This window comes from Trichosurus vulpecula, chromosome 8 (assembly GCF_011100635.1).
Source record: "Trichosurus vulpecula isolate mTriVul1 chromosome 8, mTriVul1.pri, whole genome shotgun sequence".
Taxonomy (NCBI): domain Eukaryota; kingdom Metazoa; phylum Chordata; class Mammalia; order Diprotodontia; family Phalangeridae; genus Trichosurus; species Trichosurus vulpecula.
This window is the reverse complement of record NC_050580.1, coordinates 38,426,794-38,498,882: the sequence shown is the minus strand read 5'-3', so window position 1 is coordinate 38,498,882 and position 72,089 is coordinate 38,426,794. Positions and strand designations below refer to the sequence as shown.

The 72,089-nt window shown below is 38.4% G+C and overlaps 1 protein-coding gene across 1 annotated transcript; it reads left to right on the top strand.

Moving 5' to 3' along the window:
* Positions 1-16,979: 16,979 nt before the first annotated feature.
* Positions 16,980-54,552, top strand: LOC118828051 (cytochrome P450 2C23-like). The gene is made up of 9 exons (XM_036734436.1): positions 16,980-17,225; positions 32,080-32,242; positions 32,545-32,694; positions 33,062-33,222; positions 45,016-45,192; positions 50,427-50,568; positions 51,759-51,946; positions 53,323-53,464; positions 53,953-54,552. Exons 1-9 carry the CDS (start codon positions 16,995-16,997, stop codon positions 54,132-54,134), a joined length of 1,536 nt encoding a protein of 511 aa, XP_036590331.1. The 5' UTR covers positions 16,980-16,994; the 3' UTR covers positions 54,135-54,552.
* The last annotated feature ends 17,537 nt before the right edge of the window (positions 54,553-72,089 follow it).

Here is a 72,089-nt window from a genome sequence, read left to right as displayed (position 1 = left end):
CTGCAAATTTGTTCCATACAGATGGGAGACACATGGCACAAGACAAGAAAGAATAACATGAATTCTGAAGGGAGCTCGCTTTTTGAAAATATATTACATTTTCCTCAATTACATGTAAAGATGGGTGCTCCATTTGAATCAACCTTCTGATCATTATTGTCAGGAAGATACATACTCAAGAAGAGTTTTTACCTTTATCATAGTGGGGAGGCAGAAGAATTCCATTTGGGTGCTGATGTCTTCCCAGGTGCTCCATTCCCAAAGATATCCCCAGATAAAATGGCACTGGGTGCACCAAATCCCCAAATCTTGTATACACTTCTGGACAAGAGGCAATTCTAATTCATTCCAATTTCTTCTATGCTGAGGTTCAGTCTGGAGGTAATAATGACAAGAGCTAAATCATTGTCCTACCTTTATATAGCTTTTCAACTCATACACAGCCATGATTAGAGCACTTTAATATAGTTTATGTGCACAATCTCCTTTGACCACTGCTAGTATCCTGTGAGGTCAGCAGTCCATATAGTGAGGTGGCTTGGTATTCTGGGAAGGGACCTGGACTTGGATTCAGAAGATATGGTTTCAAATCTAAACTCTGATGATGACTACCTGTGTGACCTTGGTCAAGTCATTTTCCCCAACTTGGGTTTCAGTTCTTCATACATCAGAAGAAGCCATTGGATTCAATGATATCCAATTTCCCATCTAGTTCTAGCTATGATCCTATGGCTCTTTCTAGCACTTTAAGATTTACCACACATTTTACAGATGTTATTTCCTTCAAGTCTCACAACAATTTGGAAGTAAATAGTGAAGTATTATTAATTCTCATTTTTATGCACCTGGATCCTGAGGGGTTCAGTGACTTGCCTAACTATGCAAAACCAGGAAGTGGCATAGCAGGATGTGAACCCATATCTTCCAACTCTACATCCAGTTTTACTGTATTAAAATATTTAATATACTCATGCAGATTGGTACTTCCTTTTTTAAATTAATATTTTTTATTTTTAGTCCACAATAACCCAGTTCCACATGTTCCTGACTTCCAGACCCTCTTCCCCGTCTCCTCTCCCCACTAAGAGAGCATGGAATCTGATATATATTCTACATACACCTTTGCACTAAACCCACATACACAATAGTCAAGTTGCAAAGAAGAACCTTGACCAATGGAATTAATCATGAGAAAGAAGAAACAAACAAAAGAGAGAAAAAAGAGAGAAAAAAGAGAGCAAATAGTTTGCCACAGACTGGTTCTTTGTATACAAGTTGCTGTTCTGGAGAGTTTTAAGGACACTAAGAAGATAATTGACTTTTCTGGGATTATACAGCAAATATGTGAACACAGACCTTCCTGATTTCAGGGACAAGAGTTTATTCACTATGTCACATGAGAATAAAATGTATGATTGGAAGTATAAAAAAAGAAAAAAAGAGCTAGCAGCTTTAGGTGGCCTGGCCTGCCTATCACAAAAAATTTTATCGTGATGCTCTTTACCACAGAATACCTTGTGGCGATTCTCTGACAACAAGCAATGGGACATGGCCTTTATTAATGTGGAAATTAAAAGAAGTGACTAGCTTCAGGTGGTTTGATATATAAGGTGTCCCCAAAGTCGTAGATGGTATCAAGGTAGCTCCTCAGTTTCTACAACTGTTTTGGGCCGAATTTAAAAGAAATTAAAAACTGAAAATAATTTAGTTGAGGCAAATGTCGGTGCTGTGAAAGCCAGGACATGAGTTACAACTTTGTTGCTAGATTTTTGTGCCTTAAAAAAATACTCTAAATTTAAAAATCAAAAAAGAACATGTCCACACTCACCAGAGAACACAAATGGGGATGCTATATGGAACTATCAATTGCCATTTTGTACCCTTCAGTTTTTTTAAATTAATAAATTCTATATGGTACCTTTAAAATTATTTTTCTACTTGTCTATACTTTCTCCTTAATTTTTGTCCATCCTCTTTCACCCAATTAATTTTTAAATTTAATATTTTATTTTTCCCAATTACACATAAAAACAATTTTTAACATTCATTTAAAAAATGATTTCCAAATACTCTCTGTCCCTTTCTTCTCCCCTTTGAGAAAGCAAATGTTGAAATATAGGTTATATGTGTGCAGTCATGAAGTAATAATTTCATATTAGTCATGTAAAAGAAAATAGACCAAAAAACCCAAGATATTTTCTCAAAAAGTATGCCTCAATCTGCAATCAGACTACATAATTTCTTTCTCTGGAAGTGGATAGCATTTTCCACCATAAGTCCTTTGGAATTGTGTTGGATCACGGTATTTCTGAGACTAGCTAACTCAGTCATAGCTGATCATTATACATTACTGCTGTAACTGTGTATAGTGTTCCCCCAGTTCTGCTTGTTTTCTTTTTCTGTACTTTTTTATTTATTTTTTTATTTTTAGTTTACAACACTCAGTTCCATCAGATTTTGAGTTTGAAATTGTCTCCCCATCCCTCTCCTCCCCCCTCCCCACCAAGATGGCATGCAATCTGACATAGGCTCTACACATAACTGCACACCAAACTTATTTACACAATAGTCAAGTTGCAAAGAAGAACCATAACCAATGGAACGAATCGTAAGAAAGAAGAAACAAAATGAAAAAGAAGGAAAAAGAAAAAAAAAGAGCAAATAGTTTGCCTCAATATGTATTCACACTCCATAATTCTTCCTCTGAATGTGGATAGCTTTTTCCATCATGAGTCTTTTGGAGCTGTCTTAGAACCTTGTATTACTGAGAAGAGCCAAGTCTGTCCAGGTTAGTCATCACAGATACTGTGTGTCTGTAATCACGTATAATGTTCTCCTGGTTCTGCTACCCTCACTCAGCATCAGATCATGTATGTCTTTCCAGGTTTTTCTAGGAGCACCCTGTTTCTCTGGGTACAAAATAGCACAAGACAATTCCATCACAATCATAAACCACAACTTCTTCATCCATTCCCAAATTGATGGGCACCCCTTCAATTTCTAATTCTTTGCCATCCCCAAAAGAGCCAGTATAAATATTTTTGTACATATAGAGCCTTGTCCTTCTTGCTCTTTATGTCCGTGGGCTAAAGATCTAGTAGTGATATTGTTGGGTCAAAAGGTGTGCATTTTTATAGCCCTTGGAGCATAGTTCTAAATTGTTCTTCAGAATGGTTGAATCCATTTGCAATTCTACTAATTGTGCCTTAGTCTTAATTTTCCCACATCCCTTCCCACATTTGTCATTTTTTTCTCTCATTAGTCAATCTGATAGGAGTGAGGTGGTACCTCAGCATTCTTTTAATTTGCATTTCTCTAATCAGTAGTGATTTAGAGAATTTTTATGTGACTATAAATAGCTCTCCTTACTTCATCTGAAAATTTCTTGTAAGTATCTTTGACCATTTATAAATTAAGGAATGACATGTAGTTTTATAAATTTGATTGATTTCTCCATATATGAGAGAAATCTGTCCTTTATCAGAGAAAGTTGCTGTAATTTTTTTCACTTTTATGATTACTGTGTTATTTCCCTCTATCCTATTTCTGTTTATCCTTCCTCTCTCTCTCTCTCTCTCTCTCTCTCTCTCTCTCTCTCTCTCTCTCTCTCTCTCTCTCTCTCTCCCCCCCCCCTTCACCCTGTCCAACCTCAAAAATGTTTTACTTCTGACTATTGTCTCCCCAATCCACCCTCCCTTCCATCAGCCCCCTTTCTCTCATCCTCTTTCTTTCCTACTTCCCTGTATGGCAAGATAGGTTTCTACACCAAATTGAATGTGCATCTTATTCTTTCTTTGAGCCAAATCAAATGAGAATACAGTTCAAATACACCCCCTCATTCAGCCATCTTTTGTACCATTTAAACACTCTTTCATGCCTCTTTTATGTGAGAAAATTTACCCCATTTTACCTCTCCCTTCCCCCTCTCCCAGTGTATTCCCCTTTCTGATTCCTTAATTACTTTCTTGTTCTAGAATATCATGGCATTTTTTTCTTGATAATTTCTAGGAAAATGGTGTCAAGGCTCTTTTTTAAATCATGAATTTTAGGTGGTCCAATAATTCTCAAATTATCTCCCCTTGACCTATTTTCCAGTTCAGTTGTTTTTCCAACAAGAAGCTGCACATTTTCTTCTATTTCTAATTCTTTTGATTTTGTTTTATTGTTTCTTGATGTCTCATAGAGTAATTAGCTTCCAGTTGTCCAGTTCTAATTTGGGAAGAGTGATTTTCTTCAGTGAGTTTCCCTACCTCCTTTTCTATTTAGCCAGATCTACTTTTTAAGAAATTCTTTTCTTCAGTGACTTTTGCTCCATTTTCCCCATCTGTCCAACTCTGCTTTTAGAGAAGTTCTCTTAATCAGATTCTTGTACATCTTTTTCTGTTTGGATAATTCTGCTTTTTAAGGAATTCTTTGCTCTAGTAGATCTTTGTGCCCCTTTTACCATTTGGACCATTCTGTTTTTTAAAGTTCATTGAAGATCCAATTGTTCTAGTTTTGCAGTACATTTCTACCTGAAACTTATTCAGTTTTTCCTTTAAGGATGTATATGTTATCCCATTTAGTGGATATATGCTACTGATATTATTTCACTGTCTATGTTGTTTTTCAGCAAACAGTATTTTGCTTGTTTATTTTAATTGATTCTATTTTTGCTCTTTATGTTTCTAATATCATGATTCCTACTCCTAATTTTTATTTTACTTGAGGCATAATAGATTTTGCCCCAGTTTCTTATTTTAACTACATGAATCTGTTGTGTTTCCAGTACTTTCTTGTAAACAACATATTACTATATGCTGCTGTCTAATCTATTTTGCTATCCTCCTCAGTTTTATGTATTGGATCATTTATATTTATGGATTTTAATTGTGTGTAATTACCTTAACTTCATTCCCTTATACTTTTTTTGCTTTCTGTCCCCTTCATGCTCCATTCACAAATAAGAACAGGAAGGTGGAAATAGAATATTCTCATCACTAAATCTTCACAATGGATGTAAATGTGCTTTCCCCCAGCCTGCCATTTTCACTTATCTCTTGTGAGACTCCAGTTACAGGTTTTTACTTTACATTTTTTCCTTTAAAAGCCTATCTTCACAACCCCCACTTTCAGTTTAGAGTTTGTTTTACTTTTAAGTGATCCTTCCCTGAATTTACTGTCCTTATTTGATGCAAGCTATATCTCCCTGAGCAAGTCTCAACCTTTCTGACTTAGTTTCTCAACTGTAAAATGGAGATAATAATAGCATATTCCTCTGATATTTGTGAAGATCAAATGAGATAAAATTTGTCAAGTATTAAGCACAGTATCTGGAACATACTATGTGCTTAATGAAGGCTTATTTTCTTCCTTTATCCCTTCTTTCTTTTTTCTATAGTGACTTTGACCTTTTTCCTTTCTTCTCAAATATGTTGCCTTTCTTTCCTTTCTTCTCTTAAAGTCATAAAAACACAATAAAACAATCCCTAGACACCTTCCATCGTTCATAACTCATTCTACAATACCTAAGAACTTTAAATGATAGAGGGGAACACTTTTATCATCTTTTTGTTTTAGCATATAAACATTTCTATCCTTGTATAGTTCCATCTGATTGTTCACTCATTTTTGCCTCTGAGGACAACAGACAGCTCAAAAAGTCAAACATTATAACTCATGAAATACGAAAAAAAATGATTCCAGCTTCTGAATAAATAAAACAAAACACCAATTAAATGAATCCACAGAGATTATCTCAAGAAGGGAAAAAAAACCTATAAGCTGTAAACTTCAAGGAACATGATGAATAAATTTTACAATTGCAATAAAAAACCAACAAATTCTTCAAGTAACTAGGACTTCACTTGTAAAGGAATAGATGTTGAAATAACATAAAACAATATTTCCCTTACCAGAAAATGCAGAAGGGAATACAACAATCTATTCTGAAAAGCAACAGAGTTCAAGATACTACCCAAAATGGCATACCCTGTTCACCTGAGAATAAGCAGTAATGAAAAATAATGGACATACGGTCAAAGAGATGTACTTCAGCTACTCTGACAGAAGAAATTAAAATCTCAAATGTGTAAAAATTATTCAATTTGCAAGCACCTTGGACCAGAAGAAAGATAAATTAAATAAAGTTACCAAGAAAAGCAGAAGGTCACACATGTATCATTATGTAAAACACTTCCACAATACTCATGTTGTGAAAGACTAACTATATTTCCTTCCATCCTACCCTCTCCACCTTTATTCAATTTTCTCCCTTGACGATGTCCTTTTTCAAAAGTGTGTGCTTTTGATTACCTTGTCCCCCTATCTGCCCTCCCTTCTATAATCCCCCCTTTTTATCACCTTCACCTTACTTTCCTGTGGAGTAAGATACCCATTTAGTGTGTGTGTTATTCCGTCCTCAAGTTGAATCCAATGAGAACAAGATTTCCTCACTTCCCCTCACCTGCCCTGTCTTCCCTTCCAAACAACCGCTTTTTCTTGCCACTTTCATGTAAGATAATTTACCTCATTCTATCTTTCCCTTTCTCCATCTCTCAATATATTCCTCTCTCATCCCTTAATTTGATTTTAATTTTTAGATATCATCCCTTCATATTTACTCACCCTGTGCCTTCTGTCTATATATGTACATTCCCTTCAACTATCCTAATAATGAGAAAGGTCTCATGAATTACACACATTATCTTTCCATGTAGGAATGTAAACAAAGCTGTTAAAATTTAGTAAGTCCCTTATGAATTTTCTTTCTTGTTTACCTTTTCATGCTTCTCTTGATTCTTTTTTTTGAATATCTGTTTTTAAAACTTTCAGTTCCAAATTCTTTCCCCTCTTCCCTTCCCACCCACCCTCCCTAAGAAGTCAAGCAATTCAACATAGGCCACATGTGTATCATTATGTATAACCCTTCCACAATACTCATGTTTTGAAAGACTAACTATATTTTGCTCCTTCCTAACCTATCCCTCTTTATTGAATTTTCTCCCTTGACCCTGTCTCCTTTTGAAAGTGTTTATTTTTGATTACCTCCCCCCCATCTGCCCTCCCTTCAATCATCCCTCCTTTTTTATCTTCTTCCTTCTTTCCTGTTGGGTGAGATACCCAATTGAGTATGTATGATATTCCCTCCTCAGGTAAAATATAATGAGAGCAAATTCACTCATTCCACCCTCACCTGCCTTCTCTTCTCTTCCTGCAGAACTGCTTTTTCTTGCCACTTTTATGTGAGATAATTTACCCCATTCTATCTCTCCCTATTCCCTCTCTCAATATATTCCTCTCTTATCCTTTAATTTGATTTTATTTGTTTTAGATATCTTCCCTTCATCTTCAACTCACCTTGTGCCTGCTCTCTCTCTCTGTGTATATATATATATATATATATATATATATATATATATATATATATGTATATATATATATATATACACACACACATACATATATACATATGTACACATTCACTTATGCATACATACACACACACATATATATATAAATGTGTGTGTGTGTATATAGAATATATATATATATATATATATATATATGTATGTATGTATGTATATATATATATGCATATTCCCTTCAGCTACCCTAATACTGAGGTCTCAGGAATCATACACATCATCTTTCCATGTAGGAATGTGAACAAGACAGTTCAACTTTAGTAAGTCCCTTATGATTTCTCTTTCTTGTTTAACTTTTCATGCTTCTCTTAATTCTTGTATTTGAAAGTCAAATTTTCTATTCAGCTCTGTTCTTTTCACTAAGAAAGCTTGAAAATCCTCTATTTTATTGAAAATCCATATTTTGCCTTGGAGCATGATACTCAGTTTTGCTGGGTAGGTGATTCTTGGTTTTAAACCTAGCTCCATTGACTCTGGAATATTGTATTCCAAGCCCTTTGATCTCTTAATGTAGAAGTGGCTAGATCTTGGATTATTCTGATTATGTTTCCACAGTACTCAAATTGTTTCTTTCTGGCTATTTGCAGTATTTTCTCCTCAATCTGGGAACATCAGTGAAGTTTTCCTTGATAATTTCTTGAGAGATTATATCTAGGCTCTTTTTTTGATCATGGCTTTCAGGTAGTCCAATAATTTTTAAATTATCTCTCCTGGATCTATTTTCCAGGTCAGTGGTTTTTCCAATGAGATATTTCACATTGTCTTCCATTTTTTCATTCCTTTGATTCTGTTTTATAATATCTTGATTTCTCATAAAGTCACTAGCTTCCACTTGGTCCAATCTAATTTTTAAGGTACTATTTTCTTCAGTGGTCCGTTGGACCTCCTTTTCCATTTGGCTAATTTGGCCTTTCACGGCATTCTTCTCCTCATTGGCTTTTTGGAGCTCTTTTGTCATTTGAGTTAGTCTATTTTTTAAGGTGTTGTTTTCTTCAGTGTATTTTTCTGTATTTTTTTTGGTCTCCTTTAGCAAGTCATTGACTTGTTTTTCATGGTTTTCTTGCATCCTTCTCATTTCTCTTCCCAAATTTTCCTCTACTTCTCTAACTTGCTTTTCCAAATCCTTTTTGAACTCTTCCATGCCCTGGGACCAGTCAATGTTTTTCTTGGAGGCTTTTGTTGTACGCTCTTTGACTTTGTTGACTTCTGTCTATATGTTTTGGTTTTCTTTGTCACCAAAGAAAGAATCCAAAGTATGAGACTGAATCTGGGTGTGTTTTAACTGCCAGCCATATTCCCAGCCAACTAACATGACCCTTGAGTCTTTCAGTGGGGTATGACTGCTTGTAGAGTTTAGACAACTATGTTCCAAGCTTGGGGGGGGGGGGGTGCAGCAGCTCTGCCACACCAGCACTCCTCCTTCTCCAAGAACCCCCAACCCAGACTGGGCTTAGATCTTCAGCAGTCTGTGTGCTCCTGCTCTGATCTGCCACTTAATTCCTCCCCCCAGGTGGGCCTGGGGTCCGAAGCAACTGCAGCTGTAGTTCTGTAGCTGCCCCACCTCTGCTGCCCCCGGGGCAGTAGCCGAACTGAGGACTTCTTCCACTCCTGCAGCTTTTCCCACTAACCTTCTCTGTTGTGTTTGCTGTTTGTGGGTTGAAAAGTCTGGTAAGTTCTGCAGCTCACTGATTCAGGACGCTAGGGCATGCTCCGCCTGGCTCCTGGTCTGGTTGTTCTGTGCCACCCACACTGGGCTCTGCTCTGCTCCGCTCTGCTCCCAGCTCTGTGCGGGATAGACTTCACTCAGAGACCATCCAGGCTGTCTTGGGCTAGAGCCCTGCTTCTCTCTGCTGTTTTGTGGGTTCTGCAGTTCTAGAATTGGTTCAGAGCCATTTTTATAGGTTTTTGGAGGGACTTGGAGAGAAGCTCACACTAGTCCCTGCTTTCCAGCTGCCATCTTCTTCTCTTGAATCATGTATTTGAAATTCAGATTTTCTATTCAGGTCTGGTGTTTTCACTGAGAAAGCTTGAAAGTCCTCTATTTTATTGAAAATCCATATTATGCCTTAGATCATTATACTCAGTTTTGCTGGGTAGGTACCTTCTAGCTGCCAGTGCTGGAGATGGTCACTTTGTTTTGTTTTCCAATTTGAATTTCCAATTTCCAATTGGTAGGTGTGGTTTACATGGAGACTCTGGTGCTATCACTGCTTTTCATTTTAACTTGCGGCTTCTGGTGAACTAGTTGTAGGAGTCACTGTCTGTATGCCTCAGGGTTATTGATCTTTATCATTTGCCATCATTATTCTCTGCTCTTTTCTATACTATTTGTCCTATGAATGTTCAAAAGCAGTTTTCTAGTGACTTAATTTAACATTATACTCTGTTTTTAAAGACTCCTCTGGTATTATTGGTCACATTTGCCTCGATTATAAAATTTGACAAGATTTTAAATACTATGCCATCTTTTGAGCAGAAAATACTCATTCCAGTGTTATGTGCTAGAGACGTATATCTGGTAGAAATAATAAATAAGATATTGGAAATGTTAAAAATGTAAATAAACATGTGACTATATATTGTTTTGATTTCTTCATTGAAAAACTACCATTTCATATCCTTTTACCCTTTATCAATTTGGGAATGACTCGTATTCTTAAAGATTGGCCAAAGTTCTTTATATATTTGAGAGATGAGAACTGTGTCTGAGAAACTGTCTCTATATACAAAAAATTCTCTAAATCATTATTGGCTAGAGAAGTGCAAATTAAAAGAACCTTGAAATAGCATTCTACAACTATGAGATTAGCTAAAATGATTAAAGAGGTAAGTGGCAAAAGTTGGAGGGAATGTGGAAAAAATGGGACACTAATTCATTGTTGGTAGAATTGTGAATTGATCCAACTAGTTTGCAGAGCAATTTGGAATCATGTCCAAAGAGTTCTTAAATTGTTTATATTCTTTACCCAGCATTATCACTACTAGGTCTATTTACAAAAATGATTAGGGGAAAAGGAAAAGCACCAATATGGTCCAAAATGTTTATTGCAGCTTTGTTTGTGGTGGCAAAGATCTGGAAAATGCAATGATACCCACCAATTTGGGAATGGCTGAACAAGTTGTGGTATATGAGTGTGATGGAATACTACAGTGTTATAAGAAATGATGAGCTCAATGATTTTAGAAAAAAAATGGATAGTCTTCCACAAAATAATGAAGAAGGAAATGAGCAGAGCCAAAAGAACATTGCATAGAGGAATAGCAATATTGTTTTAAAAATGACTAAGAGTTAAACATATAATATGTTTTATATATGTATATAATATATAAATTATATAATATAAATCATATAAATAAAAATCTAAATGGTCAAAATAACTACAAAAGTCATGAAGAAAGATGCTAACAGCATTCAGAGAAAGAACTTATGAAGAGAAATATGAATAGAACAAATTTACATGCACGTATTTGTGTCTAATAGTAGCCATCTCTAGAGTGGGGGAGGGAGAAAAAAAGAAATTTACATGATATCTTTATTGCATATTTAGAAGGAATGGGAAATTGTACATAATAAATTTGAATTCATTCCATCATCTAAAACATAAAGAGAAAAATTATATGGTTCAATTCTTTCAGATCAGGTATAATTAGAGAAGAATAGAAAAATAGAGGAGAAACTGATGCAAATGTGTTAGGGCAGTAACTTATGATCTTAATGGGAAGATTTTATGAACAAGGGAGGAAATGCATGCAAGCTATTTAGAGCTAGCTTTAAGGATGTTCCTGAAGCAATGTGACTTTATAGTACCAGTTATTGGAACTTGTCATTCAAAGACTTAATGGGACTGTTAACTGACTGTTTTTCTGAGTCTAACTCCACATGTGAGTATCAAGGAAGGCTGACCCAAGATGGCAGCAGCCCTGTGGGAGGGCAGGCATGAACTGCAGGTATGATTTCTTGGCAAAGTTGAGGGGGCAACTGTTCAGCATGTGCTGAGGTGGGACCGTCTTGACCTGATGCCTCAACTGAAACCTGGCAGACTAGGCCTGGCTCAATACAGCTTGCAGTTTGACATAGCCTCTGCCTGGAGTTGACAGGAAGCTGGGGAAAATATGGTCCCCTTACTCTAAGTCCCTACTCTCTTGGTGGCAAATTTCTATAATGAGAAGTTTTTGTAAATCTATTAAAATAATTGATTATGGAACATCTTAGATTACTCTAGGACTGGGGCTAGTGTTAAGTTAGGTTTTTTTCTTAGAAATGGTATGGAGACAAAATTCCTTAGTGAAATATCATCCTCCTGGTGAGGAAATGTTAATGTAAAGCATGTTAAGTAAAGTATGTAGGGAGTTAATGTAAAGTATGAGGAACTGGGTTCTGATGTAAAATTTCTTAAACATGGCAATTGGCCAAAGTTCCAATTTTGAATTTGTAAAAATGATCAGGGTATAAGGATTAGAAAATTGTGCCAAGGTGACTTTTGTAGGAGAATGGAAAGAAAGCTGGTTCCTACAAGAAGGCAAGAAGAAGATGCTGAAGATGGCTGGAACAAATACCAAGGACCAGAAGACTTCACTGATGTTCCCTGCCAGACAGCTTATGGGAAGAGACTTTTGAATCTTAAAGGGACAATTGCATTATCATTTTCTTTTGGGTCTCTGTATCTGTATTTACAAAGGGGACTGCCCCCTTTGATTTGTCAATGCGTTGATCAATCCTTCCCATATTTAAGGGGGTGATGATTAAGGACAAAAATTCAGATGAGAGAGTAAGGGAATATTAAAAATGTGGAAACAAAAATTTGAATAAAAGAAGAGGAGGGAATTGTAAGAAATGGGAGGAGGAGTTTTGTTTCCACAGAAGTAAAGGTGTGCTTCCCTGCCCTCCCCCACCCCAGCTTTAGCAGAGACCAGGCCTCAAGGTCGGTCAGGTGAGAGGTCAGAGGCTTGTACGCATGTGCATACTTTTTGAGAAGGCAGTCTAGGGAATTAGAGAGGCCAAACCCACTTGAACCTGTTCAAGCTTATCTAGGGTCTGGTCTTAGTCAAGAATCCAGGCCTACTGATTTGCCTCATTTGCATATGTTAAAGAGGGAAAGTAGGGGAAGTAAAAGAATATAGTTTAATCCTAAACTAAGACAAGGAAAATCTAATTAACTTCACTTTTGCTTCTGTATCCTTATTACCCTATTTATATAAACTGTATAACCTAGGAAAACTATGTAAAAAACCAAAGATTGTAAACTAACCATGACTCTTTCAGGAGTGGAGGGAATGGTTACCCCTGCTCCTGCAGCTGTATCAGTGTGAGTGTTCCCACGAGCACTACACCCGCTCTCCCGGGGAGCATAATAAAATGCTTTCCTCTGCCCCCCCCCCAAAAAAAAGAAGGAATGGCAAATTGTACATAATAAATTTACAATTTCATGTACATTCATTTTTATTACATGATGTTATAAAAACTCTTGCTTTATAACATGAATTTTAAAAAAATAAAAATAAAATTAAAAAATGTAAATAAAGACAAATAAGGAGATGACATCTGCAAGGGACCAGAGAAGACAATTCAATATCAGTATTCAACATATATTGAGCAAATTCCATGCCATCTAAATTAATAAAAGAAAATTCACTTAGTTCTAAGGAGATATAGACTTCCCTGCAATGCTAGCTCTCATAGGGTACTGGATTTTATAGTTGTGACACTTTGATTTCAATCTATTCATTTCGTTTCAATTCAATCCAACACTAACAACTAGGAACTGTGGCAATACCAAGTTTACATACAATCTCTGACTTGTGGGTTGCTGTACATATAAAAATACCCTGAAGTTCATCAATTCTTTTGTGCTCCTTATTTGTTGTCAGAGAGCTGCCATAGAATACTTATGGGTAAGGATCTGATGCATTGCCTATGATCAGCAGGGTACCCAGAAGATTAACCTAAGGAACCTACTCTTTTCTAATCCTTGTCCAACCCCACATTTCATTCCTATGTGGGAAAGTAGATAAAGTGTTGGCCCTGGGGTCAGGAAGATGTGGCTTCACTTCCAGGCTGTGTAACCTTGGAAAAGCCATCTTACCATCTTAATGTCCCCAGAAAACTCTCTAGCAGAATGTTTCAGAGAAAGTGCCAATGTGCATTAGTAGAGGACATCTATCAACAGGAACTCATGCCTTACTGGAATTACACATCTAATTTTTAAGAATGACATACTGGGCAAGATTATTGGAGAGTTTTCTGATAGAAGAAGTTCCATATGGAGTTAAAAGACATAGGTTCAAATCCTGCTTTGCTGCTGTCTGCTTGAAGATATTTGTGTAAATCACTGAATCACTCAGTGACTAGGTTTTTGCATTTGAAAAATGAGTTGAGTGATGCTTGCCCTACTCACTTAACATGATTCTCATAAGAATTAAAAGAAACAATGTCTGTAAAGGGTTTGGGAAACCATAAAGTGCTAAAGAGAGTCATAGGATCATACAACTAGAGCTGGATGGGAACTTGCAAGTCATTGAGGCTAACAGCTTCATTTGACACATAAACTGAAGCTCCAGTTAGGGCAAGTGACTAGACTGAAGTCACAGAGGGAGTCATCAGCAGAACTTGGATTTGAAAACAGATCCTCTCACTCTGAGTCTAGGTCCCTTTCCAGGATACCAGGCCACCTCACTATGTACAGTTCTAGTCTCACAAAAAACTTGTTATGGTGAGAGGAAATAATGTACCCAAATTGCATTTTATACTCCAAAATACTCCAATTGTGGCTTTGTATGAGTTTAAAAGCTATATGAAGGTGTGATAATAACACATCTTTTCCCATTATTACCTCCTACCTGAACCTCAGCATAGAGATTGGAATTTCATCTTGGTTTGGGGTTTGATGCACCCAGATGGGAGCCCCTGGAAGACCTCACTACCCAAATGAAATCATTCTGGCTCCCTACCATGATAGTGCTAAAACTTTTCATAAGCATGTGTCTCCTTGATAATAATAGTAATAATAATAATGATGATGATGATGATGATGATCAAAAGCTTGATTCAAAGTGAGCTTCCTCCAGAGTCCACATCACACTTTTTTGTCCTTGTACTGTATATCTTCCATCTGTGTGGAACCAATTAGCAGGAATTAAATAATAGCAGTGCTGAATTAGTTAATCCGATAAGTTTTAAAGAAATCTAAACCTGCTCAGAAGCTCATGCCAAGTTCAAAAGAGTCTATGAGTGGTCACCAGGGTCCATGTCTCTTATAAACAAAGAAAGAACTTCAAATGAGTTTGGCTGAGTACAGACTTTAGGCAGGACCTTAACTCTGTCTACCACTCATTGGGTATGTAGTCTTATGTAAATCCCCTCTGATCACATGCCTAACATTTCCTAATCTTTAAACTGAGTGGGGAGGATTTGGTAGGGGGTTTGGGGGAAAATCACAAGATCATGAGGGTTCACTGTCTGATGACTAGGTCTTCTGGTCCAATGCCCTTGGTAATCAGGGAAGGAAACTGACATCTAGTGACCAAGGTCAGAATGGCAACAGGGGGCAGAGGCAGTATGGTATTTCTGCTATTATTCTTAAGTCACTTAACCACCATTTGGCTAAGTTTCCTCATCTGTAAAATTAGGATAATAATACCACATACTTATTCAGATTGTTGTGAAGATTAAATGACATAACAATTAAAAAGCTTTCAGCACAGTGTCTCAGACATAGAAAATGTCAGATAAATATTATTCTTACACAAATGTATATATGTATATATAGAGAGAGAGAGAAAGAGAGAGAGAGAGAGAGAGAGAGAGAGAGAGAGAGAGAGAGAGAGAGAGAGAGGGCACAGGGTGAGGTGAAGATGAAGGGAAGATATCTAAAACAAATAAAATAGAATTAAGGGATGACAGAGGAATATACTGAGAGAGGGAGATAGGGAGAGATGGAATGAGGTAAATTATCTCGTATAAAAGTGGCAAGAAAAAGCAGTTCTGTAGGAAGAGAAGAGAAGTCAGGTGAGGGAGAATGAGTGAATGTTCCTCTCATCGGATTTGACCTGGGGAAGGAATACCATGCATACTCAATTGGGTATCTTACCCCACAGGAAAGAAGAGGGAAGAAGATAAAAAGGGGGGGGGGATGATGGAGGGGAGGACAGATAGGGGTGGAGGCAATCAAAAACAAACACTTTTGGAAGGGGACAGGGTCAAGGGAGAAAATTCAATAAAGGGGGATAGGTTAGGAAGGAGCAAAATATAGTGAGTCTTTCACAACATGAGTATTGTGGAAGGGCTATACATAATGATACACATGTGACCTATGTTGAATTGCTTGACTTCTTAGGGAGGGTGGGTGGGGAGGGAAGAGGGGAGAGAACCTGGAACTCAAAGTTTTAAAAACAGATGTTCAAAAACAAACAAAAAAGTTTTTGCATGCAGCTAGAAAATAAGATACACAGGCATCGGGGTGTAGAAATTTATCTTGCTCTACAAGAAAGAAAGGGAAAAGGGGATGGGAGGGGAGTGGGGTGACAGAAGGGAGGGCTGACTGGGGAATAGAGCAACCAGAATATATGCCATCTTGGGGTGGGCGGGAGGGTAGAAATGGGGAGAAAATTTGTAATTCAAACTCTTGTGAAAATCAATGCTGAAAACTAAATATATTTAAAAAAAAGAATAGAAAGTACTCATGGCTGCAGTCTCAATCTTACATCTGTGGCTGTTTTCCAAGCTAGAATTGAGCTGGTAATCCATGGAGGTCAGTGAGAGAGACAGGTTCAGACTCTGCTGCAGGTGTCATTAGTAGATGAGGGCATATACCAAGGATAGTTGGAGGGTGAGTGTCATCAAGGACTGATACCAGAAAAGGCACCAACGTGAAAGATCAGGGTCAGGAAGACTAAAGCTCAGAAGACATTCAGGGATGTAAAAAAGTTGGGATCATCAAAGGTCTGAGAAAGGAGAAGAGGAAAGGGATAGATAGTGAGGAGGGCTCTGAAGTGCGTGGGCCACTACTCAAAGAGGACACAAAGAAGGCAGGGCATGCCAATGCCTACTTTGCTGCCATCTTCTCTCTCAAAAAGAATGTTATTCAAGGTGGAGAAAGAATAAGCATGGCTAAGAAGTCAATTAAGCCCAAAGTAGCTTAGAAAATGAGAAGATAACACCTATGATGTCAAGTCTGCAGGATCTGATAATCTGAAATCCACCACCACCTCCTCTCAGGCTGAATTTGGATATTTTCTTTCTCCTTATCTCAATACGCATCTACAGGCCAACAGAAAGTTGATTTTTTTTTCTTTTTTAGTTTTTTAATTTAATTTATTTATTTAACATATTTAGTTTTCAGCATTGGTTGATTATTGACAGCCTGTGAACCCCTAAAAGATGAGCTGGATATAATCTTTCCTTGTTTCAACTCTTCCTATATACTTTAGTGCAAGGTTATTGTCAGGGACAGATTCCAAAACCCCTTAATGGCCTCTTGATTGCTAAACTAATGAAAGTTAATGAAAAACTAATTCTGATTTCCTACAAGAGCTACCTATTTATTGGCTGGACATTGCCACCCCTTGTTTTCTACCAATGATTATAAAAGTATGGCAACTGATCTGGTACCTCTGAAAGCTGTAGGACCATCTTTCAGGGCAATGGATCCTTGGGGACTCACTTCTACTGCCCTATTGGCTTGTGTCCTTTTCCTGATCTTCATATCCCTATGGAACCAAGGATTCAAAAAGGGAAAGCTCCCACCTGGTCCCACTCCTCTTCCCTTTATTGGAAACATCCTGCAATTGGATTTCAAGAATATGACTAAAACATTCTCACAGGTAAAGGACTGGATTTTTGGGTTTGGATTCTAGCTGCTTGGGCTGTGAGGTGGTGGTGACGCAAAGACTTCAAAAAATAACTGAATCAGGACTCATGGTGATTTAGTTGTACATCATGGATGGGAAGGATCAAGGGCTCTGTGAGTGATATTTCCATTAGCAATGATGTCAGACATGCATCGATTGTTTTGTCAAAACTTTGGCAGCAGAAAAAATTCAATAATAGAATCAAATATTTACCTTTTGTAATGCATGTACTAGTCTCTGGGAATCAAAGACAAAATTAACCCAGTCAATTAATGAGAACTTCTTCGGTACCTACTATGTGCCAGGCATAGTGTCAACCACAGGAGAGAAACATACAGCGAATGAAGCAATCTAGCTTTGAAATGAAATAATTCCTGTTCTCCAGGAATTCTACTAGAGGGAAACAATACCTTGGTAGATAAGTAACTGGAAGGTAATTAGACTTCAGAGAAAACACTCATAATTGGGGGACATGACACACTGATCCTTTAAAACTTGAATTTTGTGCTTTTATTTGGAAAATAATGTAATCACTATGATTTTAACTCTGTTACACTAAAGATAAAACCTATACAAGTGGTTTTTCAAATTTTTCTTCTCTTCCCTTCTTTCCTTATAATGCAACCATGCTTTAGTTTTATTCAATGTCCCCCAATTGGACCAGAGACTTCTACCATGCCCTCAGATAATTCCAGTACCCCCCAGAGGTGGTATCACCCTCTTTGGGAACTTCTGCCCCTAGACCATTGGCTTTCCTTTCAATGAGGAGCAATCACTGTGGAGAAGGGACCCACTTTCCTCACCACCACCACTACCAATTACTAAACGTTTGACCCTGGTGGGTAAGTAAACATAAGATCCCTGTACTGCTGTTATACCAGAAGCGAGTGAGACACTCCACAGAGTATAAGTTTTAAATGGAGAATTTATTAGCTGGCGGCCACTGGGGCTGCAACCCAAATCAAGGGCCCTGTTTTGAAGTGAAAGGGTAGTTTATATAGAGAATACAGGATTCAGTGGTTAATTATCTCTTGAAATGTCATTTTGCAGACTTGGCATGCCTGTACCTTTTATAACCATGATAAAAGGAAAATCCTTAATAGATTGTAGATACAATATATCAGACAGCTGACTAAGTGTCAACTGAATTGCAACCCAGGATCTCTGTGTCCAGTTTGCCATACATCCCACAGTATGACTCATGAGATAAGAGCTAGGAACAGTTACATAATTCAAAAGAATATCTGGGGCTGAGGCTTTCATCGTTCAAGGCCGTAGGCAGACCGAGGAATGCTCCAGCTGGGTTTGTTGAAGTGAGATCGAGTCGTCTCTCAGCCCACTCAGTTAGACAAAGGAAGATCGTTAGGCTTTTCCTGGTAATTAGCTTACATTCCTTGTAAAAGTCTTAGGGGCCCAGGACACTCGCCAAATGGCAGGAACTCAGTCTGTTTTTTTCTTATGCAGACTGGGGTTTGCAGTTAGAGGCTGGGGGCAGGGTTTTTCTTGCAATAGCTACTCAAGTATTACACTGCCAGCCTAGCCCTGCAGACCACTCTTCCTACCTCTATCCAAACTGCTCCCAACATCAGCCCTTGAAGCAACCTCCTGGCAGTTGCTTCTGAAGTGCTGAAGCCACAGATACTGAAAACTACCACCACAATCCTGGGCACTTTGCAATGGTTGAGTATCAGAAAAGATATGTTTTTTATCAGTGGAATTGACATTATATGTGCTTTATTACCACCAGTTTTGTAAATTTGCCTTAAGAAGCACAAGGCCTTTCTTAGTAATACAGATCTGAAATCTCTTCCTTTCTATTATCTCCACAATACTGAGCACATAGGAAGTACTTAAGGAATTATATTTTTGTTGGTGTTATTAAATTTTATGCTTTTATTTCTTTGTAGCAAACTAATACAGGGTTTTTCTTCAAATACATTAAGCAAGAAATATTGTAGTGACTTCGTTCTTTTAATACATATAAACCCCAAACAATGAATCATAGACTCTGGATTGAAAGGAACTTCACAGGCCATCAAGCCCAACCTTCTCATTTTACAGATTAAGGAAAATAAGTCACAGAGAACCTAAGTGACATACCCAGGGTTACACTGCTAATAAGAGTCTGAGGCAGGAATGAAACCCATTTTACTGGGTATCAAGCCTCTGAAAGCTAAGAAAAAAACAGATGCCCTGGTAGGTAAGCATAGTCTTTTTCCCTACAGTTTTTTTTTTCCTTTGTGTATGTGTATGTATGTATTTTTGACTAACATCCTCCTCTGGCACTTCATTGTAATGAAAGCATCCATAGTGCTTAGCACAGTGCCTAGCATATAGTAGGTACTTAATAAATGCATATTGACTGACTTTGCCAGAGAGTTCAAGCTCCTGAAGGCCCTTCAGAGTTGAAGTCTTTAAAGTACTGGCTCAACAATAGTTTATGAGTTTATCATCTGATGACTGACTTAGTTGAATTCCAAGAGGCTCATCACCCTGTGGCCACCAAGTGATGTATTTCTTTTTTTTTTAATTTTCACATTTTATTATTTAATATTTTTAGTTTTCAACAATGATTTCCACAAGATTTTGAGTTACAAATTTTCTCCCCAATTCTACCCTCTCCCCACTCCAAGACAACATATATTCTGGTTGCTCCATTCCCCAGTAAGTTCTCCCTTCTGTCTCCCTCCTATCCCTTTTCTTTCCCAACCCTTACTTTCTCGTGGGTCAAGTTAGATTTCTATACCCCATTGCCCACATATCTTATTTCCTGCTTGTATGTAAAAATAACATTTCTTCTGCTTTTGCTGCTTTGAGTTTTAATTCTCTCCCTTCTTCCCTCCCCACCCACCCTCCCTAAGGAGGCAAGCAATTCAACATAGGCCACACCTGTATCATTATGCAAAACACTTCCACAGTAGTCATGTTGTGAAAGACTGACTATATTTCCCTCCATCCTATCCTGTCCTCCTTTACTCAGTTTTCTCACTTGACCCTGTCCCTTTTCTTTAATTTCCTTTGGCAAGGAAAAAAGAAAAGTTTATTAAGGATTTGCCATATTGGGTTGTCTTAAGAAATCTCACCATTTGTGTTGCTTTTTTTCACAAGCAGGCTAGATTCAGTCAACTGAGCTAGGTTGAATCTGAGCACCTTCATGGAGGCAAGATGAGACTTGTGCATAGAAAGAGTGTGGGAGGGATTGAGGTGTGGTCCAGTAGTCTGAGGTGACCAGAGGAAGGGTTTAGGGAGGGTCTTGAGAAAGAGTCTAAGGAGGATCTTGATGAAACTGGGGTGACTAGAGGTCAAGACTCCAGGAAACAAAAGAATGGGATTTTGATAGGATTAAGGGTGGGAAGCAGCTGGGCTAGGCCAGAAAGAGATTTGGACCTAGTGATAAGGAAAGGGTTGTGGCCTCAGGGAGGCTAGATCTACTGGGAAGATTCAAAGAGAGTTCAAGGGGTTTCCAAGAGACTTTACCCTCATCATTCTACCTTCAAACAAATGGGACCCAAATTATTTTGGGGTCAGGGATGAAGGTCTCAGCATCTGAAATTGCTTCCTGCTGGCAAGGGGTGTATAACTTTCCCTGCCTCCATGGGTTCAGTTAAAGGGGTATATAGTCTGAGCACTCATCTGGAAGTTGATAATTTGGAGTCTGGAGAGAAACCTTCAGTCTCCATTCTGTAAAGGGCTCAGTGAGAGAGGTGGAGAAAGTGGGAGCATTGCCAAGCCCCAGGCTTTCCCCTCCTTCCATGGCTTAAGAAGACTGGAGGACAGGGTACTGGGAAGGGGCTCTACCACTTTTCCAACCTAGGGGTCCATCCTTCCTCCAATGTTCCTCCTGGTCACATTCTGGCACAATCCTGGAGGCATTGGTCCTGGGGGCTTTCTCTGGGGGGGGGCACTAGAGGGGCATTCCTTGGACCAGTGACCCTCCTTGTGGCATCAAAATGAGGTTTTCCCACTGCCCAAGTAGATAGGCTTCCTCCAAGGGAGTGCCCTGGAAGAACACTCCTTGGGTCTCTTCCTGGCCATGGCAGCAGCCAAGAATTGAGCATGTTCTCTGTCTCTAGCCCTTTCCCTGTGTTTTCTTTCTTCTGCTGCAACCAGATCTCTGTTGTTAAAGACTCCAAAGGCCATCTCCAGTGATTGGGTCTGAGGTGTTTGGGGTCCCATTGCCAATTTCTTCAGTTTCCTCCTAATATCTGGGGCAGACTGATTAATGAAATACATGTTAAGGATTGCCACCCTTTCAATCAAATCAGGTTCCAAATTTGTATACTTCTGGGTTTTCCTTTTCTCCCTGTGTAATCTCCTTAGTTTTTTGAAAATTTGTTTGCTTTTGAAATTCTGTTCTTAGGCCTTCTAACAGGAAAATTACCACACAATCTCCCTTTCCTCTATCCTCACTCTTGTGATACTGGGTCACTATTGAGAACAGCAGCTGTTACTGGGGGGTATTTGTGTGGTCGTTGCTAGCCAGATGATCCCCAAATTTTGGCATGTTCCTGGTTTCTCCTCTTCTCAATGGCACAACAGGTAGAGAAGATGGCATGCAAATCACCCCAAGAAGGCTCAAATTGTAGGGATAGATCCCTAAAACCTTCAGTAAACTTAGTAGGGTCTTCCAAGTATCGCCCCAGTTTATGTTTAACCTGAATGAGATCTGAAATGGTGAATGAAATATGGACTCTAATTGTCCCACTGGGTGAGACAGGTACTTCCCTCAGGGGAAAAAGCCTTGAAGGCATTATGGGAACTGGAACCTGGGGAGAGAGATCTGCTGATCTGTATTAGACTGCAAGACCAGGGGATCTGGCTTGCAAGGGAGAAGATCAGCTGGTACCTGAGAAGGGGTAGGTGTCAGAAGGGGAATTACAGAAGATTCCTGAGGGGGCATCACCTAAGAGAGAGGGACCAGGGGAGAAGTTACTTCTGTGGGGGCAGGGCTCAAGGCTGGAACGAGAATAGGCATTGATTGGGGGGTAGGGGCCATGGTGGTAGATACTGAAGGACCTGAAAGATGGGAAGGCCATGAGGCCAGAAACTGAGTAAGGGTTCATTCAGAGAAAGGGGTGACAGAGGGAGGCACCTCAACAAGACCCTTGGCTGGGACCTGAGCAGGGGTCACCAATGGGGGAGGAGCCATGAGAGGAAATACAGGGTAGGAGACTTGGACTGTGAAGGGGGCAGGAAAACAGAAGGGTTGGGCTAGAGGAAAAGGTAAGGGAAACCAAGGGAAAGAGGGGGTGGCCAAGGAAGGGGGAATACAGGAAACAAGAGTGCTGGGGGAGGTTGGGGAGCAGGAGGAGGGGCTGGGGCTGAAGCCTTGGGGGCCATAAAGAGGGGGTTATCCAAAATGTCCTGTTTACCCCCCATTGACCCTTTGTGGGGCAGCTCTAGATATGAGCAACTTACAGTCTTTTCTGAGAGCAGGGTTCTGAGAGAGCTTAACAAAGGCCATTATGTAGGGAATTTCTCTCCATTTTCCTTATCGGCTGCAGTATAACTCTAGCTTCTAGTCTTGGTTGAAGAAGAACTTGAGATTAGCAGTATTCCAGGTGTCAGGAAACCAAAATGATGAGGTTTGGGGTTGAGGGATGCTAGAGAACCCAAAATTCAAACATGCCGGGTCCTGCTGAATGAATTCTACTCAAGCCTTCTAAGCCAAGGAAAAAGGCAAAGTTTATTAAGAATGTGCCATATTGGGTTGTCTTAAGAAATCCCACCATTTGTGACAATTGTTTTCACAAGCAGGCTAGATTCAGTCAACTGAGTTAGATTAAATCTGAGCTGACCCCATCCATTTTGAAAAATGTTTGCTTTTGATTACCTTGTCCCCCAATTTGCTCTACTTTCTGTCATGCCCCCTTTCCTATCTTCTTCCCCCTACTTTCCTGTGGGATAAGATACCCAGTTGAGTGTGCATGTTATTCCCTCCTTAAGTCAAATCTGATGAGAGCAAGATTCCCTCAGTCCCCCTCACCTGCCCCCTCTTCCTTTCCAACAGAACTGCTTTTTCTTGTCACTTTTATGTAACATAATTTACACCATTTTATCTCTCCCTTTCTCCCTCTCTCAATATATTCCTCTCTCACCCATTAATTTTTTTTCGATATCATCCCTTCATATTCAATGCAACCTGTGCCTTCTGTCTATATATGTGTGTGTGTGTGTGTGTGTGTGTGTGTGTGTGTGTGTGTGTGTGTGTATATATATATATATGTATATGTGTGTGTGTGTCTATGTATATATGTATGTATGTATATGTATATTCCCTTCAACTACCTTAATACTGAGAAAGGTCTCATGAATTACACATATTTTCTTTCCATGTAGGAATGTAAACAAAGCAGTTCAACTTTAGTAAGTCCCTTATGATTTCTCTCTCCTCTTTACCTTTTCATACTTCTCTTGATTCTTTTATTTGAAAGTCAAATTTTCTATTCAGCACCTGGTCTTTTCCTAGAGAAAACTTGAAAGTCCTCTATTTTATTGAAAATCCATATTTTGCCTTGGAGCACTATAATCAATTGTTCTGGGTAGGTGATTCTTAGTATTAATCCTAGCTCCATTGACCTCCAGAATATCATATTCCAACTCCTTATATCCATTATGTAGAAGCTGCTAGATCTTGCGTTATCCTGATTGTGTTTTCACAATACTTGAATTGTTTCTTTCTGGCTGCTTGCAAAATTTTCACTTTGATCTGAAAACTCTGGCATTTTGTGACAACATTCTTAGGAGTTTTCTTTTTGGGATCTTTTTCAAGAGGCAATTGATGGTTGCTTTCAACTTCTTTTTTACCCCCTTGTTCTAGAATATCTGGGCAGTTTTCCTTGATAATTTCTTGAAACATTATGTCTAGGCTCCTTTTTGATCTTGGCTTTCAGATAGTCCAATAATTTTTAAATTATCTCCCCTGTATCTGTTCTCCAGGTCACTGGTTTTCCAATGAGATATTTCACATTGTCTTCCATTTTTTAATTCCTTTGTTTCTGTTTAATAATTTCTTGATTTCTCGTAAAGTCACTAGCTTCCCCTTGCTCCAATCTAATGTTAAGGCAGTATTTTCTTCAGTGGTCTTTTGGACCTCCCTTTCCATTTGGCTAATTCTGCTTTTCAAGGCATTCTTCTCCTCATTCGTTTGTGGAGGTCTTTTGCCATTTCAGTTAGTCTATTCTTCAAGGTGTTATTTTCTTCAGTATTTTTTGGGTCTCTTTTAGCCAGTGGTTGACTTGTTTTTCATGCTTTTCTTGCATCACTCTCATTTCTCTTTCTAATTTTTCCTCTATTTCTCTTACTTGCTTTTCCAAATTTTGAGCTCTTCCATGGCCTGAGACCAGTTCATGTTTTTCTTGGAGGCTTTTGTTGTAGGTTCTTTGACTTTCTTGACTTTTTCTGGCAGTATGTTTTCACCTTCTTTGTCACCAAAAAAAGATTCTATAGTCTGAGTCAGTTTTGCTGAATGTTCATGTTCCCAGCCAACTACTTGAACCTTGAGCTTTTTTTTTCAGGGTACGACTGCTTGTAGAGTAGAAAGTACTTTGTCCCAAGGTTTTGGGAATGTGTTGCTGTTTTCAGAGCTGCTTCTACTCTACTGTCACCACAAGTTCTGACACACTGGTGTTCCTCCTCCCCCGAGAACCACCACCCATGAACAAGATCCAAGCAGGGCAAAGCAAGAGAAACCTGGTCTGTGCCAGCAAAGTACTCCCTACACTCCCGCTGTGATCCGCCAATTGATTCCTCCTGAGTGGGCCTGGGCCCAGAAGCAACCACAGCTGGAGCTGTGGAAGGAGCCACAGGAGCTTCCTGCTGCTGTTGCTGGAGCCCCAGGTTCACCTCCAACATTCCTGGGTCTTGGCCTTGACTGCTTTTACCTCGATCCAATAGTTTTACCACTAACCTGTTCCATTGTCTTTGGCATTTGTGGGTTGAGAAGTCTGGTAACTGCTACAGCTCAGTGATTCATGGCTCTTTGGCCTGCTCTGCCCCATCTCCTCAGAGCCTGGTTTGTCCTGGTGTGTTCCATGATGGGCTGTCCTCTGCTTCCAACATCATGGGATAGACCCTTCTCAGCAACCATCCAGGCTGTCCTTGGATGCAGAACTGCTTCCCTCTGCTATTTTGTGGGTTCAGTAGATCTAGAATTTGTTTATAGACATTTTATAGGTGTTTGGAGGTATTTGGGGGAGAACCTAAGTGAGTCCCTGCTATCCAGCCACCATCTTAGCTCTGCCTTCCCCCCCCCCCCACAAATGATGCATATTTTTCCAATTCATTTTTATTAAGATTTTTTATTTTTAGTTTAAAACACTCAGTTCCAAATGATCCTGAGTTCCAGATTTTCTTCTCCCCCTCCCCCCTCCCTCCCCAGTCCAATACAACTTGTACATATAACTTTGTATTGAAGTTATTTACAAAATAGTCAAGTTTTGAAGAATTATTACCAATTACTGCCAATTCTTTCATGAGAAAGAAGAAACAAAAACAAAACAAAAAAGAGGAAAAAAAGGAGAACAAATAGTTTGCCTCAATCTGCATTCAGCCTCTGTAGATGTTTCTCTGGATGTAGATAGCTCTCTCTGTCCTGAGTCCTTTGGAGTTGTCTTTGAACCTTGTATTGCTCAGAAGAACTAAATCTATCAAGGTTAATCATTGCATCTCCTAGTTGTGCTCCGCTCACTCAGCATTACATTGTGAAGGTTATTTAAGGTTATTATGAAGTGCATATCTTCCCCATTTGTTATAGCACAATAGTATTCCATTACCTTCATATACCACAACTTGTTCAGCCATTCCCCAATAGATGGGCATCCCCTTGATTTCCAATTCCTTGCTACTACAAAAAGAGCTGCAATAAATATTTTTGTACATACGTGTCCTTTTCCCACTTGTGTGATCTCATTGGGATACAACCTTAGAAGTGGTATTGCTGGGTCAAAACATATGAACATTTGTATAGACCTTTGGACATAGTTCCAACTTGCTCTCCAGAATGGCTGGATCAGTTCACAACTCCGCCAGCAATGTAACAGTGTTCTAATTTTGCAATGCCCTCTCCAGCATTTATCATTTTCCTGTTTTGTCATTTTAGCCAATCTGACAAGGGAGATGTGGGGCCTAAGAGTTGTTTTCATTTGCATTTTTCTAATCAGTAGTGATTTCCAGCATATTTTTTTGTGTGTGTATATATATATATATATGTCCTTGGTCATAGTCCCAGCTCCTTTGCCCTTCAGAATATCATATCCCAATTTCTCGTGCCATTTAAAGTAGAAGCTGAAAGATCTTGCGTGATCCTGACTGTAGTTCCACGATATTTGAATTGTTTCTTTTTGGCTGCTTCCAGTATTTTCTCCTTGACTTTGTAATTCTGAAATTTGGCTATAATATTTCTTGGTGTTTTCAATTTGGGATCTCTTTCAGGGAGTGATCAGTGGATTCTTTCAATGAGTATTTCACCCTCTAGTTCTAGGACCTGTGGGCAGTTATCTTTGATAATTTCTTCAAAGATACTGCCAAGGCTCTTTTTTCATCGTGGATTTCCAGTAGACCAATAATTCTTAAATTGTCTCTCCTGGATTTATTTTCCAAGTCAGCTGTTTTTCCAATCAGATATTTCACATTTTTTCTTCTATTTTTTCATTCTTTATATTTTGTTTTACTACTTCTTGGTGCCTCATAGAGTCATTAACTACCAGCTGTTGAATTCTAATATTTAATGACTCGCTGTCTTCATTTTGCTTTTGAGGCTTCTTTTCCAGTTGGTTGATCTTACCTCTCAGGGTGTCATTTTCTCTATTTAGATTCTGAATCTCCATAGACATTTCACCAATCTTATGTTTTAAGGACTTGATTTCATCAGTGTTTTTTTTTTTCATTTTGTTTTTTAACTCCCTAATTTGGTTTTTAAAATATTCCTTTTGGTCTTCCAGTAATGCTTTTTGGGCTTGAGACCAGTTCACACTACTTTTTGAGGTATCAGATGTGGGTATAGTGTCATTGCTATCCTCTTCCAAATTGGTATTTTGATCATGCCTGACTCCATAAAAAGAATCGATGGTCTTTGGTTTTTTTGTGTTCTTCTTCATGTTGGTTAGCTTTTCCCTGGCTTTCCAGTTGATTTCCACTTTTGGGGCTCAGGGCTCTCTGTCCCAGGTTTCTTGTTCTGGGGATTGTGAGTCTAGTTACTAGATCTGTGTTTTATAGCCTTCAGTTTCGTGAGGTATGGGAGAGGGGTCTGGCTACCTGAAGTCTCCTCTTCCCCTGGGGCTGCTCTCCCATACGGTTGCTCTTCAGCAATGGTCTCAGCTGTTTGTCATTTGTGCCAGTGTCTGCCACTTCCCCTGTGGGTGCAAAGGTATGTCTGGGCTCCTGGTGTTGACCCCTGCTGGCTTCGCCCCTTTGGGACTCAGGAACTCCCACTGCTCAGCCACTGAAGCCCAACTTCTGTCTCCTGTATTCCAGCATTTTTTTCCTGAGGAATTCTCTGGGTCAGGGGGGTAGGGATTAGAGCCATTTACCTGTCTATTATGTCTCCTGGAAGTTCAAGAAGACACGTTTATACCTTTGGGCTGCAAGGCTCAGTAGTTGATATTTCACGGTGGTGGCATTGTGCTGCTACCTCTCATCTGTTCCCCAGACTCCCATCATGAGACCTGGGGATCTCCACCAGTTTTGGGTGCCCAGCTTTCTCCCAGTTTGTCTCACTGATTGGTTTCCACAGCTGCTTCAGCTTTGGCGCTTTCAGGAGCAGCTCCCCATGCTGAGCACTCTCCCTGCCTACAGATCTGTCCTGTCAGCCTTTTGGACACCCTGACTTGGAAATTTGCCCCACCCAGATTGCTAGTGGTTTTCAATCCTCTCAAATCTGCTCTGATTCACTTTTTTATAGGTATCTCACAGAGTTTGTGAGAGAGCTCCCCGATGGATTCTTTTGATGATAATTTTACCATCTGGATCTAGGACTTTTGCACAATTTTCTTTAATGATTTCATGGAAAATTCTGTCCAAGCTCTTTTTTTTCCATCATAGCTTTCAGGTATACCAATAATTCTTAGATTGTCTCTCCTGGATCCATTTTCCAGGTCGGTTGTTTTTCCAATTAGATATTTCATATTTTCTTCTAATTTTTCTTTTTTTTAATGAAAAATCATTTATTGAATTCCTACTAAGCTCAGTATTGGGGATGGATGACAACTGTGGAAAGACAGTCTATGGTCAAGTTCACACTTTGGCAAGGGGTGGGGGAGGAGACAACATATTATTAGAGAGTTCAATTGCTGGGTAAATGAAAAGACTTTTAAAAGTTCTAATTCCTAAAAGTCATAAGAATGCACCAGAGGGGAAGATTGCATGGCCCAGACAGGCATCTCTAGATAGCAGTCTGGATGAGCTTATAGGTAGTTTAGGGTAAGAGCTGAGCACATCAGAGTTCAGTTGGATCTGACAGAGATGAGGAATCTGCTTTTCTTTTATTAGCAGTACATGTGAATAATTTCTATAATTGTTTAGAGTATGTTTATAATAATTTCTACTCTAATTAGTAGTACCTATGAACAATTTCTATAATTGTTTATAGCATGTTTATAGTATGAAATATAGCATTTTGTTCATATTATTGAAGAAAAATTAAAATAGCACATAAGATAAACAAAGATAGTCATGGAAGACAGCTACAACACAAGAGGGGGAGAAGGGTAAAGAGATTGATTTGGAGATTATATTGCAGGACTAAAAAGAGTAACACTTTAAATTTCACCCTCTGCAAAGTATTAATTGAGTCTTCTCCCTTCTTTCTAGTTGCTTCTCTGGCTAATCTTTGAGCTTCAGTATTGCCTTCAACTTTTGAACCAGCAGGTACATACTTCCACTCAACATTCATGTCCTGAGTCATAGTATCCAGCTTAGCGAATTGGTCTTTGTGGACTATTTCTTTATTTTTACTTGTTTTCCAGCCATTTTCTTTCCAATTGTGAATCCATTCATTCATGCCTTTGGTGACAAGTTGATTATCTGTTTACACAGTGAGTGTGTCCTTATTTTGGGCCTTTTCTTGCTTGATCACTTTTGTAGCTGCTTCTAATGATGCTCTTTGGTACTACTTATGTTTAGATCATGGTCAGGTCCCCAGAAGACAAAAATACCTCCTTGCGCTCCTTCTCTTCCATTATTTTTGCAGGCACCCTTGACATACACAGTGTTAGGGTCTGATGCCTGGTATGATTGTCCGTATGGGCTTTCAGAGCCTCTAGTCTCCCAGTCATACTCATAGCTCCTTGGATTGTGTTTCCAACTCATCTCCAGTGTCTCCAAAGTCTTGGTGAAAAAAACTGTTTTTTCACTCTTTAGGTTTTGTTTGACTGATTCTTGATGTCTCATAGAGTCATTAGCTTCTACTTGCCCAATTCTAATTTTTAATGTTTTGTTTTCTTCCTTTATATTCTCTATCTCCTCTTCAGTTTGGTTGATTTTACTTTTCAATGAGACATTTTCTCCATTTATATTCTGATTGTCCTTAACCAATTCCCTAATTTTACCTTTTACAGATTTGTTTTCCTCTTTGAATTTTTTCCCATTTTTTCCATTTTTTCTTTTGACTCTGTACTTTGCTTTTTAAGGTCATCCTTCAGTTCTTCCAGGAATGCTTTTTGGTCTGGAGACCAGTTCACTTTCCCTTTTGAGGTTTCAGATGTGGGTGTAGTGCACAGACAAGAGCTGAGACCAACTCTGCTGTAGAACAGTCCTGGGGAAGAGGAGACCCTCCCCCTGCAGCAGCCAGATCACCCCTTTCCTCTACCTAATGAAGCCAGAGGCCATAGAAGGTAAAGCCAGTGAACAGAACCACATATTCCAACCCAAGAAACTTGCAACAGAGCCCTCTGAGCCTCAGAAATGGAGATCCACTTTAGAAGCCAGGAGGAAACAAAACACCATGAAAAAACACGCAAAGAAGCCAAAGACAATTGATTCATATTATGGAGATGGGGAAGACCAAAATAACAGTTCAGAAGAGAACAGTGTGGAAATGATATTTTTAACCATTCTTTCAATGGCCTCCAAGTTCAGTCCCCTGCTTCTAGTATTTCTCCTTGATGGTGAGCAATTGATCGATAAAAAGCTATCATTGAGGACATACCATGTTCCAGGACCTGTGCTAGTTCCTAAGGATACAAAGACACAAGAAAAATGATCCCTGTCCTCAAGGATTTCACATTTGAATGAGTCAAAACCACATATGCACAAATACATACTCAAATGACCTCATGACTTAGGTGCTGATGTATGTAGCCCTACATTTGTGTTTCACTACAACGGTACAATAATTTTGTGTTCATTGTATCCTCATAGAACTCAGAGAGCTTTTGCAGGCATCCTTTAAGGTCAAAGTTTCTGTTGTGTATTCAAATTGGGTTAGTAAGCCAATGGGGAAATGTGAGAATTTGCAAAGTAAACATGCAAAATATGTTGAAAATAAATGTAAGGTAATATTTGGAGGGGAAGGGACTAATCTTACTGGCTGGGGGAGGGGTCAGGAAAGATCTTGTACAGAAAGTGGCACTTCAGCTAGACTTTGATGGAAACTAGGTATTCTAAGAATCAGAAGAAAGGAAGGAGTGCATCGAGGGCATAGGGCTGGCAAAAGCCTTGCAAAAGCAAGGTTGTGGGAGATAGAACATTACGTGAGAAAGAGCAAGAAAGCGAATTTGTCTAAACCATGGAATAAATTAAGAGGAATAATAACATCAGAAAAGTTCTAGGAAGCTTGTGAAGGGCTTTAAATGCCAAAGAAGTGTACATTTGGTCCCAGATGTAATAGGGAACCACGGAAGTTTGTTGATCAGGGGATTGAAATGGTATGACCTGTACCTATACAGTGGCATCTTCACCAGAAATTACAAGGTTTGGAGGTGGGTATGTATTTAGGTGAAGGATGATGATTTCTATTTTGTTCTTATTGAGTGTGGGATGCCTGTGGAAGTTTAAGAGAGAGAGTAGGGCAAAATGTATAGATCTGGGAGTTATCTCTATGGTAATAATGATATTACTAAGCTAGAGTACAGATAGAGAAGATGGCCCAGGACTGAACCATGAGGAAAACTCATAGTTCAATATGGACTATGATTGAGCAGGGGAGACTGATAAAGAGTAATATAACAGGTAAGAGGAAATGAGACAGAGAGGCAGACACACATACACACAGGCACAGAGACAGAGAGAGAGTGATACAAGAAGCCCAGAGAGAGCATAGTGTCACATGCTGTAAAGAGTTATAAAAGAATGTGGATTGAGATAAGAGCATCAGATTTGGCAATAAAGAGAACATTAGCAACTTTGGAGTCATAAATTGGAATTTAACTAGTTATTACTGAAGAATTACTACAAAAATTTAAGAAATGAGAGGAGCAGCAAATAAGAGTAGATAACATTTGTTAAGAGATGGCAATCTCCTACGCAATGGGTATACCTTTTTCTATGTCTTCCTTTAAATCTTCCATGGGTCTTCTACCCAACATCTACCTGAGGGCCTTTTTACAATCCCTTTACAGCAGATAGGTACCAATGGAGCACAAAGGGAGGCTCTACTTGAAAAAAATACGATGCCACATAATGACAGGGATTCCCAAGGAGCAAACCAAAAGGAATGAGAATACTACTTTGTTGTCCCATAGCTTATGCCTTTATATACCCAGAATTCATTAACAACTCATGGTCTCATTCATATAGCTACTGGCATGTTATGAAGCAGTTATGGTAATGAATTCCAACATTCTTAAGTTTCACCTGAACTTCATCCTGTTTCTTGGCATTCTTTTCACAGCTGGCTGAAACATATGGCCCCATCTATACTCTTTATTTTGGAACCCAACGTATTGTGGTGTTACATGGATATAATATTGTCAAGGAAGCTCTAATTGATCAAGGAGATATTTTTATGGCAAGAGGAGATGTACCAATATTTGAAGATTTTGCCAAAGGAAAAGGTAAGTTTTGTTTACTCAAGAGTCACAGAAAAGCAAAATATATGGCAGAGTATATCCAGTAGAGTATACTCCTCTGGAGTATGGTTACTGGTTTCATTTTTATTATTTTATTCCCATCACCTAGCACAAGACATTTATGTGGTAGGTACCTGATACCTACCACGATGCCCTTGCATTTTGGGTTGAATTGAATAAAATTAAACTTGATCAATGAACTAATCCTGAAACTCTATAGCTACCACACCCCTCTGCCTACCTCCAATATCAGAGTGACCAATGTCACATTCTTTTCCTTTGTCTAGGAGTTATTTTCAGTCATGGAGAGAGGTGGAAACAAATCCGTAGATTTTCTCTCATGACGTTAAGGAACTTTGGGATGGGGAAGAGAAGCATTGAAGAGAGAGTTCAAGAAGAAGCCCAAAGCCTGGTGGAGGAGCTCAGGAAAACAAACGGTTGGTTTTCAGTTCTTTCTACCTGGTCATGCGAGGTTGAACTGCTGACTCATCTTCTGTCCTAAATGCTACTTGCTTACTTATATTGCATTTTAAAAGTCTCTCCTTTCATCCACTGACCAGGTAATAACTATGCTGGGCCAGAGAACTCCCTTCTTTTTTCTTACACTAAGGTAGTATAAGCACATTTAACATCCCTATATGCAGTAAAAGAGATTTTGCAGATGAACAATATTCATTAGCCATTAAAGAACTAGGCACCATATCCAGGTATGAGTAGAAGAGATGCCCAGACCCTATCTGATCAGAAATATTTCTGTTGCAGTTGGTTCCCCCTCACACCCATTTGATATTTTTTCCACCCTAGGTCATCCCACTGATCCTACCTTCATCCTTGGCTGTGCCCCATGCAATGTGATCTGCTCTATCCTCTTCCGGGATCGATTCAAGTATAATGACAAGAAATTTCTATATCTGATGAAGTTGTTAAATGAAAACTTTCATCTGTTGAACACACCATGGACGCAGGTAAGGCCAGAGCTCCCTTCTTATCCTGTGGGTGTTTGCCAATTTAGGGTTAGATTTGAGAAGACTTATGGAACTCTTGTGATTTGTGCAGAGTAGCTTACTACTCCCAAGTGTTCAAAAAAGCAGTTCTTTGACTTTACCTTGGATTGAGGGATCCCAAGATCAGGGGATTTAGAGACAGAAAGGAATTTAATGAATGGGGGGGGATAGACATGGAATCAGGAAGAACGAGTTTGAGACCTATCTCAGGCCTTTACATTAGCATGGCTCTTGGAAAGTCACTTTACTTGTCTCATCCTCAATTTCTTTATCAATAAAATGGGGACAATAATAGTACCTACCTACCAAAGCTGTTGTGTGACTCAAATGAGCTAATATATATAAAGCACATTAGGCATATGATTTTCTACATAAATGCTAGTTATTTAAGCTATTATTGATGTTATTATTGCTGCAGAGAGTAGGAAACAGAGGTACAGAGAAGTGACATGATTTATCAGAGTTCACTGTCAATGTCACAGAACATGAATAATGACCCAGCTCTTCTGACCTTCAAGTCCAATCATCTGTCTATTTAAACATTCTCTGCCAAAGAATGAAATATCACCTTCACACAAGACAGATGTGAAGTAATTTAGCAAGAAAGATGAATCTTTGACATCTCTAAGTTCTTTTGCTGATTTTGTGAATTTCTGCGCCATGGTCAGCACGAGCCTCCTTACTCTTGGCAAGAAGAGTGAGTAGTGATCAATTTAGGAAACAATGGCTTAGTTTCCTTCTTTATTTTATACGATCCAGAAACTATTCTGCTTTTGAGTCACAACCCTCCTTCTTTTTGTCTGATAACCATCAATGCCAGTTAGAGAATGGAAGTATCTTGGTTTGGGGCTACAGAGATAAACAGGCTAGACTTTTCCAAAAGGTAGAAAACACTATATTGTTTGTCTGGCATTCTAGACCCTCCAAATCTGGTATCCCCTCAGTTCTTTAGCTTGATATACTTACTACTCAAGTTCATGTACTGTATGACTGTCCCAGAGTCTGGGACATTCTCTGTCCCAGAGTCAAACTCTGTCCTAATTTGACATTCTGGCTTTGTTTTCCCTGTCCCCTATTCTTTGTGTGTCTTTCAGGTACCCTTTTGACATGTTAAATTTCTACCCATCCATTAAAATCCAACTCAAATGCCACCTCCTTCATGAAATGTATCTTGTTCTCTGAAATTAGCAGTGATCTCATGGTACTGGATGTCCATTGGGATTTTATTTACATCCTTCTGATTCACCAATTATACGTTATTTATTTAAGACTTATATTTATGTGTTTACCTTATTCCTCTTCTAGAAAATAAACTTCATGTGAGCAGGCATTATATCTTTTATAAGTATTTTATCTTTCTGAACACCTCACATTCTGCTCTACATTGATTAAGTACTTTATACCTATCCATTGAATTCACCTAAATGGAATAGTAATTGATTAGCAGAAACTCATTCAGTTGAACTTATAGTGAGAAAGCTCATTATAAAGCATACCCTCTGATTTCCCTTCCCACAAACACACAAAAAAGTGGAAAGCAATGGCCTAGCTTCTCTTGAAAGCCTTTTGACAGTGCTAAGAGTTTCCAGATCCTTTGATAGCCCAGGATCACCTCCATGCCAGGATTAGGCATAATAGGAGGACTTTAGTGTAGGAAACTTACCCATTACTACTTAACCCCAAACTGGCTTTTTAGTTAGTAACCACAGCAAAGTCACTAGTTGTAACAGAAACTCACCTAATTCATCAACATTTCTGTATACTATTAATAAGGGAAAAAAGAAGAGAAGAGAAAAACATTTCATTAAAAACTATAGAAATACTTGGGAGTCTGCTTATGAACATGCACATAGGACCTTTTTAAATACAACTACAGAGTTCTGTTATGTGGAAATGAATAATTAAAGAATCTTAATTGATCAGAGGCAGGCTGAACAAATATAATAAAAATAGCAATATTTGATTCATTTACTTATGAATGCCACACAAATCCAAAGATTATTTGACAGAATTAGAAAAAAATGATAAAATTCAAGAAGCTCAAGGAAATTATGAAAAAAAATGGAAGAAGAAGAGAGCCTAGCAGGACCAGATCTCAAAATGATGTTATATTTAAAAATAGATAAATAGACCAATTAAATTGATGGGGTATACTACAAATAGAAATGACATTAACTGGCAACCTAAACTCCAGCTCCTGGGGCTTGAACTCACTATCTGACAAAAACATGTTGGAGAAACTAGGAATTATTCTGGCAAAAGTAGTTAAGACCAAGAGCTCATACTTCATATACGAAGATTAGCTTCAAATTATATTTGACATATATGAAAGATCACACCACATACAACTTAGAAATAAAAGGAAGAAGTTATCTTCCAGATGTATTAATATGGAGAGTTCATGATAAAACAATAAAGTTAGAGAACCACAGAAGATAAGAGGAGCAATTCTGATATGTAAAAGTGAAAATTGTTAGCACAAATAAAACCATTGCAACTACAATTAGGAAGGAAAAAGTAACTTGGTGGAAAATATTTGAAATATTTTTCTCTGATAAAGTTACTCTTGACAAAATTTGTAAGGAATCAATTCAAATTTTTTGTAACAATTTTCTAACTGATAAGTGGACAAAAGATATGAACAAGCATTTCTCAAAGGAAGACATCCAAATAACAAGCAGCCATCTGAAAAATTTGTTACAAATCATTAATAATCAGAAGAAGTAAACATTGAAGCAAATATTACTCTCATTTGGAAAAGTTGATAAAATAATAAAATGATAAATATTTGTGGAGCTACATAAAAGCTGGCATATTAATATAATGTTGGTGAAGTCATTCTGGAAATCATTTGAAAGTGTGCCTCAAAAGTCATTAAACTGTATACCATTGCAACCACCAATTCCTCTCTTAGTTTTAATCCCTATAGACATCAGAGAAAAATAAAAAGGCATTCATATTTTCAAAAACATAGTAGGTTTTTGTCGTTGTAATGATCTGGAAGTTGGGTGGTAAGCATCAGTTTTGAGATGAATGGAAAACTGTGTTATATTAATTTCATGGAATACTATTTTACTTAAAGAAATAAGGAAATCGGGGGCGGAGCCAAGATGGCCGCATGAAGGCAGCCTCTTACCGGAGCTCTCTCACAAGGTCTGTCAGATTCCTAAAAAAAAGTGAATTTGAGCAGATTTGAGAGAGTCAGAAACCGCGAGCAGTGTGCGTGGGACAAATTTCCGAGCCGGGAGAGTCTGAAAGGCTGGAGGCATGAACCTGTAGGCTTGGAGAGGGCTCAGTTCGGAGCCGCTGCAGACCAAGGCGGAAGCAGCTGGCCAGGAAATCCACGTGGGAGACGGGCTGGGAGAAATTTGGGCACCCGAAACCGGCGGAGATCCCCAGGCCTCCCAACACATGATGGCAGTCTGTGGAAGCAACGAGAGGCAGCACAACGCCACCCATGAAACACCGTATCCAGAAGTTTGCAGCCCAAACGTATTAAACGCGGCTTCTTGAACTTCCAGGAGTTCTTAATGCCCAGGTAAACAGCTCTAATCCCTCCCCTCCCCACCCAGAGAATCCCTCGGGGGAAAAAAAAAGAACGCTGGAACTGAGCAGAAAGTAGTGGGGCTTCAGTGGTTAAATAGCAGAAGTTCATTAGTCCCATAGGGGCAGAGTGGGCAGGGGTCAATGCCAGGAGCCCAGACATAACCTTGCTCCCCCAGGGGAAGTGCCAGACATCAGCTCAAACAACAAACAGCTGAGACCATTGCTGAAAAGCAAGTGCTGGAGAGCACCCACAGGGAGTGAGACTCCAGGGAGCCAGACCCCTCCCCCACACCTCAGGAAAATGAAGGTTATAATTCTAGACTCACAACCCTCAGACTAAGAAAGCTGGGACAGAAAGCCCTGAGGCCCACAGATAGAAATTCGTTGTAAAGCCAGCAAAAGGCAAACCAACATGAAGAAGAACACAAAAAAACCGAGGACAATAGATTCTTTTTATGGAGACAGGCAGGATCAAAATACAAATATGGAAGAGGGAACTAACGATACTGTAGATATATCAGATACCTCAAAAGCTAATATGAACTGGTCTCCAGCCCAAAAAGCACTGCTGGAAGAGCTAAAGGAGGATTTTAAAAACCAAACTAGGGAGCTAAAAGAAAATATGTAAAAAATGGAAAAAAAAATTCACTGATGAAATCAAGTCTCTAAAGAATAAGATTGGCGAAAAGGATATGGAGATTCAGAATCTAGAGAGAAAAGGACACACTGAGAGGCAAAATCAACCAATTGGAAAAGGAGACTCAAAAGCAAAATGTAAACACTAACTCATTAAAAATTAGACTTGAGCAAGTGGAAGCTAATGAATCTATGAGGCACCAAGAAGTAATAAAACAAAACGTAAAGAATCAAAAAATAGAAAAAAATGTGAAATATCTGATTGGCAAAACAACTGACCTGGAAAATAGATCCAAGAGAGACAATTTGAGAGTTATTGGTCTACCGGAAATCCACGATGAAAAAAAGAGCCTTGACAGTATCTTCGAAGAAATTATCAAAGACAACTACCCAGAGGTCCTAGAACCAGAGGGCAAAATAGTCATTGAAAGAATTCACCGATCACCCCCTGAAAGAGATCCCAAACTGAAAACACCAAGAAATATTATAGCCAAATTTCAGAGCTATAAACTCAATGAGAAAATACTGCAAGCAGCCAAAAAGAAGCAATTCAAATATCGTGGCACTACAGTCAGGATCACGCAGGATCTCTCAGCTTCCACATTAAAAGACAGGAGAAATTGGAATATGATATTCCGAAGGGCAAAGGAGCTGGGACTACAACCAAGGATCAACTACCCAGCAAAACTAAGCATAATTTTCCAGGCAAGGTGATGGACATTCAATGAAATAAGGGAATTCCAGACCTTCCTGATGAAAAGGCCAGAACTCAATGGAAAATTTGATCTCCAAATACAAAACTCAAGAGAGACATAAAAAGGTAACCAGGGGGAAAAACCCCACAAACCTTAGTAACCAATAAGGGCAGGTTGTTTACATCTTTATGTGGGATTATATCATCTTATGTATGTTTTTTATGTGTATATATGTATATATACATATATAAGTCATTCTTGTGAATGGTACAGCTATTGTGACAAATGAAAGGGATATACATAGGTTGTGAATGCCTGTATAAATTAACTGATGTAAAGATATAAAATATAAATAAGAGATATAAAGGGAGGGCTATGAGGGAAGCAGTAAGGAGGTAGTAGAAAAGGGTAAATTACACCAAATGAAGTGGCACAAAAACATATTATAGTAGAGGGAAAGAAGGGAGGGAGAAGAGCAGTATTTGAGCTTTACTGTCATCTGATCTAGTTCAAGAAGGGAATAACAAATTCTGATAAGTTTAGAAATCTAACTTGTCCTACGGGAAGTGGGAGGGTAAGGGGGGAAAAAGGGAGCGGAGTGGTCAGAAGGGAGAGGAGAAGTAGCAAGTGAGTAATGGTAAGATAATGGAGGGGAATAAAGAGGGTGGGTTAACTGAGGAAAGTGGCGGTCAAAAGTAAAACTTTGTTGAGAAGGAGAAGGGGAAAGGGAGAAATAAAAGCATAAACAGGGGGAATTAGGATGGAGAAAAAGACACAGATAGAAATCATAACCCTGAACGTGCAGGGGATGAACATTCTCACAAAACAGAAGCAGATAGCAGAATGGATTAAAAGCCATAATCCTACAATATGATGTTTACAAGAAACGCATTTGAAACAGGGGGATACACATAGGGTTAAGGTAAAAGGCTGGAGTAAAATATATTGTGCCTCAGCTAAAGTAAAAAAAGCAGGTGTAGCAATCTTAATCTCAGACAAAGCAAAAGTAAAGATAGATCTCATTAAAAGAGATAAGGAAGGACATTATATCCTGCTAAAAGGCACCATAAACAATGAAGCAATATCATTGCTTAACATATATGCACCAAGTGGTAAGGCATACAAATTCTTAGAGGAGAGGTTAAGGGAGTTACAGGAAGAAATAGACAGCAAAACTATAATATTGGGAGACCTCAACCTCCCCCTTTCTGAACTTGATAAATCTAACCTCAAAATAAATAAGAAAAAAGTTAAGGAGGTAAACAGAATTTTAGAAAAGGCACATATGATAGACCTCTGGAGAAAACTGAATGGGGATAAAAGGAATATACTTTCTTCTCAAAAGTACATGGCACATACTCAAAAATTGACCATGTACTAGGGCATAAAAACCTCACAATCCAGTGCAGAAAAGCAGAAACAGTCGATGCATCCTTTTCAGATCATGATGCAATAAGAATCATTTTTAATAAAGTACCACAGAAAAATAAGCTAAAAACTAATTGGAAACTAAATAATTTAATTCTAAAGAGTGAGTGGGCCAAAGATCAAATCAGAGAAACAATTAATAATTTCATTCAAGAGAATGACAATAATGAAACAACATACCAAAACTTATGGGATGCAGCAAAAGCATTTGTTAGGGGAAGTTTTATATCTCTAAATGCTTACATGAATAAAATAGGGAAAGAGGAGATCAATGATCTGGGCAGACAGCTGAAAAAGCTAGAAAAAGAGCAAATTGAAAACCCCCAATTAAATACCAAATTAGAAATAATGAAAATCAAAGGAGGGATTAATAAAATTGAAACCAAGAAAACTATTGAATTAATTAATAAAACAAAGAGCTGGTTTTATGCAAAAACCAATAAAATTGATAAACCTTTGGCCAATTTGATTAAAAAAAAGAAGAAAATCAAATCACCAGTATAAAAAATGAAAAGGGTGAGGTCACCTCTAATGAAGAGGAAATCAAAACAATAATTAGGAATTATTTTGCCCAACTGTATGCACATAAATCTGACAGCCTTAGAGATATGGATGAATATCTACAAAAACATAAACTGCCCAGGCTAACAGAGAAGGAAGTGAAATTTCTTAATAACCCCATATCAGAAAAAGAAATTGAGCATGCCATCAATGAACACCCTAGGAAAAAATTTCCAGTTCCAGATGGTTTTACATGTGAATTCTATCAAACATTTAAAGAACAACTAATTCCAATACTTTGTAGACTATTTGGGAAAATAGGTGAAGAAGGAGTCCTACCAAATTCTTTTTATGACACAAATATGGTACTAATACCCAAACCAGGTAGAGTTAAAACAGAGAAAGAAAATTATAGACCAATTTCTCTAATGAATATTGATGCAAAAATTTTAAATAAAATATTAGCAAAAAGATTGCAGCAACTCATTACGAGAATAATACACTATGACCAGGTAGGACTTATTCCAGGCATGCAAGGCTGGTTCAATATTAGGAAAACTATTAGCATAATTGACCATATCAACAACAAAACTAGCAGAAACCACATGATCATCTCAATAGACGCAGAAAAAACCTTTGACAAAGTACAACACCCATTCCTATTAAAAACACTAGAAAGCATAGGAATAAGTGGAACATTCCTCAAAACTATAAATAGCATCTACCTAAAACCATCGACAAGCATTATTTGTAATGGGGATAAACTAGATGCATTCCCAATAAGAACGGGGGTGAAACAAAGATGTGCATTATCACCCCTATTATTCAATTTGGTACTAGAAAAATTAGCTGTAGCAATAAGAGAAGAAAAAGAAATTGAAGGAATTAGAATAGGAAAAGAAGAAACTAAATTATCACTTTTTGCAGATGATATGATGATTTATCTAGAGAATCCTAGAGAATCAAGTAAAAAACTACTTGAAATAATAAACAACTTTAGCAAAGTTGCAGGATATAAAATAAACCCACAGAAATCCTCAGCATTCCTATACATTACTGACAAAGCCCAACAGCAAGAGATAGAAAGAGAAATTCCATTTAAAGTTACTGAAGGCACTATAAAATATTTGGGAGTCTATTTGCCAAGACAAACCCAGGGCCTATATGAACATAACTATGAAACACTTTTCACGCAAATAAAATCAGATCTAAATAAATGGAAAAATATCAGTTGCTCATGGTTAGGCCAAGCTACTATAATAAAAATGACAATTTTACCTAAATTAATCTATCTATTCAGTGCCATAGCAATCGAACTACCAAAAAATTTTTTTTACTGAGCTGGACAAAATAATAACAAAATTCATTTGGAAAAACAAGAGGTCTAGAGTATCTAGGATATTAATGAAAAGACATGCTAGAGAAGGTCGCTTAGCCACACCAGATATTAAACTATACTACACAGCAGCAGTCATCAAAACTGCCTGGTACTGGTTAAGAAACAGGGGTGTGGATCAGTGGAATAGGATAGGTACACAAGTAGGAGAAATCAACAAGTTTAGCAATATACTCTTTGATAAACCCAAAGAGGCCAGCTTCTGGGCTAATAATTCACTATTTCACAAAAACTGTTGGGAAAATTGGAAAATGGGCAGGCAAAAACTGGGCATAGACCAATATCTTACACCATATACCAAAAGAAAGTCAAAATGGGTTCATGATTTAGGAGTAAAAGCTGATACTATAAGTAATTTGGGAAAGCAAGGAATAGTTTACTTATCAGATTTGTGGAAAAGTAAAGAATTCATGACCCAACAAGAGATAGAGAGCATTACAAAATGCAAAATGGATAATTTTGATTATGTCAAATTGAAATGTTTTTGTACAAAAAAAGCCAATGCAACAAGAATTAGGAGGGAAGCGGAAAATTGGGAGAAAATCTTTCCAACTAGTATCTCTGATAAAGGCCTCATTTCCAAAATATACAGGGAGCTGAGCCAAATATATAGGAATACAAGCCATTCCCCAATTGAGAAATGGTCAAAGGATATGAACTGGCAGTTTTCAGAGGAAGAAATTAAAGCTATCTACAGGCATATGAAAAAATGCTCTGGATCACTACTGATTAGAGAAATGCAAATAAAAACAACTCTTAGATACCGCATCTCTCCTGTCAGATTGGCTAAAATAACAAAACAGGAAAATGATAAATGCTGGAAAGGATGTGGAGAAATTGGAACATTGTTGCATTGCTGGTGGAGTTGTGAGCTGATCCAGCCATTTTGGAGAGCAGTTTGGAACTATGCCCAAAGGGCTATAGAAATGTTCATACCCTTTGACCCAGCAATACCACTTCTAGGGTTGTATCCCAAAGAAATCACACAAGAGGGAAAAGGACCCATATGTACAAAAATATTGATAGCAGCTCTTTTTGTGGTAGCCAAGAATTGGAAATCAAAGGGATGCCCATCAATTGGGGAATGGCTGAACAAGCTGTGGTATATGAAGGTGTTGGAATACTATTGTGCCATAAGAAATGGGGATGATGAAGACTTCGTAACAACCTGGAAAAACCTACACGACATAATGCTGAGTGAGTGTAGCAGAGCCAGGAGAACACTGCGCACAGCCACAGATATATGGATTCTGTGAGGACCAACCCTGATATACTGCGCTCTTCTCAGCAACCTAAGGGGCAAGGACAACTCCAGGGGACTCACGATGGAGAATGCTATCTTCATCCAGAGAAAGAACTGTGAAGTTTGAATACAAATCGAGGCGCACTACATGCTCGCCTTTTTTTGCTTCTCTTTTGTTTTTGTGTTTGTGTTGTTTTTTTTTTTTTTGGTTCTGTTTCTTCTTTCTCATGATTCATTCCATTGGTCAAAATTCTTCTCCACAACTTGACTAGTGCATAAATTAATTCAATGTGATGTTAAAAAAACAGAAATAAGGAAATTAATGTGTTCAGGGAAGTCTTGAAAGAAATATGTAAACTGATGCAGATTGAGACAAGCAGAACCAGAAGATCGTTTTTATCCAATGGAAACAGTATTGTAAACACAAAATACTCTAAAAGATATAATACTCTTATCAATGCGATGACCAATGCTGATTACCACAAACTGAAGATAAAATATGCTACCCCTTTTAAGACAGTTGACAGATTGAATATGCAGAATAAGACATACATTTATGGACATAGGCAATGTGGGATTTGTGTTTTACTTGATTATTCATATTTGTTACTACAATTTTTTTTAATTTTAATTTTTAATTTTAAATTCAAGAGGTATGGAGGGATAATGTTTATTAACTGACAAACAAAATGCACAGAAATCAATTTTACAGTTTCTGCTCTCAGAGAATCTTTCTCTTCCTCTCACTTCAAGTGCTGAATTTCTCTGATGGTCTGAGCTTTCCTTTTTCTGATATCTCTAATTAATTGTTTTTCCACCAATCCTAACCTCCTCCTCTATTAGAACTGTGCTCTGGCAATATCCCATTTCTGGAGGAGAGAAAAGCATTGTCTTCTGCTCAGGTTGCTTTCTCTGCTCCATGCTCATTTCAGTCAGAGAAATGAGATTGTTTCTCCCTGAAGTTCAGTGTAGCCAGCAGCTTCTGGCTTCCCTAGTTTTGTTGGGTATAATGCAGAAACTTGCTCTGTCCAATTAGGATAAGATGTTTCGTCTGCTCCTGGCTGCTGGAAACTCCTCATATTTCACAACTAACACCAAGTCTTTCCTGAATGGATGCCTTTAAAAACATTCTGCCAGTTTATAGCACTTTAGAAGCTGTCATTAAAATTGGCCCCAAATGGATTTCTTAAAAATGTGGACAAGTCCTGACTTCTCCTTCCAAGTGTTTCCAAATGCATTTAAACAAAGGTAAACAACACATTTTGGAGGGACTTCAGGAAAACCAGCATGTTGACTTATGGTGTAGCTATAAATTGATCCAGGCAATCCAGAAAGCAATTTGTATCTATCCCTCCCAGATTAGTAAAGTATATATAAGTTTTGAACCAGCAATACCACTACTTGGCCTGTGCTCCAAAAGAATTTTTTTTTAAAAAAGAAGAAAATATGAAAAATAGAGAACTATATGCCAATTATTGAAAGCTGCTTTTTATGGCTGTAAAGAACTGCAGATTGAGGAGCTTTTCATCACGTGAGGGAAAGCTGGACAAATTATAACATATGAATGTAATGGGATTTTACTATGTTTTGAAAAATGATGAAAGTGAAAGTTTCAGACCTACAAAGATTTTATGAATAGAAGCCATGTAAAGTGAGCAGCTGGGTGGCACAGTGAGGCCTGAAGTCAGGAAGACATCTTCCTGAGTTCAAATTTAGCCTTATTCACTTACTAGCTATGCAACCCTGGGCAAGTCACTTAACCCTGTTTGTATCTATAAAATGAGCCAGAGAGGGAAATAACAACCCACTCCAGGATCTTTACCAAGAAAACCCCAAACGTGGTCACAAATAGTCAGACACAATTGAAACAACTAAACAACAACAACAAAACGAGCAGAATCACTTTGTACAATACAGCAATACTGGAAGGACAAATGCCATGTAAGTCTAAATAACTAACGATGCAAGGACCCACAGAGGAAGCACAGTGAGCCATGCTACTCACCTCATGACAGAGAGGGGAATGGACTCAAGATGGAGGAGGTGATACACATTTCTGGCTATTGCCAAGGTGGGGATTTGTTTTGTTTGACTATGTATATTTGTTTCAATATTTTTTTCCTTTTTTTCAAATGTATAGTGCAGATGAGAGAAAATACATTTCGTTAATGAAAAAAATAATTAAAATTAAAAAGAAATTTAATGCCTTTGAATAAAACATAGTACTTTATAATTAGAAATTTAAAGTTATTTCTTCATGACAGTAAACTCACATGTGTTTGCTTGGGTTTGGGGGTGTCTGTGTACAGCTTTACAACTTTTTACCAGCATTCAGAGAGTACCTCCCTGGAACACATAAAACAATTTCTAAAAATATTGAGGAAATAAAGCATTTCATTTCGGAAAGAGTGAAGGAGCATCAGAAAATATTGGACCCCCACAACCCACAAGACTACCTGGACTGCTTCCTCTCCAAAATGCAGCAGGTAAGATGCATGGGGGAAGCACCTTATTTGATGAGGAAGGCTGATATTCCAAGGATTCTTACAGGCTACTCTCTTCAAAACACAGGAAGGGACATTGGAGAATGTCCCCCCAAGGTTGCCATCTGCTTCCTAGAAACTCAGCTTTGTGTGGTCTGACCATGTCGCTTCTCTTAACTCTATAACTCTGTGTGGAAAATGAAATTGGAAAAGTTCCACTTTTCCAAGTGCTGAGCTGCTGATCTTGGATTTCCTGTTTGGAGGAGAATATAATATTGGAGAATGATAATATTTACCAATCACCTATTATGTGCCAGACACAATGCTAAGTATCAACGATACAAAAAGAGGCAAAAGACAGACCCTGCCCTCAAGAAACATACAATGTGATGGTGGAGATAATATGCAAGCAAATAAGTAAAAATAAGCTCTAAACAGGAGAAAGGATCTGCAGAGCATGACTTGGAGTCAAAAAGATTCTATTTCAAAGCTAAATTCATGCACTTTCTAGCCATGTAATCCTGAGCAAATCTTATCACTACTATCTGCCTCAGTTTTTTCCCTGGTAAAATGGGCTTAATAGCATTTAGCTCCCAGGATGATTATGAAGATAACATATTTTCCAAAACAAATTGTTAACCTTATAACATTATATAAATACTAGATAATATTTCAAATGTTACCTATAACTAGATCCCATAAAAGCACTGAAATTTAATTAATTTTAGGAAGAGACCAGCCTTAATTTTACCCCACAGAAAAATAAAAATAATACAAAAGTCTCCCAGAAACTCACAAACAAATTAAAGAAACAAAGAAAGCACTTATATTATCCCATATTATACCCTGACAATGAAAATTTCCTCAGAGTTGCTATCAGGACATTAGCCAAACATTCTAATTAACCCTTAACTATCTTCCAGTCCCACATAGTTCCACTCAGACTGATGGAGGAAGCTAGATGGTGTTGTGGATAGAGTACTGAGCCTAAAATCAAAAAGACTTGTGCTCAAATCTAAAGTCAGATACTTTATAGCAGTATAATCCTGAGCAAGCCACTTAACATCTTTCTGCCTCCATTTATTCAACTATGAGATGGATATAATGATAACATCTACCTATTGTAAAGATCAAATGAAATATTTGTAATATGCTTAGCACATTGCAAATGCTTGATGAATGCTTATCTCTTTCCTTCCTTTAGAGTCTAACCAAATTGATTAAATATGTCCTAGAAGCAAAAATCATTTTGGGAGTGATAGATATCTTAACTGACCAAAAAACTTATGGGAATGTGGGAATGGGGGTAGGGAGCAGATAGTAAATGTGTTCTCTCCTCCAACACTTTCAGGGCAGTATCATTAAATTTCCTCTGTGTTTGGGGCAGCTAGGTGGCGCAGTGAGTAGAGTACCGGCCCTGGAGTCAGGAGGACCTGAGTTCAAATTCGGCCTCAGACACTTGACACATGTACTACCCGTGTGACCTTGGGCAAGTCATTTAACCCCAATTGCCCTGCCAAAAAGCAAAAAAAAAAAAAAATTTCTTCTGTGTTGACATCACAACCACCCTACTTCAGGCATTTAAAACCCTTCACAATCTGGCTCCAGCCTCTATTTCTAGGCTCAATATGCATTTTCCCCCTCAGACCCTCTATGCACCAGCCAAACTGGTTGGCTTGTTCTTCCCTGTACATAATATTCCGTCTTTTGCCTCTTTGCCTTTGTCCAGTCTGGGTCCCATGCCTAGCATGCTCTCATTCTCTGTCCTCAACTCTTAGCAGCCCTAATATCTTTCCACACTTACCTGTTACCTCCTTCAAGCAGCCTTTTCTTATTCCACCTGTTGTTAATATCCCACCCCAAAATCTCTGTGTATTTATTTTGTTTGGATACCATATGTGCTTCTCTTTAAATGTGTTGTATTTCTCCAGTAGAATGTAAACCCCTAAAGGAAAGGGGCTACCTTATTTTTATTCTTTGCTTTTATATCATCACTAACTAGCACTCTGCTTGGCACACAAAAATATTTCATATATATTTATTGACTGACTGATTTAATATAGTGGTAAAAATCTGAAACACTATAGAAAAGAGCAGAGATCACTCAAATGTTCACTAGAAACTTTCTTCCAGGTTGAAAATGCAACTATCATTGAAGACTCTTTTAATGCCCTCCGTAGACACATTGGCACTTTATTGCTATTGCCACTATAATTTTTACCTTTGTTTTTCAGTGGCCCTAAGCCAATGGGAGATTTTTAAAAAAATATATTGTTAAATTAACATATAAGCAAAAGAGTATTGATTCCATTGCTTAATCTGTTCTTCTTATTTTTTTTTTTAATTTACCTTACACTTGTCTGGTTTGAAGTATTCCAGGTCACATATCTGAATCCTTTTGAGTTTCTTTTTAGGGAATGCCTGAAATCCACTATTTTTTTCTATAAATATTTCTTCTGTTATCTAATATTTATTTCCTTCCACCCAATGAAAATAAGATCAACAAAACCTTTCTTAAACAGCAGCATATTCAAGAAAAATTTTCTATATTGGCCATGTCCAAAAATACATGTCCCGTTCTGCATACTAGCTCTCTCTCACAAGGCAAGTAGGATTATCTTTTTTCAAAAAAAATATGTATATTTAGTTTTCAATATTTACTTCCATAAGCTTTCTCCCTCCCACCTCCCTCCCCAAGACAGCTTGAAATCTGATATGGTCTCTCTATATACATTCCTATCAGGCATGTAGTCTTCTTTATCATTAGTCTTCTGTGCTCATGATTGATAATTGAATTGATATTAATTCATAAATCTTTCAAAATTGTTCATTTTTAAAATATTGGTGGCTTTAAGTTCATCTTGTTTTGTTCAGGATTAAGCTCATTTTTGCATTACTTATTTAGAACTATAATCTAATCTGTTTTAATTTGAGATTATTGTTTCACAATCTTTTCTTTATTTCTGAGAAGCTTTGTTTTATTCAAATTTATTTTCCTTTATGTATAAAAGGCATGGTTTTCATTGCCCAAAGCACTTGTTTAGTGTTGATGACCTAGTGTTTGAATACCACAGTTCTTGATATGTTAAACTGGATGCTTCTTTTTCTTTGACAGCCTCAGAATTTTATAAATACATATTTTGTCCTGTTTTTAACAATTGTATATTGTCTCTTTATTGAAATATTATGTGAACAATTTAAAATTAATTCTATATTTCTAAGATATATAAGAGTTTTAATTTATTTCTTCAAGTCCTGTCTTCAAGATCATTTTGGCTTGTACAGAGCCACTGTGTTATTCCAATATTATTGTCTCTACATTTTGTGTCAAAATTTTTCTATTTTCTATTACCAACTCAGCTAGTTTCATCTCAAAAAAATCTATACAACTTTAGACACATTATTTATTATATGTTCAAAATTATGTATACACTTTTTTTTATTTGGGGACCTGTTATTTCAGTCCAATCTTCATCCTTATTTCTTCTTTTAATTCTTTTCTTTCTCTTTATGAAACACTTTAATAGTAACAGCATTTACATCACATGAAGATTTCAAGGCACTTTAAAAATATTATCTCACTTGTGCCTCACAACAACCTCTACAGGTAGCTGCTATTATTATCTCCATTTTAGAAATGGGGAAAGAGAGGCAGACAGAGGTGAAAAGCCTTGCTCACTGTCACAAAGCTAGTGTTGAAGCTGCATTTGAATGCATGTCTTCCTGACTCCAAGTCCAGAACTCCCTCCATTGTGCCACCTAGCTGCCTCTAGGGTGTTCTTCCTTTATTTCTGAGTCTTATAATACTATGTGCTTGGTTTTCTTATTTATCAGAGATGTGTGAATAGCTGTTCTTAATTATATAGTCTATATTCATTGTTTTATATCCTGGTATTGATTATTTGCTCATTTTCCCCTTCTCATGAGTTTCACTGCCAGTTTATTTGAGTAGAAAATCAACCCAAAACATGTCTCAGCCTTTTGGAAATTTTCTTTTCGTTCTTTCTTCTTTTCATTCCCTCCTCTTTCTTTTCTCCTTCCTTCCTTCCTTTCTTTAGCTCATTCTTTCTTTCTTTCTCTCTTCCTTCTTTTCTTTTCTTTTTTTTTCTATTTTTGACCACAGACAGCTTCATTTCTATTCCTGGTAACATAATATAAAATCTTCTCCCATTTTATCCATTCCACTATCCAGCCTATTCCATTTTCTCCTGTGTGATCTTGAAAAAAAAGTCATTCCATCCCTCTAGGCCACAGTTTCCTTTTCTGTAAAATGAATATGTTGGGCCAAGTGATCTACAACTCCTAAATCCTGTGAGTTTGCACATTAAGAGAATTTCACAGAATTTGCATGTTGGAAGGAACCTCAGCAGCCACCTAATTTAAGGGCTTCACACAAATGGACTAAAATACTTTTGCTCCCTCACTCCCAGAAGACAGAACTCATAACAGTGGTTTGAAGTTACAGAGACACATTTAATTTCCACATGAGGGAATAATGTCCAAGATTTGAATGAACTTCTTCATTAAGTAATAAATTTTCCATCTGTCTAAGTCTTCAAAATTAGGCTAGATGTTCACTTAAGGGTGATCTTTAAAAGGAAATTTCTGATCGGTCACAGGTTGGGTGGGTGGGTGAAGTTCATTTTCCCAACAAAAATGTGAGATTCTGCATTCTCCACTCCCAAGACTTTTCTCTCATTTCCCCTTCTGAAAAGCTGAAATTCCTTGTTCTATTTAAAACTAATATGTGTTTTTTTTCTTTGTGGTGAAAGTATCAGGATGAGGGGTCACTTGCCAGGTTATTAGGATATTAACTGAATGACTTGATCAAGTGCTTACCATACCATATGTGTCATACATAGTAAACAGAGAGCTGAGAGAGATCCAACTCTCTTATGTTACATATGGGAAACTGAGACCCAGAGAAATTAAGTGACTTTCCCATGGACACACACCCCTTAGCTGACTCTAAAGTTTAATCCAGATCTTCCTTATTCAAAGCCTAGTGCTATTTTCACTGTTGTCATATTGCTAGATAGGAGGAAGGTTGCTTGGGAAGGACAAGTCTACTGTTGGGCAGTGGAAGTCTAAGGACATTGGAAAGGTTGTAGTCTTTTAGGTTACCAAAATGAAGGTGGGGGAGGACTCCTAGGACAAACTTTGTGTACTTTATATGGTTACTAATGGTTTTCCCTGCTGTCTCTCCTTACTTAATTTATTTTGCAACTCTCCTTTAGGAAAAAGATAATCCCCAATCTGAATTTGACTTAGAGAATCTAAAAATGACTGGAGTAGACTTATTTTCTGCAGGAACAGAGACAACCAGCAGCACTCTAAGATATGGCCTGCTGCTCATTCTGAAACATCCTGAGGTCCAAGGTAAAGCACAAGAATTGCCATGCTTACTGACTAGGCTTGATTTCCCAGCCCTGTACCTTTCCCAGGACCTGAAATAATATTTTGACCTTTTGGACTTGTATGACTCCCACAAAGATTATCAACAGGTCAGAGACTAGAATATTTGAGGAAAGAGAACACATGGATAAGGCCCAATAGTTATTCAAGTATGTGAAGGTCTATCATGGGGAATTCAATTTATTCAAAAAAACATGAATGAAGCTCCCACTGTGCACCCTCAGCTGTATGCTTAGGATACAGAGACTCAAATAAAACACCTCCTTTCCTCAAATGGTTTATATTCTTCCAGGGCTGGTTCTGCTGGATCCAAGGAGGCAGAACTAGGAACCATGGATAGAAGTTGAAGTTGACAAACAGAGGCTTCATATAAGGAAAGACTTGCCAACTATTTAAGTTCTTCCAAATCCATTCTACTTGCCGTAGAGGTAGTGAGTTCTCCTTTAGTAGAGATTCTGAAGAAAAGGCCGGGTAACCCTTTCTTCATTCCATTAGAAATGAGATTACTGTTCAAGTATGGTTGGCCTTAGATGAAATGGGTAATTTCCAATACTAACATCCTATGCCTCAGCAACTTAGGACATTGAGACAGCAATTGAGATAGATACCTGGTGACTGGCTTAAATTAAGACAATGAAATCACCAGCATTATCAAATTCAAATGAAGACATCTACTTTCTTTGACAATAATAGATGGTATCAATATAAAAGATGTAAAGTTTGCAAATTACTTGCCATGTTATTTCATTTGATGCCCTCTCAAGGAGGTGCAGATATTATCTCCATTTTACAAATCAGGATAATATATTTAGAGGTGTAGGGAACCTTAGAAGAGAGATAATTTATAATGCCCATTTTTTCAGATGAGGAGAATGGGCCTTAGATAGATTTAAAGACTTGCTTAATTTATACAGATAGTGTATAAACAAGAATGCAAAAGCAGTTCTTCCTGACTCCTATCCGTTAAACCATGGAAAGGTATCCTATTGCCCCTGCAAAAGCATTTCTACCTTTACTGAGTAATAGAAGAACAATGAGACCATCTGAGAATCATCTTAGGTCATATGATCAGCCAGATACTCTACACAGGTTCTGTTGGGCAGTCCCAGTAGAACAGGATACTCAGTGGTTACTCATATTTTTTATCCCTACAGCAAAAATTCATGAGGAAATTGATCGTGTGATTGGACATAATCGAGTTGCTTCCATAAAAGACAGACAAGATATGCCCTATATGGATGCTGTGGTCCATGAAGTGCAAAGATTTGTTGACCTTGTACCCCTCAACCTGCCCCATGCAGTGACCAAAGACATCCAGTTTCAACAATATGTCCTCCCTAAGGTCAGCAGTCATGGAAGAATGGGATCTAGTGTTTGAAGAGATCTTAAATATCATCTGTTCCTGTGATGTAATTTTGAACATAGGAAAACTGATGCCCATTGTAATGAACTCACATGATGTTCCCCATAAGGCAGTCATTTGTTATTAGAAACAGCTCACTTAGATGTGGTGCTTAATGAAGAATGAGAGGAAAGTGTATACTTACATCTGTTCTCCATGCTTCTCATTTTCCACAGCAACATTTTGGAAAGAAAACATACAAGGAAAATTATAGTGAGATTGCTCAACCGAAATTTTTAAAAATATAATTTTTCTCTCACTAGAATGTGAAGTGGATTGGGTAAATTCCATTATCTGTTCCATTGTATAGATGAAAACACTGAGTCTCAGGTTAAATGACTTGCCTAAGGCTATTTAAAAGTGTGGGAGCAGAGTGGAGACCTAGGTCTTTAGATTCTAAAGTACTGCTTTGCAGGGTTACTAAATAAACATCGATTGAATTAAATTGAATCAGATTGAAGTTTCCAAGCAATGGCTGATCAGAATTACTGTCCCTCAAAGAAAGAAGAAGTGAGCATCCCACTTTATTTCACATTTAATATACCCCATTGAGTGCATTTTTCCATTCAAATCATCAAGATTTCAGAAAAAAACCTACTATGTGAGAATTTTTGGGCCAAGTGCTGGTCACAAAAGGCAAGAATAGCAGGTTATTTTGAACATTGAGGACTTTAGCTTTCCCTGGATGGGGCACAATTTGGAACCAGAAAAGTCCTCCCAAAGTATTATTTCTTTCCTTCACACCTAAGCTGTGACTTGGCTAGCAGAGTGGCTTCAAGCTGAATTAACTCCTTCAGGAGGAAACCTGGTCTCCACCTAGAGGCTTTCAGCATTACCTGTGTCACTGAAAATTCACATGTCTTGCCAGCTGTCACACAGGCAGCAGGTGCTAACACGAAGTATAGAGCAAGGAACTGAGGAGAGACAGAGCTCAGGACCTTAGCCAAAGCTTCTTTTAGGAAGGGGGACCCAAGTAAAGCCTTGAAGACAGTTGGGGCTTCTAAAGGGCTGAAGTGAGCAAGGAGTGTCTTAGAGGCATGGGACATAGACAATATAAAGGTTTGAAGATCACTGAAGGAGCCATGTGGATCAGGAACAACAGTTGTATCAGTTTAGCTGGATACCCAAGGAGGGCATGATGGGAATAATAATGGGGACATCAACCTAGAAAGCTATGCAGATTCTCAATAGCTAGACAACTCAGTCAATACCATGCACAAAGGAATGTGCTTTTTGTATTAGAGACAATAAGGAGCCACTAAAGTAAGGATATTCATGATGATAACTGACTTTCCCCTGGAATTTTTTTCATCTAGGGTACAACAATCTTCCCACTGCTCTCCCCAGTCTTGTATGACAGCAAAGAGTTTCCCAACCCTGACCAGTTTGACCCCCAGCATTTCCTGGATAAGAATGGGAAATTCAAGAAAAGTGACTACTTCATGCCTTTTTCCATTGGTAAAAAGAAACCCTTCCAATCTCTACCTCTCACTCAAAAAGGAAAATCCTTTTTCCCCTCCTACCCTCCTGTGGCTGAGCCTCCCCCTGGTATTTTTTATAAGGATACACCACCCCACCATGGTACATGACATTCTAGTATTCCAATGGCTTGGATTCTTCTCAGGACACTTAACAAATGAACTGAGCCTCTTCTCTGGCTTACCAGCCCACATATTTTAGTGGAACTATGTCTTCATTGCAAGATCCACTGTAGAAGCCTTCAAGGTAGGAAGAATGGTGTGAAGAGGAAATTTGTTGCTGTCCCTAGTAATGGCTACTAATGGCTGATATATATTACAATAATAGTACCCACTATTTCAGCCCATCTACATCTTTCCCTTTTGCTTCCTTATCCACTATTGTCCTGGTCCAATAGATCTATTTCACTTTGGCTGACATTGTGATATTGTGTGAAGATTTCTAAGCACAATTTTGTTTCTTTCCAGGAAAACGGTCTTGTCTTGGAGAGGGCCTGGCAAGGATGGAGTTATTTTTGTTCTTTACCAGCATTCTACAGAATTTCACCCTCAAACCTGCAGGGGATCCAAATGAAATTAGCATGAAGACCACTAAAATTGGGTTCACCAATTTTCCACCACGTTATCAATTATGCTTTGTTCCCCACTAGTCAGAAGACAAAGTTGAATTGGAAATTAGCTGGCTCATTTCATCTTCTAGATGCAATAATATCATGTTTTTGACTGGAATACTCTTGAAAGAAAGACAAATTGCCACCTAGTGATTAAAAAGGCTTTAATTTTCAGGGACAACGTAGGCTAGCAGAATGCTTTGTGTGTACTTTGGTAATAGGTGCTGCATTATAGACATTCATGTGTATCCCTCTCAGCAATATCTCCAGCCACATCCTCAGTTCTTGTTTTAGGGTATGGTTGGAGATTTGCAAAATATACCCTCAAAAAAACCTATATTAGTTTGTATTTTTCACTTGTCCTCCTGGATGATCTTATTTTACATAGTATATTACTTGTTCTGAATTTAGGGCATAATAAACATGGATGTGTGGCTACTAACTCCTGATATGAAAATGTATGCTTGTCCTTTATGTTGAGGATTCATGATTTCAAAGGCAGCATGGTAACATGGAAGGATTCCTAGCTTTGGGGGCATAGTACTGGGGATGAATCCTGCTTTTAAAGTGTGTGGCCTGGGGCAAATAACTTCATCATTTGTTGTCACATCAAATTCTTCATCTCTCTCAGGAAAGGGTCAGGCTACATGGGCTCAGAATTCCCTAATGAGTCTCCATCTATGATAGTTTGAACCATGGGGATAGTCCACTCATCCATTCTTTGCGTCCTCACTCCATCTGTCTTCTCATGTTCCTCCTTTCATTATCTTGACACAATAGTGAACTGGTTCCATCTTAAATTAATCACCACTTTCAAATCCCATGTCCCCTTCTCCTATGGGGACATTCATTTTCTCACTGAATTTTAGCAGTGAATCATTCCTGCTACTTGCCTTTTCTGTTACTATAACGTTGCTACTGAACACAGATTTCTTTCCTGGCTGACTACCCCCTATTTTCAGCATCTCTTTTAAGATTTCTCTTCTCTACTGAGGCTTCTCCCATCATCTTGCTCCTTTCCTTTCACCATGAGACTGAACTCAATACATCACTGAGAAAACATAAGAATATATATTGCTAATTTATTCTTTTCTACAATTCTTTACTCTAAATCACCTCTCCATCATCACACACACTTCCTTTCTTTTGTTCTAATATGGCAGAGCAGGTGGAGAGGAACAAAATGTAGCATTTCTCCTTGCAACCAGCAGCTCTTCTACTTGGATCCTTGATATCACCTCCTCTGGAGATTGCATCCTCTAACCTCTCCTCTCTTTTCCAAATTTTTAATTTCTCTATATCCATTCATTCTTTTCCTACTGCTTGCAATAAAATGCACTTCTCCCTCATCCGTAAAAGAACATGAAACAAAAAACCCATCATACTCCCAGGGATTCCCTAGCTGACTCCTACTGTCTATATTTTACTCAGCACTTTTGTAACTCTGAAAGGACAAAGTAGGCCTTTCTGAGTATCTACTGAGTTAATAAGAGTTCCTTCAGCTCAGTGGACAAGGAGGGTTTACTTCAACTTCTAGAAGGCCCAGCACATCTGAGTTTTGAATGAATGACTTTTCATCTCAAAGGTACAAGAGTGCTGAGTCACACTTTGCTAACAGAAAAACTCCCTGGGAATTCATCTATATGCTACATTCAACCCCAATTATATTGCCTTCCTCTTTCTCTGTTCCCTTTCATAATCAAACTCCTAGAAAAAAAACCTGTCTACCCATTGGCCTCTTTTTCATCTCTTTGAGACCCCACTTGAATTTTTCTTGGTAAAGACACTGGAGAGATCTACCATTTCTTTCACTAGCTCATGTAAGAGAGATGAGGGACCAAGACAAACAGGGTTAAGTGACTTGCCCATGGTTACACAGCTTTTAACTATCTAAGTTCACATTTGAACTCAGAAAGATGAGTCTCCCTGATTCCAAGATCAGTGACCTACGCACTGCCTCACCTAGGTTCAAAGATAAATAACAGTGAGTGATCAGAAGGGACATACATAATGTATACAAGGATGCAGTATTTACACTTCTCTCCTGTAGCTCCAAGAAACTATAGCATGTACAAAGGTCAAATGCTGATAAAACCATCTTAGCAGATCATCTAAACCAAGTTGAGAGTAACTGACAGGCCTCAAAACCATTCGTGACTTATGGGGATATCAACCCACAGCATATAAATACTTCCCCCAGTGTAATGGGTGGATGAGAACACTTTGTTCCAATTGCCATGAATGTGGCTAGATAGTCAGACATCAAAGATGTCAAGGCCTTCCATTACCAGTCTTTCTGACTTTTATCTTGCTACTGGACTTTGATGACTTTGGAAGAGAGAGTGAAGCTGAATACCATCATTAAAGTACAATTCATGAAGAAGTCAAGACATCACCCTTTGATATCATTGGTTCTCTTCAAAAAGGAAGGGTGAACAGTAATTTACAGGCTAAAAGGGAAAGATACAAATCTCTCTATAATGTCTTTTGGGGTCATAGAAGCCATTAGATAAATAAAAGGCTTGAGGTGTTTTTGCTACATGTTGATAACCACCGAAGAAGAAAGGAAAAGGAGAGAAACAGATACACTCTAGGGAAAAAAAGGGGGAGACTGATTGGAGGTGCTTTCTGTAATATAAATGAAGTGGGCAAATCTAAGGTTTTGTACAAAATGAGGAAATATTTTGGATTTCTGGACTATGGTTTAAACTTGAAGAATGCTAAGCTCCTGGTTTAGAGATAGTATTCACCTCACATGGGCCTGTAAGAGAGTATATGCCTAGTGTCTTTGAAATCTCTTTAAAAGGGCTTTAAATTGAAGAGGAACAAAAGGAAAGAAAACCACATATGTAGCTTTTTAATGTATATCTTTATTATAGAGAGTAGCTGCACTGTGGGAAGAATAGCAGAAAAATCACCTTAAAATTGACAGGAGCCCAGGTCTTTAGAAGTATCTCCAAATAAAACACATGGCCTCAGATATCTAAAAACTTGTCCACAAAGTATGTGAACCAAGCAAGGGGAACTTTAGATTCCCTTGCAAGGAAGAAAATTTGACCTTCTTGGTGTCACCGAAACATAATGGGATGAGATCCAAGAGTGGAGTAAGAGTACACAATATTGAAAAGAAAAAAAGATAAAGGACAAATAAGGGGCCAGGGGAGGGAGAGCAGCAGCATGTAAGGATATTCCAGAAAGGGGGAAAGCAAAGGGAAAAGCATTGGAGTGAAGATTAAAAGAGAGAAAATAGAAACAATATTGTCATTGGAGTTACCTAGATGGAAAGAAGAAACAACCAAGGATTTGGGAAGAGGATGTATGAGATAATAGTGATCAGAGGCTTCAAAATCTGGACATCTGATGAAATATCCTGTCTGTCAATCACCTTCCCTCTTTTCTTCTCCCTCTTGTTCTCTCTGTCTCTTGGTCTCTCTGTCTCTGTGTCTGTCTCTTTCTCTCTCCCTCTTTTCAGGAAGCTATGTGCACAGTAAATGGCATGGACAGGCTGGGGCTCAGGAGACCTTAGTTCAAGTCTAGCTTCTGACATTTACTAGCTGTGAGACTCCGGGCAATTTACTTAATTGCTGATTGACTCACTTTCCTCATCTGTAAAATGGGGATAATAATAGCACCTACCTCCCAAGGTGGTTTTTGGGAGGATCAAATGGGACACTAATAGCAAAGCACTTAGCACAGTGTGTGGCACATAATAAGTTCCACAAAGATGTTAGTTATTCTCTCTCTGCCTCTTTTCTCTTTTGGTTTTTTCTCTCTGTTCTGACATTGTCTCTCTTTCCCTGTATCTCTACCTCCCTATCTCACATCTTTGTTTCCGGGACTCTGTCTGTTTTCTGTGTTTCTCTGACACTCTGTCTCTGTCTCTCTATCCCCTCAAAACAAAAAAAAATAACTCATAATAGTTCAACTTACTTAATTGAAGATTTCAGGTTTCAAAAAGTGAAATGTTAATTCTAGATTGTATCTTCACCAAATAAAAACTGATTACTGATGTGGAAATAAAAAGGTCATTTGAGAGTTCACCTTGGCATCTTAGCATTGGTGATAGAGGAGAAAAGGGCTGGTCATAGGCTAACAAAGAGCTGAGATTAGGTGGAGAACAGATTCCATATAGTTTGGAGAAAGGATAACTGACATCCTGTCAACTCAAATTCTATAGGAGCATTCACTCCAAGAAGGATGGAAACCTCTCACCACTAAATTATGTAGAAAAATGAAACCAGTGAGGAAGTTATGAGGGAAAGATAAGTAGACACATTATATATGTATGTATGTATACACACACATCATGCCAAGATACCACCCCTAATCCGCAAAACAGCTTTCAATGCTATTCAATGATCAGACTTGTGAGCCAAAGAGTCTTTCTGTATCCTTCTCATCCCTTTGTTGTTTAGGGATGCTGTGAAAATCATTTCCCTTCCTTCATCCTCTCTAAACCTACCCCAAATGAAGATGTGAATGGAAAGAGAAAAGAAGAGAAAAGGATGCTTGCCTTTACCCTGCTTAAGAGAGCTTTTCTACATTTTGTTTATATAAAATAGAAATGATCCTCCTATTGTCTGAGTAAATAATGGATACAGAGAGTGAATTCTCCCTAGAAATAGGAGCCAGAATCTGGATAATTGCAAAAGTTTCTATATTTTTAATATTATGATTTTTATTCCAAAGATTACGAATCTAGGAGTGATTTCTTGAGAAGGTATGAATGACATATTGGGCACCAAAGATGGAAGTGCAAAGTGCTAGCCTCCATACAAAAGAGAAAATGGTTATCCTTTAGTGGTCAGACAGGGGTACAGTGTGGAGAGTAGCTGTCTTTAGATCATATCACTTAAGAAGAATTTGAAACTCACAGACTCACAGAACTAACTTTGAAAACAATAGAGAAAAAAAAAAACACCTAAGCTTCAGACAGTATCCACTTCCATTCTGAGAGCAGAGCTCAAATTTAACATAAAGTTAAAAGTCAAGAAACAGTCTGGGAAAATAAGCAAGAAACAACAACAAAAACAAAACCCTGACCATAGAAAGTTACTATGGTGACAAAGAAACCCAAAACATAAACTGAGAAACAGACAACAGTGTCAAAATTCACATGCAAAGCCTCAAACAAAAATTGAATTGGTCTCATACCTGAAAAGAACTCATGTAAGCACTCAAAAAGCATTTTAAAAATTAAATGATTCGCAGAGGAAAAAAATTAGGTGAAGAGATGAGAATTATGCAAGAAGAAAACAGCATCTTAAAGAATGGACTAAGCCAAATGGCAAAAGACATACAAAAATCTCAATTATGCAGGAGAAGAGGTAGGGTGGTAAAGACTTTTGTACTAAAAATTGTAAAAAATAGAACAAAATCAAAGGTTAAAATTTTTTTTAAATGAGGTGAAAAATGAAATATTAAAATTCAATAGAAGAAATTAAGTTTTTTATTTTATTGTTGGTATACCACTTAATCATTCATGTTAATTTAGGTGCTTTAATCATTTACATTATGTTGGTATAAATTAACCATGAAAAATATATTTTACTTCAGTAATTAACAAAGTAAACATTTATTAGACTAAATTGTACCAGACTAAAGTAATACACAATAAAGGAGGTATTCAATATGAATGAAGCATATATGAAGTCCAAGAGAGGAAAGGTGGCTACTCATATGGGCTCTTACAGTTAAACAAGATCATCATGGAGGAAACAGTTTTTGATTTGGGCCTTAAAGAATGAGCAAGACTTTAATAGGACCCAATGAAGGAGAGAGGACATAGCAGACGCAGGGATCTCTCTAAGTAAAAGTGGAACCTTTAGTCCCAGAGAGCTATCCAGTTTGTCTATAGTACAGACTCTCTGGAGGGAGTAAGGACGAGATGAGGCCAAGAAGGTAGGTAGGATTCATACAATGATAAGCTTTGATTCACAGGCTAAAAATCTTGGGTTTACTCTGTAGGTGATTTGGAATTTCTGAATGTAAGCTCCTTTTTAAGGGAGGGATAGTTGTGGTTTTGGCTCTGTCTCATTGGGGACTAGAACCATGCCTCCCAGTATCATTATCAATCAATTCATCAATAAACATTTATTAAGTGCCTATGATATAACAGGAACTGTGTTAAAAGCTGAAGATACAAAAAAAAGCAAAAATAGGTTCTGCTTTCAAGAAGATTTTGGTTTAATGTAGGAGACAAAAATATACCTCAGTAAACAAATGATAGTGTTGATGCAGAGTAAATGGAAGGTGGCCTTAACGGAAAAGATCCCAGGGTGAGGGTGGGGGTGGGGGAAGGAAGAACACCAAGAAAGGCTTCCTGCAGAATGTGGGATTTGACCTGAGACTTAAAGGAAGCCAGAGATGGTGGAGAGGGAGAATTATAAGATTTGGCAACTTATTGGATATGTGGAATATGAGAGAAGAGTTAAGAATGACACCAAAATTATGAATTTTGAAACTATGAACTAGTAAGATAATGGTCCCCTTAATAGAAATAGGAAAGTTCAGAAGTGGGCAGGTTTAGGGGGAATATAGGTTTTGTCTCAGTGATATTGAGCTTATACAGGTTCAAAATGTACAATATACAGTTAGTGATGTGGGACTGGAGCTCAAAAAAGAGAATAGAGCTGGATATATTGATCGAATGATAAAAGTCCATGGGAGCTGATAAGATTTCCATGTGAGAGAACATAGAGAGAAACATAAAAGCAAAGAAGATCGGTGTCTTAGGGGACACTACCTGTCCAGATGGCATAATAAATAACCAGCAAAGATGACTGAGAAGGAATAGTCGTGCAGGTAGGAGCAGAAACAGTTTGTAACAAAAAAGAGCATTTTTAAAAATAAAAACATAGGGAGTCATTCACCACCTTTCAGCTCCCGCCCCATACATTGTCCACGAGATCAGGCCCTTTGCTAGGCAAAGGCCTGGGGCTTGGGGGGAACCCTGAGTTTGTTGCGAGGCTGGGGACTCGCAACAAGTGGCACCCAGAACGTGGGGCAACTACACGGCCAGGCCATACCGTGTGCACCCACGATACCCAAGGTGCCTCCTTCTGGGAGCAGGAAGGAGACGAGCAGGAGGGAAGACTGTGTGCGCGCACAGCCTTGGGCCAGGTTCAAGATTCTCAGCGAGAAACGCTTCATCTTCTCTTCTCCGCGACAACTCAGTTTCAAAGCCACAACCGAGTTTCAAAGCTGATGAGGTAAGGACGTCTATCTCCTTATCATGGGGCAGTGTGCATCCTTCACAGACTCTAAGGACTTAGAGACATTCCGTAGAATACTTCACAAGCTTAGCAAGAAGCAAGGATGCATGATTCATTTGAGAAAAGTTAGGGGCATCACGCCACAGCAGCAGCTGCAGCAAACACGATATACACTGAAGTTCCTCAAAACAAAAGTTTTACAGATAGATAGGGCTGCTGGAACAGAGCAACAGGAGGAACTTGCAAACTTGGCAGACTTAAAGGACAAGATACCAGAAAACTTAGACTATGATCTGGAGAAAAGAATGAAGTCTCCTTCGGCCCCTCCCCCAACTCCTCAATATAAATTCAATCTGTGCATTTGGGAACGTAAAATAGATTATACGGAAGTTCTGAAGAAGCTAGTAAGGGAAAAATATCTCCTAAACAATTGGAAGACACCAACGGGGGATTTGCCCCAGATTATCTTAAAAGCAGGATCTCCACGACCCCAATAAAGCATGGCACCTGGCCTCTGTTACATCAGAGGGCCAAGCATTTTGTGTATAGGATTCAAAAAATCCCCTCTGTTTCTCTGTCTCTGCCTCTTCATTTCTGTGTGAGTGTGTAATCTGACACCCTGTAATCTCCCTTATCTCTTTCTCTCCCTCCCTGACTCCAGACTCTTCGGAGGAGCGGGAAGGGCGGGGGAGAGAGAAAGAGAGAGAAAAATGTAGTTTTGGAAAATTGCTGGAAAATAATGCTCTTTCTATTTCACTTCATTTCTTCAAATGTGGCCAGTTTGAGGGATCTGAAGAGAGAAAAGAAAGAAAGCGGGAACTTTTCCCTTAAATTTAAGTGAAAATGTGTTCTAATTTGGCTTAAGATAAAGTCAGAATTTCTTATACCATTTGGCACTAAGGCAAATTCGGAAAATGGGTGAATCTCTAATAAAGAGACACTCTGAGTCTTCCAGTACAAGGAAAGGGGACAAGGTACCACTGGATTCTCTTTTTTCCAGAGTCCTACTCACCTTTGACTGGCAAGTTCAAAGTTCTCACTTCCAAATAAACGTTTTACGCTGTTGCTCATTTTAATCTTTAAGTTTTAAGGTGAAAAGCAAGCCAGTTGGGGAAAGGAAAAGCTGGGTGAGTATGTAATTTATTTACTTGAAATGTTTAAGGTAGTTTGGGAAAGAAAGATTGAAATTGGAGCTACAGAGGGTAAAAAGAAAAGAAAAAAGTTAAGGTAAAAGTTTGGGAAGGAGAGAGAGACTGGTATGGAGGCGTTTGATTGTGGGGGTAGAGGCTGTAGTTGAGTCCACATGGCTTGGGGTCCATGTGCTCTGGGCCACCCCCTCTTAGGAGCTGAAACTAAAAGACACTTGTAACCTGTAGTTAATGATGAAAGGTTTTATTGAAACTCTGGGTATTTACTATAAGAAGGATTTTGATTTGTACAATCATTAAGCTCTGTCCATGTAAGGTATGTCTGTGTTAAAAATGTTAAATCTTACTGTTGGTCAAGGAAGCTCCCTGCCTGGGAAATTAACATAGGCAGGCTTTTTGTTAATTCAAACCCTTTTTTGTAAAAGCGGAAGAATTAGAGTCAGGGATTGGAATGCATAAGATGAAGCTTGGAGAAAGCTGGGTGCAAATAAAGTTTTTTCTTTTCTCTTATAAGTTCATTCATGGCCAGGCAAATATTCCTAATAAAGTGTATTTCAGATATTAATGTATTAATATATGTTATGCATGTATTTATATATTAATGTATTAATATAGAAATACCAGAAGTCACAGGATCAACAATTCCTATGAAAAAGTTTTTAGAAATTCTGTAATAATAAAGAATTCCATTGTTATAATACTTTGAAAATATAGGAGTGTGATTTTCAAGGCTGTATCATCTAAAGCTGTATTTATGTTAATCTGGAGGTTTATGGTCTAATTTGTGAATGAATCCAAATATTCAAAGATTATTTTGCTCTAAAGGAAAGAAAAATACTTTTGAAAAATGCTCTGTAAACTCTTTTTGTATGATTTTCAGAAGGCCTGCTGAATTTCCACCTGTAAGCTAATTGGTTGCAGTTTTCTGTGAGTTATCCAAGTTCTGGGTGAGATGCTATGATGCTTCTCTTTTTATGGCAGATCTCTGTAATCAGAAATAAGCAGGTAGTGACAAAAGAAAAGTTGTAGAATATTTCTGTATTAATGGGAAAAGTTAAATGTGGATTTGAATTCATTCCATCATCCAAAACATAAAGATAAAAGTTATATGGCTCAGGCATAATTAGAGAAGAATAGGAAAATAGAGGAGAAACTGATGCAAATGTGTTAGAGCAGTAATTTATGATCTTAAGGGGAAGATTTTATGAATAAGGGAGGAAATGCATACAAGCTATTTAGAGCTAGTTTTAAGGATGTTCCTGAAGCAATGTGAGATTATATTCATTCAGTCTTGCCACTCAAAGACTTTATGGGACTATTAACTGACTGTTTTTCTGAGTCTAACTCCAGGTGTGAGTATCAAGGAAGGCGGACCCAAGATGCCAGCAGCCCTGTGAAAGGGCAAACATGAGCTGCAGGTATGATTTCTTGGCAGAGTTGAGAGGGCAACTGTTGAGCATGTGCTGAGGTGGGACCCTTTTGTCTTAATCCCTTAATTAAAACCTGACAGTCTAAGCCTGATTCAATGCAGCTTGCAGTTTAACATGGCCTCTGCCTGGAGTTGACAGGAAGCTGGGGAAAATATCATCCCTTACTCTAAGTCCCTACTCTCTTGGTGCAAATTTCTATAATCAGAAGGTTTTGTAAGTACAGTGAAAATCTATTAATATTAATTGTGGAACATCTTAGATTACTATATGACTGGGATCAGTGTTTTTGTGTAGGTATAAGTTAGATTTTCTCTCAGTAATGGTATGGAGACAATTAGGTCAAGGGCTTGTGAGAATATTATTTTGCTATTTGGTTAATATCAAGCTTGTCTAAAGCTTTGTTACAATTAGTAATGTTAAAAGAAGAATGGCTTGTGTATTATCCTGTAAATGCCATCAAAGAAACATGGCATGACAAAAGTTTATGACATTATATGTACTATGTTGAAAATTGGTTATTTAATGTATTTATGTATGTACTGGAGTCTCATCCCTCTGGTGGGGAAAATTAATGATGAGTAATGTAAAGTATAAGAATTTGGGTTGTGATGTGAATTTCTTAAACAGAACAATTGGTCAAGGTTCCAATTTTGAATTTGTAAAATGATCAGGGTTATAAGGATTAGAAATGGTAACTTAAAATTGTGCTAAGATTACTCTTGTAGGAGAATGGACAGAAAGCTGGTTCCTGCAAGAAGAGAAGAAGAAGAAGCCTCTGTGCTGGAGATGACTGGAGCAGGTGCCAAGGACCAGAAGACTTGATGCTCCTTGCTGGACAGCTATACAGGAAAAGACTTTTTGAATCTTAAAGGGACAATTGCATCATTACTTTTCCTTTTGGGTCTATGTATCTGTATTCACAAAGGGGACTGCCCCCTTTGATTTGTCAATGCGTCGATCAATCCTTAACATGTTTATCTTACAAGGGGATAGTTAAAGGAAAAAATTCGGATGTACCAATTTTGGTGAGGTGTCAGCAATAACAAAAAGGGGGAGTACGAGTCATTGAGTGGAATATTGAAGTACCAAAACAATTATTGATTATTGATAGTTTCAAAAATTATTGATATTTTCAAAACATTTACCCATTTCCTAATGTATTCTTGACCATTTCCCATGCAATACCTTATGTTTTTTGTTTGGTCATAATAAGTTTTTGTCTACCTTGTGTCCTTAGGATAATGAATGCTATGTTTAAGCCTTATTTCATAGTCAGAACATTACAGCAGAAATTACCCAGGTGTTACAATTGGCCACTGAGGAAGGAGGGGCAGTACATGAGAACTTACAACCTGACAGTGTTATAGAAGATTTTCTGAGTCATATTTAGACCTTTTTAACCCCCAATTGGCTTAGTCATGTTTTAGAGACTGTGGCCATTGTGGGGGCCTTGTCTTTTTTGCTATGTTGTACCCCTTTAGTGTCGAGTATGTTTTCTGGGGCCCTGTATACAGCCATTGAGTCAGTACCCGTTGACTCTTGGTGCAAAACAAAAAGGGGGAGATGTTACCGGGCCGAGTTAGAGCCGAGCCCTGCCCTCCTCGGACCTCCACGCCCAGGGACCTGCTGAGATAAACTCAGGCCTCTGAGATATGGGTGGAGCCATGAGGAGGGGTCTCGAATTTGTTGCCTCCCTAGCAATTCCAGGTCTTTGCCAGGACCTGCTTGAACACATGGAACTTCCGGCTCTCTGTCTGGGCTTGCCAGAGCACATGGAAGTTCCGGTTCTTTGTCGGGACTGCCTGCCCGCAGGGAGCTTTGGGTTAGCTCAGGAAGAGAAGGAGAGGAGAGTAGGCAGAGTTGGGGTAGTCCTAGAACCCAGGTGTCTTGATTTTTACCTGTCCTTCACCCATGTAACCAAAGAATGTACCTACGTCACTAAAGATATAAAAATGCTGCTTGCTAAAATAAAATTCGGAGTCATTCACCAAAATAAATAAATAAATAAATAGATAGATAAATAAATAAATAAAAATAAAAATAAAAACATTGCCTCCCATAGAAGTTTGCTCCTCTCTACCACCCAGTCACCCCATCCCCCAAATCCTTAATGGAATAGTTCCAATGGTTTGACATTAAGACCAAAAATGTGGAAGTGGAGTGGGTTAGGGCGTATGCTAATCTTGGGACATTGCCTGCTGGCTCATTTCTTAAATGGAAGACACACAAGTATATGAAGTACAGCTATACACTGATTACTACAAACAATCAATCTCCTGAAGTGATCACATGCATTCAAATTCTCCTTATTTCAAGTTTTAATCATGTAAAATATGGTCGTTGGGTCCAATCCAGTGGAAACATGCAGCACAAATTCAAAAGACTCTGAATGCTTCACAGGGATTCACTATTTTAACTAGCTGAGACCTAGCCATGCTGAACTAAAGGCCCTGTGTGATCACTGTATTGACAGTTAAGAATTAAAACAGAAATTCCAGCCAGGAATGCACTTTGGCACTTTTCTTCTTCATATAAGTTCATGACCATCTGTGCAGGTGAGGATTTCAGTGGAGGCTAGCCAAGAACACAAAGAACAGGCCCAAAGGCATTCACAGAGTGATGCAAGTTCTCTCCTCACTCCCCTTTCTCTTTCCTCTGTTCCTGCAATTTGTCAAAATGCTAATAACAGCAACAAAAGCTCAAAGTGCAGACCACAGAGCAGAGGTAAGAAATAACCTTACAGATCCCAGAGGCCCCCAAGGCTAGGGAATCTCACTAATATATGTCAGAGATGGGGCTACTTCTGTACAAAAAGGGAAAGGCAGGAGTCATCTTCGAGGCTGCCACACCACTACCCTGATTTGGATGCCAATTTAGAGCAGCATAGCACCCCCATTATAGCCCTTTTGGGACCTCAGACAGTTAGGTAAACAGACCACCCTTCAATAAAACTTATTAGGACAAACTAAGTCTTGATTTTCTCTTTTTCCCTTCCCAATCGGGGATATAGAACTACAACATAATCTCTCATTTGGAGAGGCATTTGCTCCCAAAAGGTAGAAATCAAAACGAGTGGGAGAAACTATTCATTTCTTCCTCAATTTAAAATGCCTAGAACTTATTCAGACACTTCTTTCTCAAACAGCTGCAGAGGGTAGCACTAAATTAACCTTATCTCATTAAGCCTTTGTACAGCTGGTAAGGATCTCTGACCATGCACAGGATCATTTCTGATCGGTGAGGATCTTAGCTAAAAGCACAATTTTGGAAAAGTTTGGTTTGGGGTCAGTATGGTCTCTATTCTGACACCTGGAATGCACCCCTCCCCATCGTTGGCTGAAACTTCAATACTTTGGCAATCTATAATTTCCTCCAGGTAAGGCTTTTGTCCACCAGTAATAAGTAACACCAGCTTGAGCTCGCTATAACTTAGCAGATCTTTAAGTCACTGTGGCAAAAACATTCATGACTCCCTGGCCAACCTTCTCCTAAACCTCTAGTCTAAACCCAGCTTATCTGGTTCTCAGACATTAGTAGGTACATGCTCACAAACCTTTTCCAGTTTGATGAGAGCTGCTAAAATTTAAAATTATAAAATTTTCTTTTATATATTTTAGGAGCCCAAAGACATTTCCATTTCTTGATGAGGTAATGGAGCAGGTCTACACCGTGACTCTTTTACTTATTATCCTTGGTGTTTCAGTGATTTCCTTCTATTCCACTATCAATCACTCTGTCAACACTGTCCCTTTCACTTATGAGCAGACCCTTGAAGGCAAAGTTTAACTCAGAATCCTTCTGTTGGAGGATATGGGGAGTTGCTGACCTGTGTCTCTGCCCAGAGTAGCCTTTGGGGCAGAGTGGTAGGACTGAGCTGAGCTGTATTTCCAGTCCTGTTTTCACCACTGACTCTAACAGGTTTTTCTTCTATTAAATTCCTCCCTCTACTCTCCTTTTTTCTTGCCTGGGGCTGGGCAAAATCAGCTCCTGCCAATTCTTGAGTGGTAAAGGATAGTATTTCAACAGTTGTTGGAACATGATTTTAGGGATCCCAGGAATTAATAGCAATGTTTACTCTCAGCTTGGCTGCCACCTCCCATTGCCTCTCTGCAATCAGGAACACCATCCAGTGAGTATCAAAGAGGCCATAGCAAAAGGATGATATTTCTAGGGCTCTTTTTGTTTTGAAAATCCTCTATATACAATATTCTACATTAGCTCCAAGTATCCCTATGATATAGCTATTGCAAAAGTATTTTCTTCATTTGACAAACAAGACAACTGAGGGTCAAGGTTGTATGGGACAAAATTTCAAATAATAGGAGAGACATCTTTAGGAGAAGTAAAGTGAATTTATTTTGCAAACCTTGCAAGATTTGGGCACACCTCCATAATGGAGGAGGTGAGGCAAAAGGGAACCCTGCCTTAATATATACTCTTAATGAAAGGATTCCTGTCCACCTCTATCCCTTCTCACTATTGGCTGGGAGGCGGGCTTACAGTCTAGGCATGAAAACTAGACAGGACCAAGGTTGATCCTGGCCATTCAGGTTTTCCTTATCGGAACTCAACTGCCAGGGGTGGCATCTGAAAGTCTAGGAGAAGAAATTGGGGTGGGGGAGAGACCTTCCTGGAGTAGAGGACAAATAGCTCACAGGTAGTCCATTATCTTCCTATTTGGTGCTAACATCTGAGAGAGGGTGAAGGACAGGCCCACAGCTCCAGACCTTGACCTTCCAGAGTCACCACAAGGCCAAATCCCAAACCTTTCCTACTCTCTTAGACATTCCGTATTTCAGAAATATGAGAAGAGTGTAACCCCTGTATTTTACCCTGTGAAGTCTTCACAATTATCTGTCCCATTCAAGGTGAAGTGAGTTTCCCAATTGTCACAGCTTGTAAGGGGCAGTGCCAAGACTCTGTTAAACCCCAGGTAAGTATATTTGAGAATGAATGATCCAAATATTTACAAAGTTCCAGTGCAACCACACACTGGGATCTATTGCACCATGATGTCCAGCCTCACAAATATGCCTTACCCAATGAAAGGTCTTGTTAATGATTCACCAGGTAGAAACCAATCCCAGAATAAATCACACTTACCCTGAAGGGGAACTGGGGGACATTCTGCGGGTTCAGCTGGAGGAAGTTCCCACAGGAGGACAAAAGAGATGGGCCTGGAGGAAGTTTCCCCCATTCTGCCTCTGTCTCTACACACAAACAGGATGATGAGGAAAAAAATCACAAGTCCCTAGGTCAGGGGTGACTTATAACTACATGTCCATTGCCCCATGGTTGGGTGCTGGAGTTGACAGGAGCCAATTTATATGCTCAAAGTTCACTACTTTGTAGAAAAGGATTGGGACTGAGGAAATGATAAATCTGGTATGTGAAGGAAAGTAGACATGGCCTCTCATTATTTTAATTGTGAAGTTGAAAGTGAATAAATATTTTGAAAGTTGTGTTTTTTTTAATCTGAAACAGCTGGTTCATATTATTTTATTTAACTGACCAAGAATAGTGACTAACAAAGTTCACCCCTTATTGTTTGTTGTTCAGTTATTTTGGTTGTATCTGAGTCTTCATGACCAAATTTTGGGTTTTCGTGGCAAAGGAATGGTTTGTACTTCCCTCCTCCAGCTCATTTTACAGGTGAGGAAAGTGAGGCAAAGAGGGTTAAGTGACTTAAGCAAGGTCACATAGCTAGTAAGTATCTGAGGATGGATTTGAACTTAGGTCTTTCTGTCTCCAGTCCTGGCTCTCTATCCATTGCACCACCCAGCTCTCCAATGGATATTTTTTATTTTTTAATTGATATTTTTTATGATGCCTCCATTTCAAAATGTATCCTTCACTGCTGCCTTGCCCAGTACATCTTTTCTATTTTTAAAAATTTTTGTTCATTTTGAACTTAAATACAAAAAGGCAAAGAACACTGTTATATACACAGCACAACATAAGGAGAGGAGTCAATATAAAACCATAAATTTCCATTTCACACTGTTTACCTTTTAAAAAACCTATATAATACATATTACACATCATTTTCAAAGGTAACCTGTTTTTCTGTGGTTTCTTTTAATTTTTCTTTTGTTCTCTGATGAGCACTTTTGATTTTTTTCCTTCCTCCCCATATCACCTTTGAGAAGGCTACCATTAAACACAAATATATACATATATATGCACACATATGTGATATAACGTATATAAAATCTTACAATGCATACTTTATTTTATCAGTTAATTTTCTGGATGATGATAGTATCTTCCTTCATATGTCTTTTACAATTGATTTACAATTAGGTGAACTTTAAATGTTTGAATTCATTCCTATTTCCTTCTGCCCCTCCTCCATTCCTTTCTTTGTTCCTTCTTTCCTTTACTTCCCTTCTTCCTTTCTTCCTTCCTTCTTTCCCACCTTCCTTCCTTCCTCCCTCCCTCCCTTCCTTCTTTCCTCCCTTCTTTCCCTCCTTTTTTCCTTTTACTTATTATGATCAATGTGTATATTATTTCCCTCATCTGTTTGTTTATTCTGCATCAGTTCATATAAATATCCCCGTGCTTCTTGGACAAGCATTCACAGACATTTCCTTCTTTCCTCCCAGTTTTCTTAGGCTGGGAAAAGTCTCACTTCAGATTTTCATCAGCTTTGCCACTCCAGAATTCACTTAGATCCATTATTTTAAAGTTGTTTGCGGGGGAATGTAGAAGTGTGCATCTAGAATTCTCCCTGTACTCCACTCAAGCTTGTAACATCACTCCTATACACTCCCTTCTCTCCTCTGACACTGCCATGATTCTAAGGCAGGTCCTCCGCACTTCATGCCTGGAAAATATTATCCAGGTGGCTGCTGGGTGTGCCTGCCTCAATTCTCTCCCCACTCCAATCCAGCCTCCACTAAGCCACTAAAGTGATTTCCTATAATGCTGCTGTGATCAAGTCACCCCCCCCACACACACACACTCACCCACTCACACACATGCATATACACACACAAACACACACACCATTCAATAAACCATTTCTTATGGCTTCTAGGATCAAATAAAGAATACCCTGGCATTCAAAGCTCATCATAACCTAACCCCCTCCTGACTTTCCAGTCTTCTTAGACCTTACTCCCTAATGCACACTCTTTCAGCTCTTTCATCCAGTGACTTCCTAACTATTCCACAAACATAACACTCCATCACTTAGCTCCAGGTATTTTCTCTGACTGTCCTATACTGATGGAATGTTCTCCTTCCTCATCTCTACTTATTTGCTTGGGAGTTTTTGCTTCCTTCAGGTCCTAGCTCAAATCCCATCTTCTATAGGAAGCTATCCCAAACCTCTCTTAATTCTAGTGCCTGCACTCTGATAATTTTTCCTATTTATGTTATAGTAGATTGAGTGTATGTGTGTATAAGCTCTTCCAGCAAAGGGAGGAACTGTCTTTTACCTTCTTTTGTGTCTTTAACACTTAGCACAATGCCTGTCACATAGTATGTGCTTAAGAAATGTTTACTGACTGATTGACTGTGTGTATAAAGGGGAGCTAAAAATGAGAAGAATGGAAATGTGGGAAGGGTGAGGTAGTGATGGGCTTTAAAAGTCAAATGGAGCATTTATTATTTGATCCTGGGTGTAATAAGAAATGACTGGGGTTTCTTATAGACATGATCAGACTTATGATTTAGGAAATCTCTTTGGCAGCAGACTTTGAAAACATGCTTTTAAATGAAGAGAAAGGTAAGTCAGGGAGACCAATTGGAAGGCTATTGCATGATGTCAGGCATGAGCTGATCAAGGCCTGAGCCAGAGTGGTGGTTGTGTAAGTCGAGAGAAGGAGATGTATATAATAGATATTATGAAGATAGAAGCCATATGTCTCAGCAAGGAATTGGCTACTAAGAATAAGTAGGAGAGAGGCGTTCAGGATGACACTGAGATTGCCAACCTGGGTAACTAGAAGGATGATGGTATCCCAGACAGACATTAATAGGAAAGTTCAGAAGAGGGGAAAGTTTGAGGAGAAAGATAATTCCTGTTTGGGCCATGCTGAGTTTGAGGTGCCTATGGGACATCAGGATTCAAATATGTTCAACAGGTAGTTGGCATTATGAAATTGTCCACAAACAAGTTCATAGACACCTTGAAATCTATATCTAGACCTTATTCATTGGTCCTTGGACCTCAGATTAAGAGCCCCTATTATAGAG

Bases quoted from the DNA above. Each gene is read 5' to 3' on its own strand.
- LOC118828051 (XM_036734436.1), top strand. From the start codon at position 16,995: ATGGCAACTGATCTGGTACCTCTGAAAGCTGTAGGACCATCTTTCAGG. The intron at 45,193-50,426 runs GTAAGATGCATG...ACTCTCCTTTAG, and splicing joins TCCTCTCCAAAATGCAGCAG to GAAAAAGATAATCCCCAATC. The intron at 53,465-53,952 runs GTAAAAAGAAAC...GTTTCTTTCCAG, and splicing joins CTTCATGCCTTTTTCCATTG to GAAAACGGTCTTGTCTTGGA.